This window comes from Petaurus breviceps, unplaced genomic scaffold, assembly GCF_028583685.1.
Source record: "Petaurus breviceps papuanus isolate PSGF00001 unplaced genomic scaffold, PetGlider_PUasm1.0 76, whole genome shotgun sequence".
Classification (NCBI taxonomy): domain Eukaryota; kingdom Metazoa; phylum Chordata; class Mammalia; order Diprotodontia; family Petauridae; genus Petaurus; species Petaurus breviceps.
In genome coordinates, this window is record NW_027186473.1 from 27,605,372 (window position 1) to 27,665,090 (window position 59,719).

At 36.9% G+C, this 59,719-nt stretch overlaps 1 protein-coding gene across 6 annotated transcripts; it reads left to right on the forward strand.

The window, feature by feature from the left end:
- Positions 1-7,908: 7,908 nt before the first annotated feature.
- YTHDC1 (YTH N6-methyladenosine RNA binding protein C1) lies at positions 7,909-42,592 on the forward strand. 6 transcript variants are annotated; one of them, XM_069105342.1, is made up of 17 exons: positions 7,909-8,323; positions 19,845-19,946; positions 20,335-20,639; positions 20,780-21,149; positions 24,771-24,860; positions 25,358-25,411; positions 25,958-26,052; positions 28,699-28,807; positions 28,886-29,003; positions 30,726-30,810; positions 32,060-32,226; positions 34,820-34,902; positions 36,857-36,893; positions 36,965-37,028; positions 37,140-37,202; positions 38,573-38,707; positions 40,926-42,592. In XM_069105342.1, exons 1-17 carry the CDS (start codon positions 8,296-8,298, stop codon positions 41,166-41,168), a joined length of 2,148 nt encoding a protein of 715 aa, XP_068961443.1. In that variant the 5' UTR covers positions 7,909-8,295; the 3' UTR covers positions 41,169-42,592. The 6 variants fall into 6 exon arrangements, with proteins under 6 accessions (XP_068961443.1, XP_068961448.1, XP_068961444.1 ...); XM_069105343.1 differs by having other exon boundaries at positions 7,910-8,323; positions 40,944-42,592; XM_069105344.1 differs by having other exon boundaries at positions 7,910-8,323; positions 36,989-37,028.
- The last annotated feature ends 17,127 nt before the right edge of the window (positions 42,593-59,719 follow it).

Below are 59,719 nucleotides of genomic sequence, written 5' to 3' on the forward strand. Positions count from 1 at the left end.
CATTACATCCATACCCAGTCAACATCTGGGTTTGGATGTAATGGTTGGACAGTTTGGAAATCTGTCTACTTGATCTGTTTCTGTCTTGATAATTCTGCCTGTATGCTTTGAAGTTCGGGGTGCTGACCTTTTTCCCCTGAACAAGGTAAATGATATATGTCTGACTGATTAAAGTAAGCTTGTTAACCCATTTTTGAGTTGCTTTCCTTTATCAAAGCAGATCCAAGAACCTGTATGGGCAGCAAACCCTGAGGACGCGCTTGGGGTGCTTGCTGCTACAGGGCTGTAGGACCCAACTAAGAAGAATTGAAAATTAGGACCCCAATAAGAAGAATTGAAAATGTGTTAACTATTCCACAGGAATGTTGGCCCTGGCTATGTCACTGTTGCTCTGAGGTTGTACCACATGGAGTACATGTGCAAATAAGTATATAGGAGTCAACTCACTAAGCATGTTCTGGAGCTTCTCTGGAAATTTCTGGGAACACTTGTAGCTCAGGGCTAGAAAGGGGCTTTTTAAGAGGAAGAAGCAATTCCTATATTGACCACTATGCAGTAAGAGCCACAGACTAAATTGTTAGTAATAAAGGAATAACTCTGCTCTTTAGCTTTCTTTGTTTTTTTTTTTTTGTTAGTTTGTTTGTTTGGAGGGGGGAAGGCAAGACAACTGGGGTTAAGTGACTTGCCCAAGGTCACACACACAGCTAATAGTGTGTCAAGTGTCTGAGGCTGGATTTGAACTCAGGTCCGCCTGACTCCAGGGCCTGTGCTCTATTCACTGTGCCACCCAGCCATCCAGCTCTCTTTCTTCCTTTGACTCTTTAGGTAACTGTAACTCATGTAACTCTGGGACTTTTCATGAAGGATGGGAAGGACATGATCTTTTTCATAATGGTAACATGGCAAACACTCCCAACATGTGGTAGCTAAAACAGAGGTTGAGGTAGGCAAGCTTGAGTCTGGACCTCTAGCTCCCTTTTTTTTCCTTATCAAAAGTGAGTAAACAGAGATACTGAGATGGACTGATCTAGCCCTGATGGAAGTGGCTCTTCATGAATTGAGGAAGAGCTTGAGAGGAAAGGTGCCTACATGAGGCAAATGGCTTCCAGATGGGTGGAAGACAGAGGATAGAATGCTGGCTGGAAGGAAGAAAGATAGGGCAGATATCAAAATGCCATGTCAAGAAAGCACACACTGGAGAGTTAGCTTACTTGGAACTAGTCAGGTAGGGCTGAATATATTCTAGTGTCAGCATGGTGCAGAAATAGGAGTCACTGGAAAGGAAGAACCGCATAAATCCAGAGAGAAGAAAGTGAGTAGAAAGAAGCCCTGAGCCTCTGCCTTTATTAGACCCTACAGAGGCAGTGATTTTAGAAAGCGTGGTGCTCTCAGTTCTCACAAACTGTGCCATATGTATGGAGAGGGAAATGGGGCTCATATGCAGGGGCTCTTTTATTGTTTTGCAGCCTTTGAATGAGTCTCTTGGGAATTAATTTCTATCTTCAATTAAACCTATTCTGTTTAATGCTTTTCTTGGCACAAGTGCTTTTAGGTGAGTGAAGGGTTCCTCCTGAAGAAGCAAAATGATTCCAATTATAATGTTCCCTAGAGATATGGATAATATGGTGAATTAGGAACAATAAGACCTGAAATCAAGTCTGGGTTCTGCCAATGACTAGTTGTGCTACCTTAGGTCATTTCAACTTTCTGAGTCTCAGTTTTCTCATCTGTAAAATAGGGATATTAATACTTTCACTACCTATTTATCAGGGTTGTGAGAAAAATGCTTTGTAAATGGTAAAGCACTACATAAAATGAATTATTGTATTCTGAGTGGTTTTCTTAGGATCTGTTTAGCTCAAATCTAAAACTAAGGGCTGCTTCCATCATACTTGCTATATATTTATCCTGCATGTAAAAGATATGTTTGTAAAGTCATTCTTCAGTTGATAAATGGTCAAAGGATAAGAGAAGGTGGTTTTCGGATGAAGAAATCAAAGCTATCTCTAATCATATGAAGAAAGGATCTAAATCACTTTTGATTAAATAAAAATTAAAACAACTCTGAAGTACTACCTCATAACTATCAGCTGATAGTTATGGCTAATATGGCAGAAAAGGAAAATGATAAATGTTGGCAAGGATGTGGGAAAATTGAGACACTATTGCATTGTTGATGGAGTTGTAAACTGATCCAACCAATCTGGAGAGCAATACTACATCCCAAAGAGATCATAAAAAGGGGGGTGGGGTGGAGGAAGACCTACATCCACAAAAATATTTATAGCAGCTCTTTTTGTGGTGACAAAAAATTGGAAATTGAGGGTATGCCCATCAATTGGGGAATGGCTGAACAAGCTGAATTTAATGGAATAGCATTATGTGATAAGAAATGATGAGAATGCAGATTTCAGAAAAACCTGGACTTACACAAATTGATTTAAAGTGAAATGAACAGGACCAGGAGGACATTGTACACAGTAATAGCAACATTGTGTGATGATCAACTATGAATGACTTAGCTCCTCTCAGCAATATTAATGATCCAAGTCAATTCCAAAAGACTCATGATGAAAAAAGTTATTCACACACAGAAAAAGAACTGATGGAATCTGAATGCAGATTAAAACATACTATTTTCACTTCTTTATTCTTCTGGTTTTTTTTTAATTTTTGCCTTTTGGTCTGTTTCTTCTTTTACTTTACATGATTGCACACAAATAACTCACATCAAATTGCTTACTGTTTTAGGAAGAGGGGAAGCAGAGAGTGGAAGAGAGAAAAATTTGGAACTCAAAATTTTGTAAAAATAAATGTTAAAAAATGTCTTTTCATATAATTGGAAAAAATAAAATGCTATATAAAAAAAAGAAAGATATGTGTATAGGAAATAGCCCTTGGCCAAAAGTCAGTTCTATAAAACTTAGACTCAGTTAAAAGGCCGTACCCAAAGACCTAGAAGACTACACGTGGCCTTGAGGCTACAGGTCCCTCACCCCTGGCATAGTGGATAGAGCACCATTCCAGAAATCAAGTGTGTCTGAATTCAAATCTGAATTCAAAACACTTGCAAGCTATGTGATCCTGAGTAAGTCATTTAACCTCACTGCCTCTGAAAAAGCATGTATAATCACTATTCTTATTCTGTTTCACGATCTAATAAATTTGGTTACTGGTATTCCTCATGACTGTAAATGGGATAGAGTATAAAATGTTTTAAGCAACCATCAAAGAAATAAATTGGACAAACTATGATGTCTATTTCAGTGAATATTCCATAGAAGAGTGCTGGCTAATTGTTATTTATCAAATCTATAGTGTTTTCTGTTTGTAGAATGTTCCAGAAATCTTTTTAATAGTTTTTCCTCATAGCTACATTTTCAAATAGGTTATTCTTAGTTGCCTCACTTGTAAACTGAGAGTAACGAGCTAGGGAATTTGTGACTTAGAATGACCAAGAGGATATAAACAGCATCAGGGTAATACTCAGTTTCAAGAAACCTATTTCTCCAGAAGACAGACTATTGATCACAGATAACAAATCCTTATAAATGGTGGGGAAGCAACAGGACTTTTATGTGGTACCTTATTGTGCCTACATAAGAATTTGATACAAAGTGCCACCATGTGTTCACCTGGGTCTAATGGTCAAAATGGTATTTATGATAGTGAGAGAGGTGAAAACTTCTCAGACTATATCCTAAAATCTAGTAAGGTTTCTTGTGGGAATAGGCCCAAGTTTCACCCTTTCCCCTTTCCCTCACTGCCACATTAAGCCCTTCCAAAGCTTTTTAGAAGCCCTCCCTTTTCTCTGCAGTAGCATTTTTCAAATAGAGGCATGTACATTTAGATTAGGTAGTACTGAGCTTTCCCACTCTGTCTTTTTCTCGCCTTAGATTATCGTAAGCCTGCCTCCCAGCCAATGGGAGCAAGGGACAGTGGAGGGATGTGACTCAGCTGCATTAGGGTTTAAAAACCTTGCTTTGTCCCATGTTGGGGGCATCCTTCCTTTGATTCGTCTTGGTGAGGATGCCCTTTTCCCTTGGGAACTGAATAAAGCTTCCTGTCCATCTCATGTCTATTTCTGATTCCTAATTTTTGGGTAAGCGGTTTTCTGACCCACACAATAGTGTGGCATAGAGTATAAACAGTTAGCCTTAGGGCCAGAAAGATTAAAGTCCTGATTCTGACTGATACTGAATCTTTGACCCTAGGCAAATCTCTTACTTTCTCAGGGCCCCTATCAGTTCTCTAAGCCTATCCTGTAAATTGTAGAGAAGCTAGAGATTTCTTCATTGGAAATTCCATATATTACAGGTCCAGTTCCAATCTATTCCCTTATGGATGTGTAATTTTCAAAATTTCCTCTATTTTCTTCTCATATGTATACCAAGGGTTCCCTAAATACATAGATTCTTTTCAAAATTTCATTCTTTTTTCAATTAACAAGTATTTTCCCCCTTTCATTCCTTTCCTACCCATATCATCACCAGTGAAAAAAAAGGCAACCCTCTTAACAAATATATTTTGATCCTCAGCAAGTCACTTAACCCTTTTTGCCTCAGTTTCCTCATCTATAAAATGAATTGGAGAATAAAATGGTAAAATACTCCAGTATCTTTGCCAAGAAAACCCCGAGTCAAACATGACGAAAACAATTGAACAACAAATAAATTCTTTAGTTCTGCTTATTTCACTCAGTATTGTCCAGAGTACAAGAACACGCTAAGTGCTAACTTTCTAGACTGTATATAATAGACATAATTCTGAAGTTTTGCCATCTTAGATGAAGTCATGAAAACAAATTTTTTTTAAATAAAGTAAACCCCCTCAAGGTAAATCAGGTTGTTTTTTTTTTTTTTTGCTGCCTATTCAATAGCAATCTTCTTCCTCTCCTGCCCCCATCAAGTCATATTTGTTCAGTTAAGATTTTCAGTTTTCTTTTCTTTCTTATTCTCAAGGAAGTCATACCACTAGTTCTGAAGAAAATTGTAGCCTCCATTGTCTTCTCTTTGTGAGTAGTACCAAAGGTGAGTGGTTAGCCACCGCCACCACCACCACCACCACCACCACCACCACCACCACCACCACCACCACCACCACCACCACCACCACCACCACCACCACTGGAAGGTGATGGGGAACTGGAAAGAGGAAACAGATTCTCCATTCCCACCAACCTGAAATCCTTCCTTTCCTCAATTCCCAGTTCCCACTTCTAAAATGTCACATAAAGAGGAGCTGTAGTATCCTTCTTTTGTATTTCCACATCACCATGCATTTGTTCTCTCCCCTCACCCTGGCTCCTCAAATACTCTGTTCCCCACCTTTCCTAGTGGCCTCAGTTACTAATTTCACCTTTTACCCTGTCAGAAAGTTCTCTGTGTCCCTTTTCTGGCCAAGAGATTCACTTGCTAACAGTTTAGGGCACTTGGTGTTAATACATGTGAGTCTTCCGATATGGTATGAGAAGCAGAAGTTAGAAGTTGCTGCTAGAAGTTGTCAGAAAATGTATTTTTGCCATTCCAAGTTGGAACTCAAAGTATTTTCCCATAGAATATTTTAAGAAATACTTGAGGGAATACTATTAGTACCGTTTCTGAAACAGGGTGGTTTAAATGTTCTTGTGAGCAATCTTGATTTACTTAACTACTATAACATTGTTTCTTTTAGAAAAGATTTTCTAATTTCCAAATCAAACGGTAACCCAGAAAACTGGGGACTGCCTAATACACATAAAATGTCTGTCCCAGTGTCCTTTCACCACTCCCTGACCAGACCAGTCTTTCCTCTGAGATCACCTTCCATCTGTTCTGTCCATATTTTGGATCTGCATAGTGTTTTTTGCATGTAGTTTCTGCCATTAGAAGGTGAATTCCTTAAGGAGGGGGACAGTGTTCTTGCCTTTCTTCATATCCAGTTTAGCAAAGTACTTAGCACATAGTCAGTGCTTGTTGAGTGACTAAATGGAATGAATGAAACTGCTTTTATCCTCCCGACCAATGGTTGTCTTATCTATTAGGGTACCCGGCACTTAGTTAACTTTGTACATAGTTAACACAAAAAAATGCTGGTTAGCCTTGCTCACAAAAGCAAGTGCCTTTTTCCCTTTTGGTGTTGGCATGTTTCTATATAATAGGGTCATAATAACCTTGTTAACCTCACAGGGTTGCTTATAAATGATTTTATAAATCTTAAATCACTATATATGGATATATGCTAGATCAGAGATCATGTTACTGACACCTTTGATATCTTGCTCATTGCAAGATGGTTGTTACATCCTCATAGTAATTTTGTCTTAAATTAGGAGTAAACACCTGGATAAACATGCTGCCTTAAGAAAGTTTATGCTTTTCCTTCTTCTTCTGAAAACAAATGGAGGTGATGGTGGATGGGATTGGATCTGAAAGGAGAAGACCATGTCTTTGAAAGCAACCCTGGCCCTGAATTTCCCATACATTTCTGTAGCCCAGATCACTGGTGCCTCTGCCCTAGGCATCGGTTCCACCTCAGCCCACCTGAATTACTTAGTTTACTTGACACTCCTTAATCCCATCATCCAGGCCCCTTTCTGTTATCTCTGGACCTCACCAGGTTACTTGCCAGGCCCTTATCCCATCCAGATTTTCAGTCTTTTTCTGTTTAAAAGTACTAATTTTATCCTCATCAACTGCAGAGATTCTTAAAATCTGGCCAGCTTGTATTAATGTCACAAATTGTGAAGACTCTCCTAGGAATCTTCCCCCACCACAGCCTGGTGTCATAATAAACTCACTATTTGGACTTAAAAGTTTTGAGTGGTCGAGTTCTTTCGAGGCAGAACCCTGCCCTTTACCCTTGCATTTCGGGGTTCCCAGCACCCCTAGACAGCAAAAGAGATAGATCTGCAGCCCACACTCTTACACATTTTCTGTGCTACCAAAGGTGCGTATTTTTATTGTTTTATCTCTTATGATTTCACTGGAGGAAAGAAATATACTCTGCACAGGTAGAAAATTGGTCGTAGTGGTTAGAGTTGCACTGAGAACTCAAGCGATTTTCCCAAGATTGCCAAATTAAAGTGTCAGAGATGACTTAAGCCCAAATTTTTCACCGTTACCGAATGACAATCTATGTCTGAGGCCTAGCTGGTAAGAGAAGCCACAGAGATTTCTTCTTGCTGGGCGCTGAGGATACAAAAGAAAACAAATATCGACCCTGCCCTCAGGGAATTCTAATTTTAAAGGGGGAAGACCACAAGCAAATAACTTCAGAAAAGTCAAGCAATTTCAGCTACTAACAGGGCAGCCCGCAGAGTTCCTAGAGAACAAAAGCACGCTTCCCATTGGCCCCGGAGTAGACCTGGGAGCCAGGCTGTGACTTCAGGGGCACTCGAGGTCAAATTCGCAGACCTCCCTCTAAGGCAAGCCGGTGCCATCGGCTGAGTCAAACCGGGCTCAGGATTCCCGGCAGAAATTAGGAGCGCAAGACCTGCCGCAGAGCGGGCAGCGGTTAGCGTCGGGAACAAAAGGGCCTGTGGTCCATATGGCTCGGAGGATCTCTAGCCTAGACCCAGGTCTCCCAGCCCCCGCATAGGGGAGGGCGGATTCGGCCGCCCGTCCCTCTGCCTACGTCAAAGCCCTAGTTCGGGAGAAGCTGGGGGAGGGCTGGGAGAAGTTCCGAGGAAGAGGTGGGGAGGCAGGTCTCACCAGTCCCTCCCCAGCCAAATTTCTCCACCCTCTGGCCCCTCCCCGCGAGCTACCATCGCGACTAGATTAGCCAAAACCAAGGTAGACTGGGAGAGGCGAGTACAAGCTTTCTTCCGGAGCCGCCGGGATGGAAAGGAGGCTGCGCAGTAACGTCACCCCGTCCCACTTTCCTCCGTTCCCTCCCCGCACTGTGACGTTGGCCGAGAGGAACGAAGCGTAAACAGCGCTGGGCATTGTGGGAGCGGGATTGTCTCACGTAGGAAGCCAGGCTCCATTTTAGTGCCGCCCGCAGCCGCCATCTGTTTCCCCTCCCTCTCCCCTCCCCTTTCCCCCTCCCGGCCCGGAGCTTTAAGGAAAAGGTAGTGGCGGAGGCTCTTAGGGAAAAAAAAAAAGCGGGAGGAGGTAGGGAGAGAGGACGGGGCAAAAAGAGAAGTCGGCCGCGGGCTCGGGGGTCTGAGGTGGCGGCGGAGGCCCGGGTCTCGCGGGGCGGCGAGCGGGAGGGCGGACGGACGGGCGCGCGCGGCGGCGGCCGCGCGGACATCGCTCAGGCGGCGGCCGCTGGAGGAGGAGGAGAAGAAGAAGGAGGAGCTGCATCCTAGGGGCAATGGCGGCCGACAGCCGGGAGGAGAAAGGTGAGTGCGGAGGAAAGAGGACGACGCTTGGAGAGGGGGAGGGAGCACATCGGGGAAGGAGCGGAGGCCGTGGTGGGTTAGCTCCGGACCTGAATGCCCTCGTCGTTCCAGAGGGGGTGGGGTGGGTGTTTCTTCCCTCGAGGAGCTCTGCCCGCACCCCCGACTCCCAGTCTGCTGGGAGATCAGGCCTACCAGCCCTCCTTCGGCGTGGCCTTTTTGTCTCTTCCATTTAAACCTCCCTTCCGGGCCCTTACGCGCCGAGAGCAGGATTTGCTCTATTTTTGCCTGGGGTGGGATTGGAGAAAGAAAGGACGGATTAGAGAATTTTACTGGGTTCCTGTGGAGTCCCCAGGTCTGCTTTTCCTGTGGGCCTGCTGCGTAGATTTCTCTACTGACCTTTCCTTTTCACCCTCCCCTTCATCCAGATGTCCCCATCCCCTCTTTAAAAAGCGGATTATAAAGACCTTTGTTGTGCCAGGGAAATTCCTATGAAGGATTGTTAAATCTGTTTAAATACATACCTCTGTCTAGAGTATTGTAAAGAAAACGGGGCTGTGGCAGGATTTGTTGATTTTCGATTTCATTAATAGTTATTTGTCTAGATGTAACTGGGCAAATAATTTGCACATGTATACACACCAATGTCACATACACAAATAATCAGGTATTGTAGTCATATTTGGTGGTGGCTTTTTTGAACCTGGTGCTTTTCAAGACTTAGAAGGTTACTTCTCTCCTCCCCCCCCCCCATTTCATTGTCAGAAAGCCAAAAACTAGCATAGATTAGGAAGGATATGTATATGGTACATATAGAGTTTTAAGTTTTGAGAATTCCTTTTATAACTCCTGTTTTGCTATTTTTGACCATCTATTAAATTATAGATTTACAGTTGGAAAGAAATGTGTAGTCTAGACCAGCCCCCTCATTTTACATTTAAGAAAATTAAAACTCAGAAATTTTAAGTGACTTGCTTATAATGGCAAATAGTTTAGCAAGTGATAGGACAGGTAACCCAGATCCTCTAAATCCAGTTTTCTTCCTTTGCATATTTGCCTTTTCTTATTTTTTATTTCTTTTTGAGGGATGGGGTAGGAGACTGCCTTCTCTTTTTGAAAATAGAGAATGTGGTATAATAGAATGAACACTGGATTTGTAGTTAAAAGATCTGGCAGGGTTTATATCCAGTCTTTGCTATCTGTAAGTTATGGGGAAAATCATTCTCAGCCTGTTTGCTCTTCCTGCAAAAGGCAGGTAGGTGGCTCAATAGATAGATAGCTGTGTTTGAAATAAGGATGATCTGAATTCAAATATGGCCGCAGGCACTTAATAGCTTGTGTAACCCTGAGTAAATCACTTAACCTCTATTTGCCTCAGTTTCTTCAACTGTAAAATGGGGATCGTAATAATACTTACCTCTCAGGGTTGTTGAGGATCAGATGAGATAACAATTGTAAGATGTCTGGCACATAATAGGCTCTACCTACATGTTTATTCCCTTTCCCTTCTTCCTATTGTAGGTAATGCGATTGGCTTCTTGATACTGCACTTTTCCTAATTAACTGCCTACTAGAGTGGAACTTTCTCTGCTCTCTCTTCTCTGACATCGGATATCCCTTGAGGCTCTATTTTCTACCCTCTGCTTCCCTCTTTACACATTTTCCCAAGAGAGCTCATCTAGTTATATGATTTCAACTATTTGAGTTGTGCTGAAGATTCCTAAATATGCATCTGTCTCTGGTACCCTTTTTTCTCATTTTGATGCCTTGTTTTACTTCACTTTTTCAGTATTAATTCATTGTTGACAGAGCTACCATCACTTTTCAAGTGTCCTAAACTACAAATCTTCACTTTTTTTCTCTTTTCCACATCAAATCTCTTACCATAGTTGTGTCCTTATTTACAAAATCCCATTGTCATAAAATGCACTTTTCACTTTAATTATTGGACTGTTGAAAAAGTTCCTACCTGGGTTCCTTAACTCCAGTGTCTTACCTCTAACAACTGTTACCAGAGTAATCTCCATGAAAACAACTTTAATATTGTCATTCCCCAGCATTAAAAAAAAATTAAATGTTCAAAACTTCTATGATATTCCTCTCCCCCAGCCTATCCAATCTTATCTCTCATTGCTCCCTAAGAAAGACCTGGAATCTCCTTTTGTCTCTTTTAAGGTTATAATTTTCATTTCTGTGCCCTTACTCCTGTTTTCTAGCCTAAAATAATCTTTCTCTCCCCCCTCATTCATTTAAATCTTAGGCATCTTTCAGGCCCAGCTTCTAGTTCTACTTCATTCATTTAGCTTTATTTGACTTCTCGTGCCCCTTGTGTCTCCTTTCAGTTTTTCTTGTTTATTAGTTTCATTCCCAGCCAGACATAATTCTTTTTTTTGTTTGTTTGTTTTTTTGCTTTTTGGAGGGGGGAAGGTAGGTTATTTGGGGTTAAGTGACTTGCCCGAGGTCACTTGGCTAGTTTTGTGTTAAGTGTCTGAGGACAGATTTGAACTCAGGTCCTTCTGACTCCAGGATGGGGCTCTATTCACTGTGCCACCTAGCCAACACCAGACATATACTTTTATATTTCCAACACAATGCCTGGTGGAGTCATTCTGATAACTATTTCAACATCGTTTTTTTCTAATTCTATTTATTTATTATTTTTTGCATTTTATTCTGGAGAATCTATAGGCTCTACCAGACTACCAAAAGAATCCATTTCATACACAAAAAAAGTTAAACCTTTATAGCAATCTTTCTCAAACTAATTTTGACCACTTTTGCTCTTGAAATAAAATCTTCAAACCTGTAATTACTGAGCAAGCAAGAATTTCAGAGCAAAAGAAATAGTGAAACCTTTTTCATTCTGAAAAATTGACGTGTAAAAAATAGGTTTGCCACTTAAAAGTGCATCATCACCAGTATCCCTTACTCTCCACATAAACTGGGAATGTAGAGCACCATTTGAGAAACACTGGTTCGTTTGGGAAGATATACCTAAAGTAAAGTTTAAAAAAAAAACTAGGTGATTTTTGGTAATGGGGTGTAATTTAAGTGACCTTTGGATTTTTCTTTCATCATTGTTTTCTGAGATTGTGAATCTCAGGTCATTCATTACATTATTAAAAATTTTCTTAAATTTCATTGCTCTTATTTGATGTAGAATTACAAAGCCAGAGAAGGAGTGTGAACATGGAAATGATACTGTACCTATAAATGAAAAAGAGGCAGCATATCACAGTGAATAGCAGACCTGGATTCAAGACACCCCCCTCACCCTCCCACCCCCCGAAATTAACTAAATGGGCAAGTCATTTAACTTTTCTATGCACCAGTAACTCTCAGACTGTAAATTACAAACTACTTGCTACATTGTAGGCTGGAAATACACATAGCTAAAATTTCAGGTTCTTACCAAAGCAGAGACTGCCTTTAAGTACTGTTATTTCAGCTCAATAACTATATGGAGAGGAAGTGAGTATAATTGAAATATTAATTGAATTTTATACAGTCAGAAATATTAAATATGAAGAAATAGCAAATTTCTGGATTGTAGTTCTGAATTTTAGAAATAGGAAAGATGTACCCAGGCCTCTTAAATTTAGTTTTGTGATTATGGGGAAAGCAAAACCTCTCCTAGTTTCCAGTATTCATCTCCTGAAATTGGGGATAGTCATGCTTGCATTATGGTTATTATGAATATTAAACTAGATAATATGTATAAAGCACTTTCAGCTGTTAATTTTTGATGTGTGTGTGTGTGTGTGTGTGTGTGTGAAAGGTAAAAGAAAATAGCAAGGAACAATTCAGAGACAGGTTGTAATTGATTGTTGGACATGGTATTGATGTCACTCTCCGTAGTGTATTTGATCAGTTGTTGAAAACTGACAAGATTTTTTTGTCCCAGAGACTTATAGTTTTCTCAAATGAATTTGGCTACCTGTATTTCTCCTACATAGATGTTTATAGGCCACCAGTATAATCAATGACTTAAGTATAGCTTTTTCTAGATTCTTAAGCCTTTAAAGCTAGGAGACATCTTTACAGATCAGGAAACTGAGGCAAAGATAATTAAGTAATTAGTTTGGAGCTGGTTAATGTCAGAGATAATTAAAACTCCAAATTCCTGACAGTGTCCAATGATGTTTTCATTGTGCCATGTTTGACAACTGTCTTATTTTGAAGTTACTGAACTCAGTAAATCCTTTGATCAGCTTAAAGATCCATCACAAATCTTTAATAAAAGAAAACCTCATATAAACCATAAATTTGTGTTAAGTAGAGTAATTTCTATAATGCAGGTGATTTTTTGTTTGTTTAATTCCATGTAAACTCTTAGAAGATACTGGAGCTCTTTTAAATAGAATTGTGTTTATAAGCTTTGTGGTAATAGTTGAATCTCAATTTAAGCTATTTTTTTTTTTAATAGCAAACCCAAATTAAACCCATGACAAAGTATTTTTTTTTTTAACTACAGTCATGGCAGCTTAATTTCTTCTTACTGCATCAGTTATACTTCACTTAAAACATTTTAAGTATGTGATTTCATTGGTATGAATATTTCATCCATTGTTGCACTTCACACATTCCCCCTTCCCCCAACTGCCCCCAAAAAAAGACTTGATATGATCTTTGAGAGTTATGATCCATTACCACCACCACCACTGCTTCCCGCCCCCCCCCCCCCCAAATCTCTCCAAATTTAGGTAGGCCTAACTACCAGATACTTTGGAAAAAATGCTGGATTTAGAACCCAGGATCTGAGGTTCAAAACAAAGCTCTACCATTTATTACTTATGTGACTTTGGCCAGATTATTTAACCTAAGCTTCAGGTTCCTCACTTGTAAAGGGAGGGAGTTGGATTTAAATGACTTCTAAAGTTTCTTCCTCTCTGTGAACCTATGGTCTCCTAGTCTTCAAAAAGAAACAAAATCCAGTGCAGGGTCTGTACTTGAGACTTTTCTAACCTGATAAAACCTGATGGAGCTTCCTTCTAGAGCCTAGACTCATATCCAGCCATGATAAGGTATCAGTAGTAGGACTTTAGGGGAGAAACGTGTTTGTTCATTGCCTCTGAGTGCTGATAGACATAGTGCTAAAACACATTTTTCTTAAAGGGGAACAAGTATTTTCCTTTTAAGTAGGATAAAAGCTTTTCTCTTACATTTTAAAGCAGAATTGATTTATTTTCCTAAAGGCTATGTATGCATTTGTAATCCATTGCCATAGAGCTCAAATTCAGGTGACCTCAGTTATAGTTGACTAACAAAACTCACCTTTTTATAGCACTTTAAAGTTTACATAGTGTTTCCTGAACAATCCTGTATTATAAACATGGAGAGTTTCCCTTATTTGTACCTCAGATGAGGAAACTAAGGTTTATAGAAGTGACTTTTGAGGATCTGGCAAGAATAAGTGTCTGAGTTGAGATTGGAACACAGTCTCCCAGGGCAAGTCACTTAACCCTGTTTGACTTAGTTTTCTCATGTAAAATGAATGGGAGAAGGAATTGCCAAGAAAACCCCAAATGAGTTCATAAAGAATACAAAACAATAAACCCTCCACTCTGACATTTGTTGTTGTTGTTGTTATAATAACAGGCTGCTGGAAGAAGGTAGGTATCTTTAAAAAAGAAAAGTTTTATTGTTGCCTTTTCTTTTTATACCAGTTTTAACCCCACCCCAATTTGAACCCTGCCTTGTAACAAAGATATTTTGTAGAGCAATGGAAAGACTGCTCTTGATTCCCAATCAAGCTTTAGGTTCAAATTTTTCCTCTGCTACTTAACCACTTGTGTGACCTTGTGCAAACCTTTTAGCTTCTTGGGGCCTCAGTTTCCTTGTCTGCAAAATGAGAAAATTGGACTAGAATAAACCCCTAAATTCCCTTCTAAATCAAAATCTGTTATTTTAGCAAAGCCAATTGACCACCTCAACTGGGACTTTGACTACCTCATTCATATCCATTGTTCTAACCCCTTAGCCAAGAAGTAATGTTGTCTATTTTTGTGTTCATTGTTCCTTTGGTTCTGCTTTTTTCATTCTGTATTATTTAGACATGTTTTTCCAATTCCCTACATTTCTCTTTGTTTCTGTTGGGGGGGGGGTGGCGAAGTAAGGCAAGAAGATAACGCATTAAATTTACAAATTAAATTTTGTTCATCCATTCCCCAATCAGCAGACACTCATTTTGTTTAATTTTTGCTACCTCAAAGAGTGCTGAGTATACAAGAGATAAGGCATCTTTGTGAAAATGCTTTTCACAAGTCAGGTATTTACCATGAAAAGTGTTGATTTTGTAGTCAGAAAGCCTGGGTTCAAATCTCAGCTCTGCCACTTTGCTAACTGTGTTAGCTTACACAAATCATTTAACTTCCTTGGCCCCTAATTTCTTGATTAGTAACATGAGCACAATTAAATTAGGTGGCATGTCTAGCTTTTTAAACCTGATCTATGATTTTTTAAAATGAAGTTATTGTACTTCTTAGTGAGAACTTCAAAACTGAATAGAACAAAGAAAGTTTCAGTAGATTGGAAGTATTTGAAGTACTTCAAGGTTTTTCATCAACTTGTCAAAAGATGTAGAAAAAATTAAAATAAAAGGATTATCAAGTCAAGATGTTTATTAAGCATCAGATTGTAAAAATCAATTTCATTTTGTAATGGTCATTGTTAGGAGCAACATCTTCCTAGCATGTTGCTCAACAGAGGGGCTAAAATACTTGGGATGAAGACTTATTGTCATTGACTTGCTTACTCCTTATGCTGTATTTTCTTTGTTTTATGAAATTGATAATGAAATTTTTACCATAAGGAAACCTTACTATAATGTCCTTTGGATCCTATGCAGTGAGTCCGCCTTATAAATAAGAATACCATACTATCAAAGGTTCATGGGCAGCTAGCCAAACCCCCTTAGATTCTCTGGTCCTCAGTGTATCCACCTGGTACTGGTTCTTCTTTGTTGTAGTAGAGTTCAGGTGTATGTGTTTTGCATTCATTATGAAAAAGTAATTATGTTCATAACAGAACTTGAGCTAGAAGAATAAAACTGCTGTTCCTAGTAGACATATAATTAGTTTGAAAGAACTGCATGAATAACAAAACAGCTATTGTTTATTATATTCATCATTCAAAAGTGGCTATAATTATCTGTCTAATATATTTTAATACCCAGTATAAAGCAGAAAAATTAGCTCTATGTGAACTCAATTTCCTCTTTTAAAAACAACAACAAAACCCTTAAAGGCTTAATCAGGTAAGATCATATTTCTTTCAGAATTCTTAAGGAACCAAATGGCCTACAGAATTTGGAGATCTTTCTTAGTTATGCTAGACAGGTCAAGACACTTAGCTACCACCTTGGAACAAACAGATAACAGTTTTTTACTCTAGATCATGTTGTATCTGAATTGAAAAAGCCTTGAATATTAGGACCCAGAAATTCATAGGACCTAAAATGGACAGAGCCCCAGTGGAATCATTTGTATTAGATTGACTCTTAGTTTGGTATGTCTTGCTGTTTTTAGGCTTTATTTTTACATATTCTTCTGACTAAAGTAAGTGCATGTCAATCCTGTCTTGGACGTAGTGTTTTATATTTGATAATTTACTTATATATGTGTGTGTGTGTATATATATGTATATATGTGTGTGTGTATATATATATATATATATATGTATTGAGGGGTTGTATCATAGTGTACAGAGAGCTGGCCTCTAAACCAGGAATACTTGTGTTTGTTTTCAGTCACTTACTGATTCATATCATCCTGTGGCAAGTTACTTAATCTCTCAGTGCTCTAGTTGCCTAGAGTCTAGGCCACTCTGTAAGACTAGAAGGTTCTAGGGCCTAGATTAATAAGAATTTCTTTAATCTGGAGTTATATAACCAATAAAATAACAGGTTTGGAATTCGTCCCTGTCCCTATTCCTTTGTTGGTCAGCATGGTGTATTGGAAAGAACACTGTAAACTATAAGTCAAAAGATTTGGGTTGTAATGTTTGAACTAGTTCTGTGTCACTTAGGTGGTACATAGCAAGTAAGTGCTTAATAAATGCTATTCATTGTGTATTTGTTTTCATTTTAAACTAAGCAAATTAGTGGCAGAGATGTAAAACCAGTCCATTGCTTATCTGTATATGCTGTATTAAAATTGCTGAAAATTTTATACAAGGTAGTTTATAAATATGTGTGTGTGTATACATGTATATAAAATAGTATACCTGGATTTGAACCGTGGATCTGCTCCTTAATTTAATACCTATATCGGCTTAGGTAGGTCACTTTACCTTTCTGGGAGAGCCTTAAGTTCCTCTTAGATTGACTGAGGGTATTGGATCAGGTGGCCTGTAAGGTGTCCTTCCCTTTTCAAAATCTATGAACCCCCTGTGCATAAGAGTACAAATTTAAAAAAAAAATCATTGAGATTTGTTTTTCTTAATGTGTAGTACCACACTTTGAAGCAACTTATATATAAACCCAGTGCTGTCAAAAACTGTAGAGGCCAAGGATGAGAATTGAGAAAAATCCATTGACTTTTACTAGTTGATTTTTTTAATAAGCTGTTTTACTAGAGTGTTTGGGGTTAGAAGCTTGATGGCAATGGTAGACAAAAGAGTGGATGGTGAGGAAGTAGAAGCATTGAGTATGTAATTTATTGGTGAAAAAGAGAAGTGGTAGTAGAGGATGGTGACTTTGACAGGATGTCAAAAGACTTGTTCTTTAAGGAAAAGAGAGACAGACCTGAGCATATTGATTCAGCTTGGCTGTTGAGAAGGAGCCAGTAAATATGGGCTAAGGTAAGAGAAAACGATCCTTCGGGTAATATAGAAATGATTAATTCCTCCCAGTTTTTCTTCCCATTATAAAACTAGGGCAAAACTTAATCATCTAAAACTTTAATGGGAATCATGAAACAACTATAAACATAATTCTTAAGAACGCATCCATGACCACAGTTTTTAAAAGAGGAAAAGATGAGAATTACTCCTCTTCTATAATGCTTTACCTCCTCAACCTGTGTCCTTAATCACCCTCTATTTGTGATCACCTATAGAATGGGATCCTTCCCCCCCCCCCATTTATCTCTATATAATTTCCAGTTTCTCCTGTTTTCTTTACCATTCAGACACCATTTCCCCTTCATGCTAATCTTCTGCATCCTACTCCCATCCTTAACACTATATTGAAGCTGCTTTTTTAAAGATCTGCAATCCATTATCTTTTTACTCTTTTAAAAATAAAAATGTTTTAATGCTTTTTGTATTTACATCAGTTATTTTCACCCCAAAACCCATTCTCTGTTGGATCCTGCCAAGTGGTGTCCACCACTTCAGCTCACCCCACCTCCATTTCTGCCATAAGGGAGGAGGTATGTTTCATTATTTTTTCACTGGGGCATTCATTATTTGTTATTATTGTGGTGGTGATAGTTTTAAAAATTTTTGACATTCAGACTTAAACTTCCTTTTAGTGAACATTTTACTTACTCATTTATAGCAAATTTACATCTAGTTTTCTTTGTTCTGTTTGTTTCAAACTATATAAGTTCCTAATTATCTTCCCACCATTCTCTGAATCGTGTTTATTTCTTAAGAAAAACAATATTCATTGCATTTATATGCCACACTTTTTTTTTCAGCCATTCTACAATTGATAAGCACTTTGTTTCTAGTTCTTTGTTACCACAAAGAATGCTGCAATGAATGTTTTAGTATGTTTTGGTTTGGGTCTTTGACTTCCCTTGGAATATATATGCTTATTACCAGAATTGTTGGGTCAAAGAATTGAGATACTTAAGTTACTTTTAAATTTCTGTGTTGAAACTCTGAATGGTTTTACCGGATTACAGTTCCACAAACAGTGTATCAGTGGTCCTTCCCCCCCCCCCCACAGCCTGTTTGACTGTTCCTATATTGTCATCTTTGCCAGTTTGTATGATGTGAGGTTAAATTTCAGCATTGTTTTATTTTAATTAACATTTCTCTTATTTTGGATTTGGAGAATTTTGTCTAACTATTTATAGTTTATGATTCTTTTGAAAATTTTGTTCACATCCTTTTTACTACCTACCCGGTGGGGAATGATATTATATGTTTGTGTCAATTTCCGGTCAGTGATATTTAAAACAAATCTATTTCCCACGCTATAGTTTTCTGTTTTCACTGATTTTGTTTTTGTAAAAGCTTTCATTTTTTGTTGTCACAATTATCTACTTTATCATTGAAGTTTCTCCATCCTTACTACTACTATTTATGTGTCTAATATCTTCTCATTTTCTAGTGTTTTGGATTCCTACCAACCACACTACCTACAAAACAGTACAGTTTTGCCCAATCCAGGGGCCTTTTCTCAGCTCTACAACATAACACATGATTGATGATGTGCTTCTTGAAGTACTTATTTCATCCTTTGACTTCATGGCATTACATTTTCCTTTATTCTCTTCTATCTGGTTTCTCTTCTAACTCCTTTAAAAATGACTTGATTCTTGACTCTCTGACTTTATTTTTTTTCCCCTTTGAGAGCTCAGCTGTCTCCACTGGCTCCAGTTGTGACACCTTTGGGCTGATTACTATAAATTTCCCAGTCATCCAGGTTTGCAGCCTTGGACTCATCTTTGAGTCCTTCATCTTCTAATCTGATTTCTCAATATATCTTGTTGCTTATTATTTCATAATATACATAGCCAGTCTGTTTCTTCTTCTTCCCCTTTCTAGTCTGGCCCTCATCACTTTATACAATTAGCTTCAGGGTCTCCTAAACTGATCATTCTGATTCTGTTCTTTTCTAATCTATTCTCTTTACAGTTGAACTTATTTAGACTTCTTTTAACTCTTAATACCTTCCTTTTTCTCTCTACATTGAGTAGCAATTCCTTTTTGGCTTTCATAGATGATATATTTCAGACTGAGAAAGATTTAGAAATTATATAATTCAGTCCCTTTATTTTGTAGATGAGGAAGGTGAGGTGAAAGGACTTGCCTAAGGTCCCACATCATCTGTACTAAAGTCTTCTGTTTCCAAATGCAGATTTTTTTGTTTTGTTTTTTACTATCTACCCAACTTTACATTACCTAATCTTCCTAACAACTATCTTTCATGTTAATTAAGTCAGTATCTTTACTTTGGCAGCACACATAAGTGCTCATTCTTGCCACTTTGCTTTTTGATCATTCTGCTTCCCTATCCTGGAATGACTTATTAGTAAACCCCCGTTTAAGTTCTCCCTGTCCAAATTCTGTCCGGTTCAGATTTGTCTTCCATGGAGTCTTAAAATATAATTACTCCAGCATTAATTTGTCATTCTTTCTTTGAATTTCTACAACTCAAAAAGTCTCTAGTTCTCCCCTGCCTTGATTGTTTTTAGTATTAATTATGGTTCCCCAACTAAATTTTACATCTTGAGGGCAGGGACCTTGTCTTGTACTTCAGTTCCCTCACATCCGATACCCCAGTGTTGAACACATAGTAAGCACTTAGTACATACGTGTTGATATTTACTCTTTCTTTCCTTTTTTTTAGATGGAGAACTTAATGTTCTGGATGATATTTTGACTGAAGTACCTGATCAGGATGACGAATTATATAACCCTGAAAGTGAACAAGATAAAAATGAGAAAAAGGGTATGGGAATTTTTCATTGTTTTCTAGGAAAGTAGCTCTAGTGAAAGCAGATATATGTTTTGATTTCCTAAGAAAAGAATTTTGACTAATACCTGGCATTTATTTCAAATACATTTGAGGGCATGGAAGAGCAAACTACTAGACAAGAATAATTTTCTCTAGATAAGAAGTGTGTGAAATTTCTCAAGTTAAAACATTCTTAGAAATCATTTTAAAGAATGATTTTAGGGTATTTTGAAATAATATATTTTAGTGGACAAATTTAAGAACCCAAGGGCTTATTTTTACAGGTGATTATTGTTGAGAATTCTTACTCTTTTTGTTTTTCCCTGTGAAATATATGCATTACATTTAAAGTGTTTATAGCTTTTAAAATTCTCTTTTTAAGGTTCAAAAAGAAAAAGTGACCGAATAGAAACTACTGAAAGCAAGAGACAAAAACCTTCTGTACATTCAAGACAATTGATGCCAAAGCCACCTAGCTCATCTATTAGCAATAACAAAAGAATAATTAGTACAAAAGGAAAGCCAGTAACAGAGTATAAAAATGAAGATTACCAGAGGTCTGAACGAAAGACCCGTTTATCAAGTGGCAGTTCCAGAGAGCCATATAAAAGTCAACCTGAAAAGACTTGTGTCAGGAAAAGGGATCCTGAAAGAAGGGCCAAGTCTTCCACACCAGATGGTTCACAGGTAGTAAACATTTTTGCAAGTATAAAAAGAAAGCAATTCTCTGATGCTTTTGTGAATGAAGCATATTCTTTTAGAACTATTTGTGCATCCTGATGGTATATATTGTATGACTGCTGATTACCTTTTTCTTTAAACATCAGAGAATTAGGCATGATGTGGATAGACGGCACAGCAGATCAAGCCTTTCTTCTAAAGAAGAAGTAAATTCTGAAGAATATGGCTCTGACCGTGAGACTGGTAGCAGTGGCTCTTCTGAAGAGCAAGGAAACAACAGTGAGAATGAGGAAGAAGGAATGGAAGAAGAGGAAGAGGAGGATGATGATGGGGAAGATGAAGAAGAGGTAGAAGAAGATGGAGAGGAGGAGGATGAAGAAGAGTATGAGCAAGATGAAAGAGACCAAAAAGAGGGAAACGACTATGATACTCGAAGTGAAGCCAGTGACTCTGATTCTGAGTCTGTATCTTTCACAGATGGGTCAGTCAGATCTGGTTCTGGCACAGATGGATCAGGTATATACTACAGCTGCAAATGAATACTTTTTTTTTTTAGCATTGATTTAATTAGCTTTTTTTTTTCTTGAATGCATCCTGACTGACTGAATAGACTTCAAGAGGACAATCATAGTATTTAAATTTAGAGCTTGAAGGGATCTAGTCCAACCCCCTCATTTTACAGATGAAGAGCTGAGGGCCCCCAGATAGTTTGTGTGACCCGACCAAAGTCACAAAGTCACACAGAATTGGGATTTGAAACCAGGTCTTCTTACTCAAAATCCACCACTCTTTTCAGTGTACCAGACAGCCTCCCAAATTGACTATTGACTATTGACCTTTCATGCAATTTCCAGGATATTATCAATTAAGATTTGAGTATGTATGTAAGTAGATATAAGATTATATTATGTTATCTTCAAATTATTTCACAACAGTGATAAAGTTTTGAGTGATTCCTAGAAATTACACTGCCAATCTGTTACCTAAATAATGAAGTATGCCTTCCTCTTCTGTAGTGAATTTTGTTAAAGTTCTTTAAATATAGGAAGGAGATTTGGTATATATTGTTACATCTACATGTTCTAGCTCCTGTGTTCTTTAAGAGGAAATGGCTAGATGTTTGAATTGAAATGAGTTAAGGTGAGTTGAAGGATAGTGGCTTTTTGATTGTAAAATACCTACTATACCCTGTTGCTTAGTTTAGTTCTTCTACTTCCTACCTTCTATATAGGCATAAATACTTGTAATAAAGCAGTGCTTCATAGATAGGACCTAGAGAATATTATATTTGCTTTACAAAAGTAGATTCATCATGAATTATTTTTGTGATCAATTAAAAAGGCATTTTAATGATCTACTTTGTAAGTAATTTTATTATGGATTATATCAGTATTTAACTTTTTAAAATCTTTATCAAGAAGATATTTGTGGCCTTGGAAGTAAGCTATAACTTAGTAAACTTTGATAATGGGTCAGTTTAAATAGATTGTTTTTATTAGCTATTTAAAGAGGATGCATTCCTAGAAATTTTTATTTTCAGTTAAGGAGATTAATTTGAACCTTCTAGGTTTGATATCTAAATGAAACAATTTCCCTGCCTGAGATCTCTCATTGTATGCATATTAACCATTTGTGTGTAGGAAAAGACTTGTTAGGATGCCTAGACTCATAATCTATATCAGTCATAGTTTACTTTTGAAATTTCACAGTGAATCACACTGTTTGCAGAGTTGTTATTGGTGGTGGGGAAAAAGGAAGGGTATACATTTGAGGAAAGAGATGATAATGAGTTACCAGTTTATAGTTTTCTATTTTTGTGAACATGTATATATTAGAGATTCACTTTTCTTAGCTGAAAGTGAGGTAAATATTCTTTTATCTCTGGGAAAAGTCCTGTTTCTTAAATTGCTTTTTAAAAATAAAATTTTGCTAGTAGACATTTAAGTATGAATTATGTCTTTTCTTGAGTGACACTGTTACTAATGCTTTGTTGTACACTGTGGAGAGGCCAAGGGAAAGGGCTTTGCAGTTAGCTTATTAATTGTCTTCCTTTTCTCTTCCACGTCACAGTGGAAGTAATTATTAGAACTTTATATCCATAGGCGATTGGAGACAATATTAAAATCCTAAATCAAGTTTGATTTCCCAGGAAAATGAATGTTGGAAAGTGATTGTAGGTTCCCCACCCCTTAATCTGTGTGTGTGTGTGGGTGTGTGTTTGTTTTGTATGTATTTGCAAGGGATAGTGTTTTTTCTTTGAGCTATTTTATAAATCTGGTCTGAAATACGCAAAACGTACGTTTTTTTTTTTTTTTTTTTTTTGGACAGAGAAGCTTCCTGCCTTTAAACTGTAGGGCAGAGGTCTTCAAATATTTTATGGTAAAGGCCTAAAGTACAAATCATTTAAAGCCATTCAAAGGAGTTAGATGCAGGGAGCTAGTGTCTTTGCTGAGGCTTGGAAAATTCTGTTTGATAATATGGAAGCTACAATACAGAGATAATAAAGGAAAGGAATCCACATTATTATTTTGCATTTTTACATGGTATCTTCTATTCCTGAAATATATTCCTTAGGATAATAGGATCACAGATTTGGAAATATAGGGGACCTCTAAGGGCATCTAGTCCAACTCCTTCATTTTAACAGTTGAGGAAATTGAAGCCTAAAGAGGTTAAATGACCCCAAGTGATAGAGCAAGAATTTGAACCCAGGTCATCCTCTTAACTCTAAATTCAGCCTTCTTTCCACTATGCCATGCTGCTTCTCTGCCTTTTAGTTGTTTTGTTCCTTCAAGGCTCAACTCAAGCGCTACCTTTACTTCCATGATCCTGTCAGGTGACAGGACTTTTGTCATCTTGTGTTTTTTCTAGAGCACTTTGGACGTCTCCTTTGCCCCCATCATACACCACTATTTTTAATATGTCTTTGTTTATGTCTAATTTCTCCAGTAGAATGTAAACTTCTTGGGGGGTAGGGTTGGACATTTTTTTTTTCCTACAGTAGAATATAAACTTCCTTGGGAGTGGATTCAGTCAGTTTTTGACCTTTGTATCCCTCCCACTTAGCATAGGGCTTTATAATTATTGGTTGAATTTGAGATCAAATTGTAGATAAATACTTGGTATGACTTATAAAGCAATTGTTAACTAAGAATAACTAGGTGTATCTTATGATTTAGCTCATAATATAGAATAGTTCTCCTTTGAAATCTCTTAATACTATCTTTTCATACTAAATGCTATTTGCTCCATATCCTTGTTACCTATCTGAAATTAGAGTTATTTGAATGAAGAAATACCATGGTAGGAATACTTTATCAGGAATTAACAGGCATAGATTCTTTCCTGGTTCTTCCACCAACTCAATTTGTAAATGTGGGCAAGTCACTGCCCTGGGCCCCAGTCCTTTTAGCTATGTAATGAGTGGATTTGGACTATATCATCTCAACAATCCTTTTAAGCTCTAACATCCTATAGTTTAATTCTAATATGTAATAATACCTCCATGTTATCACAGCTTCTGACTTTTTTTTCCATTCTTCTAAGTCTTAAAATTTTATTTTTTGCTAGCAAAAATTTTCACCAGACATTTCTAGAACTGTGGTGGTAGATTTCAGTTAATTGAAATCACTCTGTCTGTTTTCTTTCTTTTTTTTTTTTTTGTTAGCAATTGGAGTTAAGTAACTTGCTCAGGGTTACATGGCCAGTTATTTTGTGTGGGAGTTAAGTATCTGAGGCCCGAACTGATCTGATCCTGGGTCTCCCGCCTCCAGGCTGGCATTCTTACTCACTGCACCACCTGGCCACCCCTTAAGTCTGTTTTCTTATCTGTTAAATGAGGAAAGTTGGATAAGATTTTCTCTATAATTCATTCTATCTTAAAATACAATGATTCTTTGATATTTTAATGGTCTTTATCATCCTCTTTACAAACTATATATTAGGTATAGAAATACATTTGGGAAGGTTTAGGAATGGACAGAAGTCACATAGTAATGATGTTTAATCATTTTGGGTCACATAAGGACCTGCTTTGTAGCCAATAGTTACTTTATTACTGTGTAGCACCTGTTCTTGTTTTGTTTTCTATAGTAGATATTGCACTATTTTTCCTAATTATTTTGGAATTTTTTTTAGATGAGAAAAAGAAAGAAAGGAAGAGAGCCAGAGGCATATCTCCAATCGTTTTTGATAGAAGTGGAAGTTCTGCATCAGAATCCTATGCAGGTATTTCCCCTTGTTTTTTTTTACTGATTCTTACCACATTTATAACTTTAATACATGGACTAAAAATGCAGTAGAAATACTGTGTGGAAACTAGTTTAGTGTGAAGTTGTTAATGTCAGTTAGTTTTGATTTTTGGCATGTTCAATGTAATAAATTACTCTAAGGGAAACTAAGCTTTTTCCTGTATTATTTTAATGCTGTTCTGTTACTGCTTAAGTGATATTTTCACTTTTATTTTTCTTGGAAGATGATGATTCAGTGACTAGTTTTCTGAGTGTGAAACTGTTCAGATATATAGATATTTTTTTAAAAAACCCACAAAAGAACTCCAAAAAACAAAACACTCGTGCACATTGAACAGTATTATTTTTGTGTGTGTGGGTGTGCAAGGAAGGATAATTTGTCATGAATGAGAATTATATGTGACAAGGCTGTAGAAATTGTGTCTTATCTCTATTAAGGCTCAATCTGAACAAATGTACTTTGGCTAAATACAGGTTCAGAAAAGAAGCATGAGAAATTATCATCTTCCGTTCGTGCTGTCCGAAAAGGTATCATTTAAATTTGAAAACAAACAAACAAACAACTTTTTAATGCATGCCGCATCACAAGTCATTGTTTTGCCTTGTCTGTATTTCATTAACAATTTACAAAATAGTAATGTTCCGGTATATTTGTAAAATTGATTTTACTGTAAGTTTATATATAAACATTATTGTGATTTGCTACTACATGTATTTTAGAACAACAGCAAATATTTTCTTATCATATACTTTTATAGCCACTAGACTGATTTGTATTCTCAAAAATACACAGACCTCATGTAGTATAATTAAAATCCTTTTTAAAGAATTGTCTTTTGGCACTTGACAGAATAACAGTGTATCGGAACATCACTAAGTTTCCTTGGCTTCTATGTTTTTCTTTTCTGAAGCTTTACATTGTGTTTTCTGTTGCATAGTTCTCCAGGTGTGAGGGGGTTTTCATGATTTTTAAGAATTTAGTTGGGGTTTAGAGGGCTAACTAGAGTAAATTGAATTAAAACCTGGTATTATGATAGTAGTTCCATCTTAATAAATTTGGAATTTATTTTTCAGACCAAACAAGTAAGCTTAAATATGTTCTTCAGGATGCAAGATTCTTCCTTATAAAGAGTAACAACCATGAAAATGTCTCTCTTGCTAAAGCCAAGGTAAAGCATCAGTTCAAAATTTTTTTCTGTATTCTTTCTCTAAGCATGTGAAATTTACTTTATCCTCTTACAATAAGATAAAATAGGAAATATACACTAAAATTACTTAAATGCAATTTTCATCGAAGATTATATTCTGAACTATAAAGAGTAACAGTCTTTCTACTTTATGCAATTTATATTGTAGCCATTTGTTGAAAACTAAAAGTAGATGGAATGTGCTTGCTTAGTAACCTGTGTTACTAAATAGAATTTTTCACTGGTGCATTGTGATAAACCTTTTATTTTGGCCACAATGGCCTTATAACAGCAGCATTGTATAAAATTTTAAGAACATTGAAGTTATAATGTAATTCCTTTTTTTTTTTTTCCTTTTTGGTGGGCAATTAGGGTTAAGTAACTTGCCCAAGGTCACAGGGCTAGGGGGTGTGTGTGTGTGTGTGTGTGTGTGTGTGTGTCTGTGTGTGTGTGTGTGTGTCTGTGTGTGTGTGTGTGTGTCTGTGTCTGTGTCTGTGTCTGTGTCTGTGTCTCTGTGTGTGTCTCTGTGTGTCTGTGTGTGTGTGTCCGTCCGGATCTGAGCTCAGGTCTTCCTGACTCCAGGGCTGGCGCTCTACTCACTGCATCACCTAGCCACCCCTTCTATTGTAATTCTTAAAACAGACCAGTTTTAGTAGGTGATGCTAGACCTGGAGTGAGGAAGACCTGAGTTCATATTTGGCCTCAGATACTTCTAGCTGTGTGACCTTTGACAAGCAACTTAACCTCTCTTTGCCTTGGTTTCTTCAGCTGTAAAATGGGGGTAATAATAGCACCCTATTTCCTGGGGTGGTTGTGGGATTAAATGAGTTAATATTTTTAAAGCACTTAACATAGTACTTGGCACATTATAAAGTGCTATAAAAATGCTGCTATTATCATTATCATTAATGGAAATAGGTTAAAGTAGTTGGTAGGAATCTTATGATTATTTTTAAAGGATAACTTTTTCCAAAGGAGACTTGCTTTTTTATTAAAAGTATTTTGTATTTGGTCTATTCAATTACAAACATTTTGAAAATGAGATTTGTTAATAGATATATTTAAAAATAAAGCTCATATGTTTAAGATGGATGATTGATGGGAAATAAAGCATTTGTCAAGAATTTTGTTAGAAGAGTAATGACTAATTTAGAATCTAATAGAAGAATAGAATGACTCTTTAAGGCCCGCAGTAGACATGCCCTTCACCCTTCAATTATATTTTTCAGTTACTGGTAAGAATGTGAACTTTTTAAAGATAGAGATTACTTTTTTAAATTTTTATATGTGTTTAGCTTTGTGCATTCAATTATATGCTTAAGAAATCTTGAATAAATGGAGAATGCCTTAGGAACTTAGAAGGACAGTGTTATAGGAATTGGAAACTTCTTTGTTATTTTAAGTTCAATGTTATATCTCTTTCATCTGACTTTTTTTTTCTTTTTGGAGAGGGGAAGGTAGGAGAGTTGGGGTTAAGTGACTTGCCCAAGGTCACACAGCTAATTTTGTGTTAAGTGCCTGAGGTTGAACTCAGGTCTTCCTGACTCCAGGGCAGGTGTTCTATTTACTGTTCCACCTAGCTGCCCCTTATCTGTGACTCTTGGCATTCGTGGTCCTAAGGGATTAATTTTATAAAGCATGTGGTGTAGGTATTGAGAGTTAAACTAAGCTTAAACTTTTACTCAAACGTTTCTGATATTTTTTATCCTTGCTAGTAAGGATTGATGAGGGCATATTGCATCAAGAAGCCAGTCTGAGTGTATCTAATGATCCTTTTCAAGCTTAAGAAGCTGAACTTAAGTAGTCATCAATATTAGAATACCTTTTGTGTGAAAGGAAGGAAAGACCTGTGAGGTTCAACTAGTGCTCATTGCAACTTTGTCCTCCATGGACACTTTCATTAGAATGATGTATTAAAATGATTGGTTGTAGTACCCTAGGAATGGGCTTTTTGCATAATTGTCTAAAGAATTTTAGGAAAAAATACAGGTGTGTGTTTATGTGTGTATTCCTGTTAAGTAAAATTGTTATATGAAAATTTGAATTAAAAAGTTTTAAGCTAAAAGTTAAGTGTTGATTATTTACTTTATGCTAGGTTTCCGTAAAAATCCATAGAAGGATTATATAACACAAACACAGAATTCCTCTAGCCCAGCTTTTTTAGGGTCATGGACCTCTTTGGCAATCTTATGAAGCCTATCAGTCTCTTCTTAGAATAATATTTTTAAATACATAAAAGGAAATACTCAAGATTACAAAGGAAACCAATTATATAAAATTAGTGTTGTTAAAATATTTTTTAAAGAAAAGTTAAGGGACCCCAGGTTACAACCTGCTTTAGCCAATATTCCAGCTACATTAAAAAAAAAATTTGTGTTTTTCATCACTTTCATTTCTAAGTATACCACTATGCTCTTCCCTTACCCAGTGAACCAATTTCTGTAACCGTCTCCTCCCCACACCCCCATAAAAATTTAAAGGAGGGGGAAGGGGAAAGCAGTTGAGTATTTAGCTACATTTTAAATGGCTTGGTTTAATATTTTGTGATAAGCTAGCTTGAATCTTTTCTGTACTGTGTACTTTTGTTTTTAAATGCCTTTTTTCATGTTATTTATGTTATTGTTGTAGGGTGTATGGTCAACACTTCCAGTAAATGAAAAGAAATTGAATGCTGCATTCAGATCTGCAAGAAGTGTTATTTTGATATTTTCTGTAAGAGAGAGTGGAAAATTTCAAGGTAAAAAAAAATTAATTTTGATCATAAGAGCAACTTTTTTGGGTTAGCATATATTATATTATTATTTCAATTACTCAGGGTTTGCAAGACTCTCTTCAGAGTCCCATCATGGAGGATCTCCTATACATTGGGTTCTGCCTGCGGGAATGAATGCTAAAATGCTTGGAGGTGTCTTTAAAATTGACTGGATTTGCAGGTAAATTATAAACTTTTTAAAATTTAAAAGATTGGGGTGGCTAGGTGGCGCAGTGAATAGATCACCGGCCCTGGAGTTAGAAGAACCTGAGTTCAAATCTGGCCTCAGACACTTAGCAAAAAAAAACTAGCCATGTGACCTTAGGCAAGTCACTTAACCTCAGTTGCGGCCCCCCCCCCAAATTTAAAAGATTAAATTTCCATAATTTTGAATTATCTTTTTTAATGATTATAATGCAGACTCTCTGACAAAATTCTTCAATGTTAATTTAAAAATTATTGCCACATTATCCCTTTCCTGAAATTTCAGGACTGATTTGGACAGTTAATGCTTTGAATACAAAAAAAAAAAATCATTTGCATAGTTTGTCCAGTTATTCAGCATCTTTTATACAGGACATTCAGAGAATTTGTGTATGTTGGGTTTAGTCAGAACTTTTGTTTCTAAGATTTCCTTTATTAGTATGAGAGTACGTTTAAGACATAGATATCATAGACGTAGGCATTAGACATAGAGGAAATCTTACCTAGTTTAACACCTTGCTCTTCTCCCATTTTATAGATGATAACAGGCTAAGCGTTTCTTTTTGTGTACATAATAGAGCCAGAATTTTGAACCTGATTCATTATTTAAAAATTAATTGGTCTTCTGAGATTATGAATAGACCTCAAAAGCTATCTAACTTTTAACTTCCTCCTTTTACTTATTAGAAAAGTTAGGCCCAGGAAATTGCCCGAGAATAATATAGAGGTGAGATTTGAACCCATTTCTGGTTTTAGAGCTAGTATCCCGAAGTGATGAATGTGTATACATTTTCTTTTTTTTCTTTTATTTTTCCTTTGGCTACCAAATTGCTATTCTGAATATTTTGTCATATATAGAAACCTTCTTGATACTTCACTCTTTGGGGATATGAGAGACTCATATTTTTAAGTAAAATTATAATGGATATCAACTGTCATTTAATATTGCCTCATCTATTTGGTTATTAAGGAGATAAAATCTTAACAGATGCTGTGAACTTTCATTTTCATTGATGATCATTCAACCAAGTTATTTATTTCTACTGTATAGTCAGCATAAGGATTTGCAGAAGTATGAGACAGATGGAAGCATGTAATTTTTTTTTAAGAACTAGAAGGCAAGGTGCATTAGGAATTATTCCAGCTGAGAAGCTGAGTGACTTGCTCAAGTTAAGAGTGATGCGAGAGCCTTGATTAGAAGTCAGACATGTAAATTCTTAGTCCACTTCTTTCTGCTTTGTGGTTCTTACTAACTCTTAAAGGAGCTTATAAGGAGATGACTGACAGATATATAAGCAGAATAACAAACTAGTTTATTTATATTGCTAAGTTATATGGCAGATCAACATCATATTTAAGTCTACATGATTCGACCATTTTGTCTTCTTCATTACTGAAATCCAGCCTGACAATTTGCTGCCTAGCTGTGGAGATTGTGATCACTTCTGCCCATTTGTGGGCAATGTAAAAAAAACTAGGTACAAGGAAGTATTTCTGTTGAATGTTTCTCAATCAGCGTAGTGATCTATTTTTAAAAATTGTCATTATTTGTGAAATAATCTTCCTACATTTTCATATATTAAAAATAAAGGTTCTTACACTTAAATCAGCTTACTGTGGAAGTGAAATAAATTATTTTTTTAAAGGACCTGTACTAAGAACAATTAAATAACGTGTTTGATGCTCCTTCTATATTTAGGCGTGAATTGCCCTTCACTAAATCTGCTCACCTTACCAATCCTTGGAATGAACATAAACCAGTTAAGATTGGACGCGACGGACAGGTTTGTCAGTTTAATTGAAACTTTTTAAATAAAATTAAAACAGCAAATGGTTTGTGTTTAAGTTTCTATTTTATAAGTCCTCATCAAAAGCTATTTTGCTTCATCAGTACTAAAGTATCCTTTTTTAGTTCTGTTTTACAACTTGGAAAATTATGTCTTTAAAATGTTACAAAGGAAAATAAGAATGAACGACACAACCAGAAGCTTTCTTTTTTAGAACTTAATAATTATTTTGGTTAGAATCACAGATATTAACTGATGCTTTCCCGTTAACTTCATAACAACTGTGATGCTTTGGGTAATACTATCTGGGGAAACTTAGGAAATTGAGACTTCAGATTTTTATCTTTTATAAGCCAGCGTGCTACTTTACTTTGCCTTTTTATAGACTATGTATGACACATAGATTCTATAACTTAAAGTTTACTGACTGAATTGAGGCCTTATGAAATGTGTTTTAATATATATAGTGTGGAAAAAATTCTTTAAAAGCTTACTTTTGCAATGTCATTATTAAAAAGTGTTCTGAAGAGGCATTGAAGAAATCTGTTGGTTTTAAATAACCAAAAATATCCTACTCCTTTTCCCCATTTCAGAAGCAGAAATAAAATTAGGTATTCTTCAGTCGGTGCTTAAACTAATAATATGGAAGTAAAAATTTATGTTCTATTCTCTTTGAATAATCTTAAGTGTTAATCAGTGAAAAACACCAGTTTGCATTTTAAAAGTGTAATTCTTTCACTAGTTTGTAATTGTGAAAATTTCAGTGAAAAGAAACTAATAAATACATGAGTTAAGTTGACCTGATTTGTGACTGCTGCTCATGAGTTAGGTTATTAATTTTAGCAAGTTAATGGGATTATCATTTTTTCTGTGTTTGGACTCCATTGGAGGTGATAACTTTGACTTGACATTTTTGTATTTTGCATAAAAGGAGTAATCCTTTTTCTGCAACTGTGATCATAACAATTAGTTATCAACAAAGAACTTTCTGTGCTAGTTTAACTGTGGTGATCCCAATTAAGTATCTCCCCTTCATCAGTGGTTACCCCTTCTGTAGTAGCTGAAATACAACTGAAAAGAAATTCTTAAGATCTGGCAGCTTAATGGAACCACACTTGATCCTTAACCATGGGAATAAAGCCTCAGTTTCAACTTGTTTCTGTTTATAAAAACCTCAGGAAAATGCTACAAGTTTTGAAATTTTATTCCTGTTTTCAGCTTGTAAATCGCTACTTTCCTATTCCAGGAAATTGAGCTTGAATGTGGAACCCAGCTTTGTCTTCTATTTCCCCCCGATGAAAGTATTGACTTGTATCAGGTCATTCATAAAATGCGTCACAAGAGAAGAATGCATTCACAGCCCCGTTCAAGAGGACGTCCTTCCCGTCGAGAACCAGTCCGGGATGTGGGAAGGTTAGAAACGTTCTTTGGACTGATAATAGGCACATGTATCAGAATAACATGATGGAGGAATGTGATTCGTCAAAAGTTTGCCCTGCGGTAAAGAAGAGAGAAAATCCTCAAATCAAGCTGCATGGACTAGTTTGTGGCTTCATTGAGGATTTCACATTGTCACCTTGGTCTCATTCATTTTTCAAGAGGAAAATGGGGATCTTTCCTTATGCAGAAAAAAATATTTGCTAAAGAGTGATACCTAGTTTAGATAATTTACAAATAATACAATGTATAACATTGAAGTGAGGTAGGCTTTGATTTGCTATGAACAGGCTAGAATGGAGGAGGAAGCAAAAGTTTATATGAAAAAAATTGTTAATATTTTGTAAAAGCCTTTTCTTTCAGGTGTGTCTCTGGATAAGCCTTATCAGATATGGGACTTTTATAAAGGATCACTAATAATTTTTCAGAAGATGGCGCCTCATTTAGAGGATAAATATTTTAAGTTATTTTGCTATTCAAGAGGAGCATTATTGGGACTGTTTCAAATTGTGTCACCGTGATGTGTTAACCCCATTGCCAAATATTCTCTAATATGTAACCACTGAATTCATACATCTTGCTGAGCTTCTGAAAACAATAGGTTCTTTCCAAAGGGGATCAGATCAAGTGGCCCTGGGAGACCCGGCAACAACCCAAAAAGAATGGCTGTTGCTGTGTCTGTTTACAACCTTTCCAGATGCTGGCAGTACTCGCGGACTTAAAATATTTTTAGAGGATCGTCATGGTTTATTGATCACTGCTTTATGAACTAAACAGCATTTTCCAGGAAAAAGGGGGTATAACTTGTTACAGAATTGGAGAAGTCTTTGCAAAGGACTGATATAAGCCCTTCTACCAAACACCTTCCCCTGTAGCCACTTTGCATAAAGATAAATCTAAAGTTTTCTGCTAAAGACTATTGGATGTGTGGTTTGATGGGATGAAACCTTTGGTTAAGTTTCCTTTTGGAGGAAACATCCTGTGGTAGGTACAGATATCCAACAAGAGCCCCTATTTCATTGAGCTTTAAAAGGACACTATCGAATAGGTAGGAGGAAACCTGGCAGAGCCCCCTTATTTTTGGCCTAAAAGGACTGAGCACCAAGATGTCTTTTGAAGTTTTAAACTAAGAGGTTTCCAGTGCAATAAAGTATTTACAAGTGAAGTTTTTACCTCAGTTTTGCAATGGACTGCAAACTATACATATTACACCACCACACCTTCTCTCAAGCCTGCCAGGGCCTCCATTTATGTATGTGGCTTACAGCTTAAAGTCAGTAGTTGGACTACTATATGAACTGTTACTATCATGTTTTATACCGGTCGTAAATGCACTCCCCAAACTACAAGAAAGCGGTATGTTTATTCTTTACACCAGCTTTTGATTTTCGTAGTCATATTTACTGTAGATGCAACTGCTTTGTTCTGTTGGGGGGGAGGAGTTGGGATTTCTCAGAGGCTTAAACATTTCTTCACTTTTTTATTGCAGTTTGTATAAATATTGAGAATTGTTATGAGGATGAAAAGTCAGTTAAATGGAAGCAAATGTTGATTGGTCATTTTCCAGATGGTTGCTGAAAGAAAAAGAAAGTACTAGTTGGTTGGAATTTAACTTACTGATTTTTTTTTTAATATCAAGGAAAAATGTAGATGAATGAGTACAATGTCTCATTTTGATATCTGAATATTTGGATAAATACTAAGAATTCTCCAACTCTTTTGAGGTATCTTTTAGAATTGCTAGATAGCAAAATAAAACAGTGTATTTTGTAATGCCCTATAATAATGACATTAAGATTTAAGGGAAAGAGTTATGCTTCTGCCTATTTTTTTCCCAAGGGAAACCCAACATAATGAACTGCCCATATTGGTTCTAAAATGTTTTCTTTTTGTGTAAAGGCCTAGTAAACGTAAGTAAAATATGGCCTTAATGACTGCTAGACACCTACTCATAAGATAAAGTGATCTTTCCAAAGGCTTTGAAGACAGATTTACTTAGGTAGTTTTTTTTTTTTAACCTACCCATATTTTTCTTTTGGTCACTTAAAAGGAAAACAACCCTGCAAATAAACAAACACACACAGAGTATATAATTTTTTAAAACCGGTGTTTGAAATTACATCTGTAATAAAACATAAGAGGTGGTTTGAGGTATGTGGTGGTGGGAACAGATGGTATTGAGTTGAGATTTTATTTAGATTAGTTGTGAAAATTAATGTTGAATTTTCTTTGGCTCAATTTGATATTTGTGTCTGAAATACTAAAATGTGACTTTACATGTTTTGAGCAGGTTACTCTTTCCAAGTGTCTGGTCTTAGCATGAGACATCAGAATGACAAGTAGCTCTACCTCCAGCAATAAAGTTTAGGGTATGGTTTGTGATAATACTAAAAGTTTAAAGAAATGAAGATGTAGAAACTTTAGGTCTACTCGAAGCTGACTAAAAATTGAGCAATAATCCCTAAAGGAAACCATGGTCTGATCTTTTCGCTTATTTCTGTCAAATATTCTGCTTTCCCATTTTCAAAGCAGGTTTCAGTTTAATGTCTAATGTGTCTAATTTGTATAGGCGTCGACCAGAAGATTATGATATTCATAACAGCAGAAAGAAACCAAGGATTGACTATCCTCCTGAGTTTCATCAAAGACCAGGTTAATATCTTACAATCATGAAAATATGTTTGATTTTTTAGAATTATTTTAGAATTAGAGTGCTTGTACAACAGTAAGAATTTAAAATTGGGAAAATACAAATATCTGAATACTTAAATCTTGAAAATTCTTCTTAGTATTTCTTTCCTCTACTGCCTTGTCTTCCTTTATAATTGGATTCAGAATTCAGGACCAGTGCAGATCATTTTTATATAAGTAGTATTAATTTTAATGCTATTTTGCATTTACAAGAAACTTTTCTCCCTAACTGGAAGTTTTATTTTACATTGAAGTTAAAATGAAATATGCATTCTATTTACTATAGAAATATATAAAATTAAAAATAAATATTTAATTTTTGTCCTATATATCAGGTACTATGTATGTGCCACATGGGGAAAAATTTTAAAGAATCATTTTAAAACTTATAACTGTTTTGAGAGAAAAGGCTGAGCAATTTATAGTGGATTGTTGTAATAAGATTTCTTCTATATATAAATGGGAGGACCAATGAACCCTGTAAAATCAAAGCATGGAGTCTAAGACTTGTCTCTTTCTTTTTAAAGCATTTGGGGTTAAGTAACTTGCTCAAGGTTACATGGCCAGTTATTTTGTGTGGGAGTTAAGTATCTGAGGCTGGAACCGATCCCGGGTCTCCGGACTCCGGGCCGGCACTCTTACTGCGCCATCTGGCTGCCCCAAGACTTGTCTTTTTAAAAACTGCTTGATGTTTTGGACATTTGGAATAGTAAGAATAGATGCATTGCATATTAAAAAAAAATTCTCCCATCCACAACATAAAAGTGAATGGAGAGAAAGTAAGTGTTTGTTCATTGGGAAAATTTTACCATAAAAATCTATATTACAGTGAAATTTTTTTTTAAAGAATAAATGCAGTGTATGCAATGTCACTTTTTTTTTTTGGTTTTGTTCTTGACATCATTCATTGGTATCTTGAAACTTCTGGTGAGGAAACTCACTTCACAAAATGACAATCTGCAATTTTGCAGTCTTAAAACAGTTGCTTGAGGGTGCTGAAAAGGCTGTGGGATTTGTACCCAGATTTTTTTTGACTCAGTCTTGCTTCTTGATTTACTAGTTCACAATCCACTCAGTGCCTCGTGATGCTTTATTTTTGTTTTATGAGGCGCTAATCCAGAAAATATAAATAAACAATTTAATATTTATTATTTTCTTGGTCTATGAAATTTTTGAGTTCTTTTAACATTTCTGTTCTAAGATGCAGTTCTTTTTTTAAATTGATAATTCTGTTAAATTTATCCATAGTACCTCTGTTAGGAAATTTGAAAAGAATGTCAAAACCCTCATTTTTATGAGCTGTAGGTTTTGTTAAACTCTGAAGAGCTGGGGAAAGGGACTTATTGATTTTGTAGCCAACTCCCATTTTTCCAGGTGAGTCAACTTAGGCTCACAAAAGTTAAGTGACTACCATAATGGTATGGAATTCCGCTGTCAGTGGAAGACCTGTTATAAGAATCTAGTTATCTCTCAATTCATTGTACTTTATTTCCCCAGCTTTCTTTTTTCTTACATGTCTTCTATTCAATTGACAGGGTTTATATAATTTATCTGCCTGTTCTTCCAAAGTTGGAATATAGGCATTTGTGTTAAAGATTGATTCAGATATTTCCCATGCTAATCCTTGATACTATACCCACCATTGTTATGAACTGGCCATATTTTATGTGTCAGAATATTAATCTGAAAATGCATTCAGAACCCCATAGTTATTTTAACCAGATAGCTAATTATTTTCTTTCTGTCCTAATATCAAAGACACTCCAGAGACAATTTTAGGTGCTATTGAAATTGGAGTGGTTACACTTAACCCCTAGATATTTCAGAGAGAATTAAAATTGAGTGGAAAAGCAGTTTTATTGATGAATATGAAAATTCTAAATTTGGTTTACTAAAATGCTTGATGTTTAAACAGGGTATTTAAAGGATCCTCGGTATCAAGAAGTAGATAGGTAAGTTGGGTTTCTTTTGATTGATTTTCAGCAACATTCTAGGAACTGGTTTATGAATTACCTGAATTTAGTTTCACAAATCTTATTCCCAACAGACGATTTTCAGGAGTTCGCAGAGATGTTTTTCTAAATGGGGTAAGTATTTTACACTTAAAATTTAAAACATGGGGAAATTTGGAATATAGTTCATTTGCAGTTCTAAAAAAGCACCTTATTTAATATTAACATTGTGATCTTTCATTTTAGTCCTACAATGATTATGTGAGAGAATTTCACAACATGGGACCACCACCACCATGGCAGGGAATGGTTTGTATTATATACATCTTGATTTCTTAAAAAAAATATTTAGTTAATATATTGCCATGCTAATGTGCTTTTTTGACAAATATGAAATTTTATCAGTTAATATATAGAGAGTCTTGTACAAAAGAAACAGACATTTTGGATGAGAAAAATAATTTCATATGACTTGCAAAATTAGATATTCCTATCTGAAACACTAACCCAGCCCTAATTTAAAATTTGTGTCTTATGGTGACTTTTTTTTAATGTTTTTAATTATGGTGGAAGTTTAAGTTTGTAGAAGATGTTTGAGACATTGTTAAACTTATTTTTAGAGTAGTACAAGTTAGGTAATTGAAGCAGCTTGTTTATTCCACTAGGGCTATGTCTTCTTCCTAGTGCTTTATGAAAATACCAGTAAAATTGGAAAATCTACACTGAATACAGTTTGAAAAATATGGAACTTTAGTTTTTGCATCTTTGCTGATTTTTTTTGAGAAGCTAATATAAAACTGGCTTTATATGCTTTGTTTTTTCCTTTGGTAGTAGCATTTCTGTGTTCAGATCTGTGATCTCTCTCTACCAATGCAAATCAGCAGTTCTGCAATTTATAATCTTAAATAGTTGCTTGGATTGCTAATAGTCTAAGTAATTTTTCAGAGGCACATAGGTTAAGTGACTTGCCCAAGGTCACGCAGCTAGTAAGTACCAAGTGTCTGAGGTCATATTTGAACTCAGGTCTTCTGACTCCAGGGCCGGTGCTCTATTCACTGCGCCACCTAGCTGCCCCACGAGGTACATAGTACTTGTCAGAGTGGAGCTGGACCCATATTTTCATGATTCGGAATCCATTTATGAGGCAGAGGGCAATTGATGGTGCAGTGGATAGAGTGCTGGGCCTGTAGTCAGTAAGACCAAAGTTCAAATACAGCCTCAGGTACCTAATGGCTCTGTGACCTTGGCCAAGTCACTTGACTACTATTTGCCTCACTTTCCTCAACTGTAAAATGGGGGTAGTAATTGTACCTTCCAGAGTTGTGAGGATCAAATGAGAATATTTGTAAACTGCTTTTGCACAATGCCTGACACATAACAGGCACCATATAAATGCTAGCTCTTACTATAGCTATTATAGTCATGATTATATTGAATTAGACATGAATGGAGAATTGCCTAAGTATATTTGTAGAATAGAAAATATATGAAGTTAGAATTACAGTGTTTGTGAATAAGATTAAAAAAGTTTTTGAGAAGTAACCGAGTATTTTGGAAAATAAGTAGTGTCTTGTATGCAAGCTAGTTTACTTTTTTCTCCACAAAATGTATATGCTAAGATGGAAAACTGAAACATATTTTTTATTAGAAAATGCTTATCATAGTGTGTTTTCTATTAGCCCCCTTATCCAGGAATTGAACAACCACCACATCATCCTTACTACCAGCACCATGCTCCACCTCCTCAAGCCCATCCCCCTTACTCAGGACATCATCCAGTACCCCATGAAGCAAGATACAGAGATAAACGAGTAGTAAGTGCACTTGAAAGCAAATATGTGAGGGTTTGGATGGCCTTGAATTCTCTGGGTTGTGGATAATTTAACCTTTGAGTATATCAGATCATATTCAGCTTCAAGCCATTTCATGTTTCCACTGTAGACTTTGTTCATAGCTATTTTTTGTTTTTAGTAAGATTAGATGACATTCAATTTCCCAGAAGTGATTTTTAGACGTTTGTCAGGCATGATAAAATGTTAAGTTGAATAACAGCTTAGAGTAAGGTTAGTTCAGAACTTGTTCTATTCTCGATGGAACCTTCATTAAAGCCACCTATTTTCTACTCTTCTAAGTTATTTTGTTTCTAAGCTTTTTTTAATGCAGCATTATAGCCAGCTTTCCATTACACTTACAGATAGGGTAGGACTAATAGAAATGCAGTTGATTTCAGCAAGAAGTACCAACAATTTAGTTAGCATAATTAAATTGTTTCACGATAATACTAAGAATTGTTGATACAACCTTAAATTAGAGTACCAAAAAAAACCAGAGAGAACTTTGTTCATAATAAATACTCTTTCTTTTCCATGTTAATTGGTAATGTCTTAGACTATCTCACAAGAATCACCATGTTGAGTGCTATGTTAGAAGTCAGCCCCCTTATGACATTCCTGGGTTTTTAGGAGATAGAACCCAGGTAATAAGGACTGTTTGAGTTTAATTATTATAGATTTGAAAATTGTTTTTAAAAGTCCATGGCATTTTACTTTGAAATATTGATATTTTATTCTGCCAAGGACAATATGCATTATACTTTTATATTAATAACTGTGCCATTCTTTCTCTACAAAGGTGACAATATCATCAGTAACACATGGAAATTGTAGTTTTTTCCAGTAGTTGTAGATTTGTGCTGAGTAATTCACAGTCCTATATATCCCATTTTTAATGGATTTCATCATAATAAATGCACGTTTTTTGGTTCAGAGTATACCTGTCTTGTGTATTGCGCAAAAGTGCATGTGCACATTGTGTATAAGGCAAACCAGTTTACTATTTCAAATCTTTTGCTCCACATATTCTAGTTGACTTGTGAAGGGAAAAAACAAGGTGGCCAAACCAGATAAGTGACTCGAGAGCTAGGAGAATAAGAATAAGAACAGAAAGAGGCAGAGGGTTGAACTTAGATATACCAACATCTTTTTTTTTTTTTAAAGCAATTGGGGTTAAGTAACTTGCTCAGGGTTACACAGCCAGTGATTTCTGGGTGTGGTGCTGAATATCTGAGCCCGGGATTCGATCCAGGTCATCCCAACACTGGAGCTGGTGCTCTTACTCGCTGAGCCACCTGGCCACCCCTGATATACCAACATCTTACTAAGTCACATTTGTATTAATTTTCTCATGACCAATCTCCAGTCTTGTCTGCAAGTTTTGACTTTTTAAATTCCTTTTTCTTTTTCTTCCATATCATCTCTTTGATTCTATTTTGTAGTTCCAAACTCTTGTTTGACTGTACCTTAAGTTCAAGAATTATTTTAAAATGTTCTTATGAGGCAGCTAGATGGTACAAGTCATAGAGTGCTAAATTGAAAATCATGGAGACTCAAGTTCAAATGCTAGGGTTTTTGTGACAAATCAAATGAGATGATATATATATAAAGAGCTTTGCAAGCTTTAAAGCACTATATAAATGGCAGTGGTGTTTTTTATTTTTATTAATCTTTTCATGTTCTTTGTTGTATTGTCATTAGTAACATTTGAAAAACTTCATGAAGGAATGTCTCAAAGATAAAAAATCTTGAGCTTTGTGTGAAGGCACAACTGTTCTTTGTAGCATAGTGGGTAGAATTAGGTGAGAGAAAGAAGCAAACCTAAAATTGTTGCAGACCGAAATATTTCACATAAGTGACAGAATTTATAAGTGGTGGTAGAAGAGGATTGCTAAGTTATTATTTTAAATATAAAATTTTTGAAGAGATATCATTGGATATGTTTCTTCAAGTTGGGCAGGAAAGGCCATGAATGCTTTAGTGTAGTAAAGGTTTTGTATAATCCATCTCCCAACAGTGTACAAGAAAGATTTCTCTATCATTTGCACATTTTAAATCCTGTTTTAGCGGATTGTCAGACATCAGGCTCCATATTTTGATAGAAAAGTAGAGTTCCTAGAATCCATCCCCTCAAAAATTTTTCCACAGATTAGAACTTTATGATTTCTATCCCAAGCCTTCAGATTTACCTAAGTTTAAGATATTATCTTCTTTTCAGCATGATTATGATATGCGGGTAGATGACTTCCTTCGTCGAACACAAGCTGTTGTCAGTGGCCGAAGAAGCAGACCCCGTGAAAGAGATCGAGAAAGAGAGCGAGATCGTCCTCGAGATAACAGAAGAGACAGAGATAGGGATCGAGGACGAGATAGAGAAAGAGAGAGAGAGCGATTATGTGATCGGGACAGAGACCGAGGGGAGAGAGGACGATACAGAAGATAATGTGTCTTGAAGCACTGATTGTTTAAAAACAACAAAAAAAATTCTTGTATTTTTTTTGTGTGTTTACAAGTAGTAAATTTATTTTCAGATGTCTGCTTAAAGTTCATTGTGTAAAAGGTTTTATTATGACCCTCTTTGTTCCAAGCATGCAGTATATAAGAACTGGAAAAACTTAAATCAGCCAAAAAAAAATGCACACAGTTGACGCTTGAGTTGACACTTTTATTGGGGCAGAATGGAAAAGTCAAGAATGTAGATATTGATTCATTCTCTGTGTTCATCTGCTTATATAGTGTGTTTCTCCTAGAGTTTTTTGTTTCGATTTTATTTCTTTTTTTTGTTTTGTTTTTAGTTTTTTTGGATATTGATGGATAACTGCCATGATATTTTACTTTGATGTTTTCCTACAAGTAGTTGCACACGGTTCAGTGAAAATAATGCTGCTATCAAGTATGCAAATATTGAAGTATGATGGTTTGACTTTATGGCAGTGTTGTAGCAGCCTCTTGGTTTTTTTTCTTTGTTTTTTAAAATTCTGTAAAGTCAGTCACTTTTGCAGTCTGCAATGATGAAAGCAATATTAAGAAGACATTATTGATATCTAATTTTTAACCTTTTTAAAGAGAATCTTCCTGTGTTCAGTAACATTTTGGTCAATGCTATTATTTAGCTTTCTCCTCCAAAATGTATACATTGGCTTGGAATGTTCACAACCTGCGTGTATGGCAGCAGAAGAAACTCCTGTATTCTACATTGCTACCAGTTTTTGTTTTGTTTTGTTTTTTTTTTTTTATTTTTTGTTTTTTTTTCTTTTTTTGTAAAAAATAAATTGATAAAGATTGACACTTCTGTTGTGTTTATTTCTTAGCTTTTTGAAAGTTTTTTTTTTTTGCATTTAAAAAAGAACATAGCTTAGAAGCTAGATTTTCTAAGTTTACTATTTTAATTTCCTGCATCAGGAACCTTTTCTTGCCTTTTCTGTTTCCAACAGTAGAAATGTATCCCAGGCTAACTCTTATCTACCAAGATAAGGAATAAGGAGTACTCTTTATTTGAAGTTTGATGTGTTTTGGAAAACTGCTGCCTTGCAGACTAATTAATGGTTCATTATGTTCCCAAGATAGTTTTCTTGTAGCTTTCCTCCCTTGCTTTTGTAAGTACAATTGCTTAAAGCTTAAATCTGTTTACTAACAGATCTTTTTAATTTGTCACATAGTTCCTTACCGTTTTCCATATTCTAAATTTGTATTAATCTCTTGACTTGATATAAAAACACATACTTATGTTGCACTTTATTCGTAACTGAGTAATGTAGTGCAAATATTCTTGTCCCCCTTTTAACAAATGTAGAAACAGGCTCAAAAGAATTAGTCATTACTATCCCAAGGTCATAAAGCTAATAAACTGTGAGTCTTCAACTTAAACCTTGTTTTCTGACTCCATATCCTGTGCTCTTTCCATTTAACATTCTTGCCTTTTCACTACTAATAATAGTATTAATGGTTTTTGTTTTTAATTGTCAGATTCCCAGTGATCATTTGTCCTGTTTATCATATTGACAAATGAACAATTTTGGTTTTTTTCTTGGGTAACTTGATCCAGTGGTGTCAAACTCAGAAGCTGGCCATACATAAGGATCTCTGTGGACCACATGTTGACTTAGTTTTAAAATTTAATATGACCTGATTTATCCTATGTATTTACTTAGTTAAATATTTCTGGATTACATTTTAATCTGATTCATGTCATACTCATGAGTGTTGTAGGCTGACTGTTGGGCACTTGGTCTATCCACTTTCATTTCCCAGACGATGTCTTGAGGAAAAGGGAGGGCAGGACATCAAGAAGAATGGAATGCTTTTGTGCTGTTAAAATGCTGAAGAGCTGTTGAGAAACCAGACAGCAGCAAAAAATGTCCTTGGGTTTAGCAATGAGATAAGAGCCCTCCTGAGGAGAAATGGTTAGGCGCCAAGAGCAAAAGCAAATGAGGTTAAATGAGAAGCCCATGAACTTGTTGGCACCAAGAGCTCTTTCCCAAAATCTGCTGATATGAGAGGAAGAAGGGGCAATAACTGGGTGACAGGGTCAACACAAAGGTTTTTCCCTTTTGAATGTGGAAAGCTAAAAAGAGATCACGGCTCCACGTCAGCTTTTTTTTTTTTTAAATCGCTGATTCTTGGGGACAAAGGGTGAGAAATGCTCTATTTCTGTTATAGAGGTACTTTGGGAATTTTGGACATGTAAGAGAGCTTCAGAGGTTGATAATATACCTTTGGTGCTTTTGACTTGATGCAAACTTAAAGCTTCCCATTTCTTTGATATTACATATTCTTGAGTTATGCTCAGGGTCACTTTAGCTTAAAAATGGATTTTCCTTAGCAGAGGTTGGAAAATAGACAAAGGTGGAAAGAAAAAAGCATTTATGTAAGAAACTGAAGTGGAAATGATTCAGTTGTGAGCAGTAAATAAAAAGAAGTGAGTTGTATATCAGTAGTCTTGAGAAGAAGTAAAGGAAAAGAAATGTTAAGTTTGATATGGTTCCCTGTATTGTCAACCAGGTAGCCCCACTGGAGCAGAACAGTATCGAAATATTACAGATCTTGTCTTGTGTTCTTGATCCTGTTCCCCTTTTATCTTCTCCAGAACCTTGCTCTGTCAATTGTTTTGAGACTAAATATGCTGTTTACCTGCTCAGATATCTTTTAACCTGCCACATTACCAAGTAACTTTTCACTGTCAAATTTTTACCGTATTAAGCTTGTGGCCCAAACTCACTTTCTAACCACCATTCATCCAAATCTCTTATGACCGAAACCTTTTCCACCCTTAACAGCTCTTTCCAAGGTCATTAATGGCCTCTTTGCTCAATCTGATGGCATTTTCTGCCCTTATATTCCTTGGACTTTTCTAGATAACCTCGCTTTTCCTGGCTTTCATTCTCCTACCTCCCTGACCATGTTTTCAGGGTCTTGCTGACTCCTCTTAATATGTGTACAATGTGATTCCTTAATGTTTTGGTTTTGGCTGCCTTTGTGTGCTTTCCTTGGTGATTTCATTTATTCTTCTAAATTATTACCTCTGTTCAGATAAGTACCAAATCTATATCTCTCTGGTTCTTCCCACAGCTTTACTCCAGTATTTCAGACTGGAAATGGATATGACCACTTGGGTGGACTGACTCGTCCCCTCAAAAATCAAAAAAATTTTAAGCATTATTTCTCTCCACACCTCCATCCCCATTTAACAAATAAAAACAAACCATAACAAACATGCATACGCCATCCAAACATGCATGTTTTATGATCCAGTGAATATTTTTAAAAAGCACTTTGAACAGTGCCTTACACGCAGACACTATATAAATGCTTACTCTTTCCATTGTGATCTTAACTCACGGTTTATCCAAAGTTATTTTTCTTTGAATCTTGTTACATAATTTGTTCTAATTTTGTTCACTCTGCATTAATTCATAGAAGTCTTCCCAGTTTCCCCTGAAGCTCCATTTTTAGCTGTTTCTAATGCAAAATAATGTTCCATTAAATTCATATATTATTAATTTCTAATTTTTGGCTACCACAAAAACCTATATATTTTTTCTCTGATCATTTTGGGCTATAGGCCTAGCAGTTTAATAACAGGGCATGGTTTCAGATTGCATTCCATAATGACCAATTTCACAACTACATCAGCAGTTCATCAATGTGTCTTGATTTCTCTTAGCCCTTAAGAACATGTTTCCTCTTGTCTTTGCCAATCTGATAATTATGAGGTCCCTCAAACTTAACTATGTCCAAAACAACTGAATACTTTCTCACCCAACCCTACCTTTGCTCTAATTTCTGTAGATTATGATGATAGTTAATATTTATTTGGTTCTTTATATTTGCAAACTTAATGTTGCCTCCACAACACTGAGGTACTATTAACTCCATTTTTAAATCACTTATACTCATATTAATAAGTGTAGGAGGCACGATTTCAACATAAATCCAAAGTGATAACATATTCATCACTTTCTCCTGCCCCACATTTCCTACTCATCCACGACTTCTCCCTTACTCCATAATCCTGTGTTTTGTCTTTTTCTGAGCATCTCTTGGTAGTCATTGTAGTTCAGGCCTGCTTTATCTATTCTTATATTTTAATATCCTCTTAAGCTGGCTTTCCTCCCCTAGAGTAGCAATGTTGTGTAGTGTATAAAGTGCTGGGCCAGGAGTTAGGGGGACTTGTTCAGATCCTGCCTCAGGCACTCAGGGCAGATGGATTGGGAGAGCTGGAGTCCGGAAGATCTGAGTTCAAATTTTTCTTTAGACTTCTTATGTGACTTGGAAAGTCATTTAAACTCAGTTTCCTCAATTGTAAAATGAAAGTAATAAAATCTACCCCCCCCCCCAGTTGTGTGAGGATCAAATGAGATATTTGTAAAGATTAACAATGCCTGGCATGTAATAGGCACTTAAAAAGATGACTTGTTTCCTTCCTCTAGAGGATTAATGAGGAGAGGTATAAATAAGAATGGCACAGGACAAAAAGATGTCAACTTTTTCATTTAAATATGAGGCAAGGTTTTTAGATGGGAGGGTGAAGAAGTGTGCTCAAGAGAAGATATGGAATCCTCATGGTTTATGAGGCAGTGAATCAATTAGACATAAAAGGATTGTTTTGCTTAAGTGAGGGCTCAGTTGAATTAAGTAACAAAGTCAGAATAGTGGACCCACTCAAAATGGTCTAATGATTTTCTCCAGCTCTTTTTAGCAGCATATGAATGTAAGTGAAGGAGGCAGATGAGATTAATAAAAGGTTGGGGTTTGTCAAGATAGGATCAGTGATATGACAAGGGAGCAAAAGATATGAGAGTAGATGATAGTGTAGAGGGTAACAGGTTCAAGTCAAGTCAAGCATTTATTAAGTGCCAGCTGTGTTCCAGACGCCGCTAAATACTGGGGATGTAAAGAAAGGCAAAAAACAAAATGGGTGTGTGTGTGAGGGCGCTACTTGTTCTAGGATCAATTGGAGATTATCTTAGAATGATAGCATTAGATTAAGGAAGATAGGGAAGGGCTGAGACGAACTAGGAGGTTGCAATGAAGAAGGATAGAATTTAGGCATGGGAAGTAGCCAGTAAAAGTGCTGAGAACCTAGAGATGGATGTTTTGTAGGAATATTGTTAATGTATTTTTGCTTGATGGGAAGATCTTTCCCATCGATTAAAAGGCCCATGTGACCTGCTTAAATCACATGAGTGGTGGGAGGAGCTTGCTGAAGGGGTTGAGCAGGAAGAGTGGAACAGGAAGGCAGAGCTGAGAGGAAGTTGGTGAGAGTAGTTAGAGCTGAGGGAGAGAGAAGAAACAAGCAGTGAGTGTTGTTTGTGGGAAGGTCCTAGCAGGGGGAAGGCTTGGGGATGGCAGTGCCCTCTGCAATGTTATTGTGTATAGATTTCTTTGTTGCTATGATGGAGTTGGCTTTCTGGTGTTTGAATAAATGTTTTAGTTCTGTCTTCCGTGTGGAGAGTCTGTTACATCTTATGAGTCAAACCTGGTAAAATGCCAGCATATTCATAGCAGCTGTTGTGGGTATCATAATGGTGAAATATTTGGCATTATGAACAGGATTGCAAAATATAAAACCTATTTGGAGGCAGAAGGCTTTAGAAAGAGAAATGGATATCCCAGGATGGGAGGATTTACCTTATTCCTCCCTAGCAAAAGAATGGGCTAAAAACACAGGGCTGTGGAAAACTGGGAATCAAGGCTACAGAAGGGAGAACCTAGAGATTTAGAAAGATTTTTGCAAGGAATACCAATAGAACCGGGGAAAGAACTGATGGGAGTGTTTTGGAGAGGCTGAGCCTTGTTAACAAGTTATCTCCTATGTGTAAAAGCAGAGACAAGTTACTGGAAGAGAAAGCTCAGGTGGAAAAGGAGTTAGGTGATTTACATGAGAAAATTTCTGTGTTACAGTGTGCAAGCTTTCCTTTAGAAAAGCATGTTGGAAAGTCTCATGTGGTAGAAGAGAAGGCTGCTGTGTGTTTGGCTCAGAAAGAAGAAAAAAAAATTGACAAGAGGAAAGTGCATGCAACCCTTGCACAGGCTGGATCTCCCAGGCCCAGACACCTGGGAGGAGGGTTTGTGGGAGGAAAATGAAACAAAGTTAGTTGAAGAGGCTTTTGCAAGTGCAGATGTTTGCCCCATACTAAAAAGAAAGCAGGAGAACCAGGGGGAGCATAGTGTGTTTAGGGAGGTAATTGAGGATTTTACTCAGTAGGGGTTCACTGATAAATTGATTTCACCCAAAGGATGGGAGAATCATTAATATTTTGGATTGTGAGAATCAGTGATGAAAGGGCCAGAGGAGTATCAATAGATAACACAGATTACTTGAAATTTATAAGTATTAGAATCCTTTTGTACAGCAAGCTTTTAGATATTACCATATGCAAGGAGGTAACAATAAGACCAATCTGTTAGCTTTTGGTGCTGAGGGATGCAATAAAATGCATCCCACTCACTCTGTGTGGCCTACTGATATAGACACTGGTATTTGCTTAGAGACTGTATGAGAATTAAAGGAAGAGGTAATGAAAACTGCTATCATGGTTGAAGATGCCAATGCTTATAGTATTCCTTTAGCAGTTTCTCACAGAAATATTATAGTGAAGAAGGCTCCTTCTGCTCCTCCATGTAATTCTGACTCCCCTAATTGGGGAGATATGGCACTCTCTTTCAGAGGTGCTGGATAAGATTTCACAACTATGTGACTTAGGAGAATGGAAAAAAGAAAAATTTCCTCATGAGAGAAAAGTAAATGGCCAGCGGGTTCAAAGTCAGAATGGATTGCCAAGAAAAGAATTGTTTACTGCTCTGTTGAGAGTAGGGGTTGATTTTAGAAAAATTGATGGTTTTCTAACTAATGAACTATATAAAATGTACCAAGATAAGGGGCTTAATGTCAGAGGGAATAGAGAAGTAAGGGCTGCCCCTACAGATGCTCCTGAGCTATTGTATCCAAGTTCATCATACATTCAGGGAGAATAGGAAATTGGCCAAGCCCCAGCTCAGATTAAAGAAATACACAGACAGGATTACAGACCCCTTATCAATCTGATTATATATTAGAAAAATGGATCAAATACTGTATCCAGGGCCTTGTTAGATATTGGGGCAGAGACCTCCCTCATTTACGGGAATCCTGATAAGTTCAAGCATGGAACACCTATTACCATCACAGGACTAGGAGTCCTGTGATTACCATCACTGAAATATCAGTCAGACAAGTCAAACGAATGATGAAAATTGGACAATTACCTAAGAAAGAATATGCCATGGTAATTGTACCCATTCCTGAATACATCATTGGAATAGATATTTTGAGAGGTATGACTCTAAATTTGTCTGAGGGGAGATACCAATTTTCATTAAGGAAGATAGGAATTAATACAGTTTTAATGGGAAAAATTAAAATGGACCCAAACACTTTACCTGGACCTTCTGAAGTAATTACTTTAAGGCAGTATCATGTGCCAGGTGGGCAAGATGGAATTACCAATATTATAAAGGAATAAGTTGAAGCAGGAGTGTTAGTTCCTATAATCACTTGATGGAATAATCCTATCTGGCCAGTGTGAAAGTCAGATGGGACATGGAGAATGAAAGCAGATTATAGACAATTGAATAAAGTGACTCCCACCTTGTATGCTGCTGTTCCAGGTACTGTTATGTTAATAGAAAGGATCCAGAAATATGATGGGACTTGGTATGCAGTTATTGACTTAGCCAATGCTTTCTTTACTATCCCAATAGATTCTAAACAATGGAATCTGTTTGGTTTCACTTGTCAGGGCAGGTAATATACTTTTACTCACTTGCCAGAAGGATATCTGCATAGCCCCACTCTGTCATAGGATTATGGCTGAACATTTAGATGAATTAGAGCTATCTGGTGTACAGCTTACTCACTACATAGATAATATTATGATACAGGGAAAAAATGTAATAGAAGTGGAGAAGAGTTTGATGCTTTTGATTGAGCATATAAAAAGCAAAGGGTGGGAAATTAACCCTGCAAAGATTGAAGGCCCAGCTCAAACCATAAAATTTTGGGGTATACAATGGAATAAGGGGCTACAAGAGATTCTTCCACAAGTCTGACAAAATATTCAGGATTTTCCTAACCCTACCAATAAGAAAGGGGTCCAAAAGTTTATAGGATTATTTGGATATTAGAAGCACATTCTGCATCTGGGACAGATTTTGAAACCCTTATATAAAGCTACTAGGAAGAAATATGAATTTTATTGAGGACTTGAGCAGAGTAAAGCTTTTGAACAAGCCAAGGCTGTTATACAATTGGCCCTAGATTTATGACCTATGCAAAATGACCCTGTGGAATTACAAGTGATTATACAGGATGAATATGCAAATTGGAGTTTATGGCAAAAACAATAAAGGTGAAATATACCCTTAGGATTTTGGTCTAGTAAACTCTGTTCATTTGGAGTTCAATATACCCCTTTTGAAAAGCAGTTGTTAGCTGCACATTGGGCTTTGGTAGAGACTGAACAACTGAATCAGGGCCATGAAGTAAAATTAAGGCCTGGAATCCCATTTATGACCTGGGTAATGAGTACCCTAACTTCTCACAGAGTTGAATATGCACAAGAGACTAGCATAATTAAATGGAAATGGTATATTCAAAATAGATCTAAAACAGGAAAAAATGGAATTTCTGCTCTACATGACTCTATAGCAAACTGTAGAAGCAAGCACCTCAGCGTCCCCAGGTGGCTGCCAACACAGGTTCTTAGATCTGCTTTGTTAAAGGAAAGCAACTCAAAATGGGTTAACAAGCTTACTTTAATCAGTCAAATATGTATCGTTTACCTAGTTCAGGGGGGAAAGTTCAGCACCCCGAACTTCAGAGTATACAGACAGAATTATCAAGACAGAGAAACAGATCAAGTAGACAGGTTTCCAAACTGTCCAACCATTACATCCATACCAAATCAACATCTGGGTTTTTTAAAGCCAGGGGGCTCTCAACAATGGCTTCCCAGAGTCTCATCTGATCAAATCACAGAACACTTCTCAAAGTGAGTCCCAAAGCAAAGCCTCACATCAGGGATTATATACCTTTCTCCTGGGTCAGAGAATGTAACCACCCTCTTGACCCACTGCCGAATCACACAGCATCAAGGTGTAGCCATTCCTGAAAACCAAGTCTCCTGCCACAAGCTCCATGTGACCACATTCAGCCTAGTAGGAGGCAGAGTACAATTTCAAATCAAGGAAGGTTCTCAGAGTCTCTAAAGCCTATCAAAGGGCCTAGGGGCAGGAAAGATCTTTAAATTTGTATTTCTATTACACAAACATGGATACTGAGGGAAATGATACACCCCCTGAACCAAAGCAACAGTTGGTACTGTCCTTGGTAAAATGGAATGAGGGATATAATGGATTAACTGAACAGCAAAAGAAACGTGTGTGGTTTACTGATGGGACAGAAAAATGTTTGTGTCATAAAAGACACTGAAAAGCAGTGGCCTATAACCCATGCACTATATGGACTTTGGAAAGCACTGGGACAGGTGGAAATAGTTAATGTGTTGAACTTCTGGCAGTACATCAAGACATTAAAACAAGGAGGACAGTGTCATATATTCACTGATTCATGGGCTATAGCTAATGGCTTAGCTACATGGACACCCATGTGGTAAAATCAAAATTGGGAAATTCATGGCAAACAGGTCTTAGGCAAAGAATTATGGGAAGATATATGGGACATGTCTTTGGTTATTGATTTGTCAGTTTTTCATGTAGATGCTGATGTGGCCCTCACCATGCCAGAACACTAGTAAAATGCACATGCTGATAGACTAGCAAAGATTGCTATTCAACATGTCCCTACTCTGACACCAACTGCTGATCCAGTACTACCAACATGGGTCCATGAAATGGCTGGCCATTTAGGGGTCCAGGCCACACACCAGTGGGCACAAGATGAAGGTATTAGTATCTCTCATTCGTTGTTAAAACAGGTAGCAGAGGAATGTCATATATGTCAACTGGAATAGGAATGAATTGTTCCTTGGGTAGTAACTGGAGAGATAGCAAGGGGAAAAGTCCCAGCCCAAATTTGGCAGATAGATTTTATTGGTCCCCTACCCCAAGATAGAGGATGTAAATTTATATGTACTTGTGTTGACACCTATTCAGGTGTACTAGTGCCTTGTCCTCATATGAATGGGCACCAGAAAATCACCTGTAAAATTCTAGATCTCATAAGTCTATGTTATGGAACCCCAATGCAGATGCAAAATGACAATAGGTCGCATTTCAAAGGTAATGAAGAGATATTGTATATTAAACAATATGGAATGGAAATATCATTCCATGTAATCCACAAGCATCTAGGTTAATTGAAAGAATGAGTGAATTATTGAAAGAAAAGTTAAGGAAGTTAAGTTCTAATAATTCCTATAAAAATGGAAAGATAATTTGTTCACTGCTTTATGCAATTTGGATAACAGACCATTGGGAAGAAGTACACCTCTAGCCAGAATGAGAACCCCAAATCTGCAAATTAGAAAACAACAAACACATAAGATTCCAAACATCGAGTATTGGATTGTGAGGCCAGATGTCCCAGCACTGTATTCAGGAACACCTGGTTTGGCAGAATATGATTTATGTTGTTTAGAGGAATTTTGGTTGGATAGAAAAGAAATAAGAAAAATTTCCACTGGAATATGTATGAGAATCCCTAAAAATTACGTTAGGTGAATATTACCTAAATCAGTATTAGCAACTTGAGGAATACATGTATTGTAATAGATTTAAATTATCAAGGAGAAATTATTGCAATATTCCAAAATTTAGGTGAAGAACCTATACAGTTTTGTAAAAATGATATAATAATTCAAGTGATTATTATTCCTTATGAAAAAATACCCCTTGTGAAAACTGACCCTCTGTGATAGTAATGGCAATTAAAGATTCCCCTGTATTGGCTTGGTTTTCAAATTGATTGTGTTAAAACCCAGAGCTTGTTAATCCCACCTGTGGGATGGACTTTTTGATGTGAAAAGAAAGTCCTGAACTGGGAGGAGCTGGTGACGTAGATTTGGAGAGACAAGAGAGAGGCGGAAGATCTTTTTGGAAGCAGCACCTCATGGAGAGAGAGAGACTAAGAGAATTGCTGGTGGCCGCTTTGAATTGCCCTGGACTTTTGAGACCTGCCCCCTGAGCTGCCAAGGACTGAGGAGACATGGCTGTTTTGCTGGTACTTTGTCTGTCTGTTTTGATGTTATTTTGCCAGATTTGTCCACTGGTGAAAGACAGTCCTTTTGTTGAAGAAGTCCTGGAACCTGGCTGTTCACTAAGAAGCCCTGAGACTGTCCTGCAGACAGAGAGTGAATACTGTCCACTGGTGAAGGACAGTGCTGTTGTTGCAGGGGTCTGGAGACTGTCCTGCAGACAGAATGAATACTATCCACTGGTGAAGGACAGTGCTGTTGTTGCAGGGGTCTGGGAGCCTTTCTGTTGGTTCAGAAGCCCTGAAGAAGGATTTTCTTGTTGTATGTTTACAGAAATCCTGGGAGAGGCCTTTGCTAATGTGTTCAGGGGTTCTAGGACTGTTCTACAGACAGAGGATAAATTCATGAAGGGACTGGCAATGTATCTTATGGCCTTGCTAAGCCTTGTCTCCCCAGGAACTAAGATTGCTGAGAACTTGCCTCTTGTCAAGATGAAGAAAAGACCTCCATTTGGGTATTAAGTGCTGTGTTTAAACTTGATGTAACTCTGGGGTAGATTCAATTGTGATCCAGGGGTGGGGAACTTTTGACCTTATGTTTGGAAACTAATCTCCATTTGAGAAGAGGGGCTTTGTGGTGGACTTAATTAAGGTATAGCCTAGGGGTGGAGAAGTATTTAGAACAGAGACTTTGTAATTGATTGAATGATTGGAAGGTCCTGGGGTGGGGTAGTCCTTGGAGATTATTTAATCACATTTAGTAAATGCTGTATTTGGAATGATGTCATGTTTTGATCTTCTCTGTTCTTGGTTGGTCACTGAATAAAATGGAGAGCACCTATGCTGGTATTCTGAACCTTGGGAAGTTGCCTTTCCTTGGCATTATATTACACCCTCCTTCTGAAATAACTATCAGAGAAACTGAAGGGTTTGGTTTTACTGATAGAATAACATTGGGAGCTAAAGTATGGGTAAAACAGAAACTAGACAATGTTTAAAAGGCTGAGAAAATTATAGTACATGGGAAAGATAATACTGTAACTGTTGTTAATTCAGGAAAAGATGATTAACAAATTGTGCCCTTATCTCATACATTTTACCATGAATAAGGTATGATAGTGGGTTTATGGAATCAAGAAGCACAGCTGACCCTATAACTACCCTCCTGGTTATTGTCTTCTTGTTTCTTTTTGGCTTTTTGTTTGTTAAACTTGTTTGCTAGATTTGTTTCTTGCAGGCTTAGTACCCTCCCACCTGCAGATACCTGATTGCTTAAGCTGGGTGTCACCCCCTGTCCATGACCGTGTCAACCCTGGATCTGGCATGAGCCAAGCTCTGTATGCCAGCTAAAGAAGTGATTTCTTGAATGGGACCTTTTGGGGATGGGGACAGCTCTACATCCAATTTCAGGAGGAAGTAGCTATGGAAGAAGAGACATTTACCCCTTAACCCAAGATTTTGGGCCCCATTAATTTGAGGGGAGAATGATGGGGTGCTTGTGCCTAAGTCCCACCCTCATATATTGTTTTATGGGCTTATTTTGTGTTATCCCTGTTATATTGTTGTACAGTTCTGTTGACACCAGTTACTCCTAAATTCCCATTGACCTATGTAAGGGATATGAAAGATCTTGTGGCCAAATGAATTGTTGATGTATTTTTACTTAATTGGAAGATCTTTCTCATCCATTAATAGGCCCACGTGATCTGCTTGAGTCACATGGGAGTCACATGAGTCTGTGATGGGATGAATTTGCTGAAGGGGTTGAAGAGGAAGGGGTGGAACAAGAAGGAAGAGGTGGAGCTGGAGCAGAGCTGAGAGGAAGTTGGTGAGAGTAGTTAGAGTTGAGGGAGAGAGAAGAAGCAGGTAGCAAGTTGTGAGTGTTGTTTGTAGGAAGGCCCTAGCAGGGGGAAGGCTTGGGTATGGCAGTGCTAGAACGGATTTGGCTTTCTGGTGTTTGAATAAATGTTTTAGTTCTGTCTTCCCTGTGGAAAGTCTGTTATATCTTGCGATTCAAACCTAGGAATATGCCAGCATATTCATAGCAGCTGCTGTGGGCATTGCATTAGTGAAATAGGGAAGAACAGCAAGGAAGTCAGTGTTTATATATCAGAATATGTAGAGACAACTGGAAGGGTAGGAGAGGGCAGATTATGAGGAGCTTTGAAAGTCAAACAGGATATATATGATCAAGGGTGGGAAATAGCTGGACAATGGCTAGGCTAGGTTAAGAGTAATAGAGATTTGGGCCTAGATATAATGAAGGTTTGTGGCATCATGCAAATGCCTTATCTAATGGTAAAATTCAATCAGAGTTCAAGGGGTTTCCCAGAGCCTGTACCCCATCAGATATTCATAGATATAGATGTAATATAGATAGACAGGTAGATAGATAAATAGATAGAGCTATATACACATTTATACATATTATATATGTGTGTGTGTGTGTGTATGTGTATTTTATTTGCTTTTTGGAGGGGGAAAGGTAGGGCAATTGGGATTAAGTGACTTGCTCAAGGTCACATGGCTAGTTTTTGTGTTAAGTGTCTGAAGTTGGATTTGAACTCAGGTCCTCTTGACTCCAGGGCCAGTGCTCTATTCACTGTACTACCTAGCCCCACCATAATATATATTTATATAAATAAAATTATTAAGTTACTCAGAAACTATGATTAAATTACTCAAACTACGTCTCTCAAACTTTTTAATCATCACATTTTTAATCATCACAGTTATGGCTACCAGAGAAAAGGACTTTTGAGGAAAAGAGGTAGCCTGGCTTAAGATCTCCCAGGAAACATCCTCTCATTACCTCTCATTAGAGAGCTCATGGTGAAATTTCTTCACCTAGAGAGAGACCTTTCCTGAGGAACTCCAAGTTGAGATTTTGACTCTCCTCAACCTAAAATTACTGATTCTAACTTTTGATTATCTCTGGGTAAGCATATATGTGTCTATATATCTGTTCTAAATGTGTGAACTACAACCTTTTTGAATCTTTACTCTCCATAGTGAGGGGTGGTCTCCTCAGACCAGAGACTGAGACATATTGATTGCTATTATGAGAGATAGCAAAGGGTTAAGTTTCCACAGGCCCTGGAATGGGATAATGAAATTTAAAGGAAATAGCACTAGCCTTCTTCTCATTGGTTGCCCCCTCCCACCCCCCCCATTTGCTGTGTAGATATGTACAAGTAAGGGATTGAAGGATGTTTTCTTCTGATTGGGTAGAAGGGTCAAATGAATAATTATGATAGTAAAAGACTGAGATTGCTTTGCGCTGATTAACTTGAAATTGTGAGCCCACCTCGCCCACCAAAGGTGAGACAGGACAGGAGAGTGGGCTGGGTTAGGATTAGGATAACAGAAGTCTGTGAGCTTCCACAATTTGCACTCCCTGGCTGATGTCCCTTGAGCAAACAGGGCTGTGCCCTTTCTTATGAGAAAGAATAAAGACCTTTTCTGCTTTCCAACTCAGACTCCGATTTTGAATATCTGGCAGTGGTTTCTATCCCACACACTATTGTACAGCACAAAATTTTGGAGAAGCTGCCTAGAAGGTCTGGATATTCTGTGGAATGTGGGCCTGTACAATTTCCTTCTTGTCAGGCAAGAAGTGGTCCAAAGTCTCTTGCAAGAGAATTCTGGTAGAAGAGCTTTCTGACATGAGGTGTAGTGTTCTGCCAAAGAGAGTTTTTGAGAGTTCCATTTAACCAGGCTCCATATGAGAACTAAGGCTATTATGAAAGTAAACTGTATATTCTTGTCTGTCATTGTCTTTCTCAACTTTTTGCTTTCTGAGTCACTAAGGCTCTGTTCTCTCCCAATAAAAGTACCAAATTTGTTTGTTTACCTTTTGTGGGGCTTTAACTTGAGGCTTTGAGCTGATAACATCTCAAACCAAACTACAGGTGGGGCTGTAGCCTGGAAGGACTTTTTCTTTGGAGCAAATTCATTATCTCAAATGAGATTAATTAATGGAACACTTAAAGTCACTTTAAGATGTTTAAATTAAATCTAGGGAACTATCTCCCCCACCTCTACCCCCCAATATATTTGACAGGGAGATGTGTTTAAAATTGCAAAAATAAATATTTTGTCTTGTAAGACACTTTGATTGGGGCTTTTATATCCATAGCCATAAATGTAATCACTTCAGGATTTCAGTAATTTGTTTAAAATGTATATTAACATTGTAAAAGTTGTTTATATAATTAGTATTGGTGAAAATTGTGAGAGAAGTATAGTTCTCTTGATTTGTAAATTAAGTGTTAATAACTCCATATTCTAAAAGATGAAGAGAAGTGGGACAAAAGAGGGTGAGTATGACTTTTAATCTGGAAAGCTGTGTTAAGTAGGCAGTCAAGTCTTTTGTAATATTAATGGGGTTTTGGAGTAGCCAGACATTGGGGGGGCCCCCCTTGCCTTATGTTTCTATCAGAGTTTAAGCCTGTGCATGTCTTTTGAAAGTTTTTATAATCACTAAAAACATCTTAATGGTTGTTTTTTTTAAAGGATTTGTTCCACAAACTTCTTCCTATATTAAGGGTAAGAATAGACAGTGCAGGTTTCTCTTCTGGAAGAAAGAGAGCTGGAGTTCTTTGATGCCCTAGAGAACATCTGAATTTTGTGATATGCAGATTAATGAAGAGAATTCCCCAGGCAGAAATTAACTCCATAGCCTGGGAAAGTAGGATTGTTATAAGACATTGGTTTAACAATAGTGTATGCAGTCTGAAATATGTTTTACAGTAAAGGACAGTTAAGCATTCTAAATAATAGATTTGAAAGATTTAGAAAGAGAAATAGAGGCCTGAGCAAAATATGGAAGGTAGATAAAAAGGCTTGGGGACAAGTAAGTTCATGTGCTCCAAACCCCTCCTATCCCCAGATAGATGCTTTGAGTGCCCTTGTGCCAGCTCCAGACTGTTTAAGCATGTTGAGACAGTGTGAGGAAGTTTGACTTTGTATTAAGCAGAAAGATTGTGAACAAAAATTTTGTAGTTAGCTTTGAAAGTCAGTAAAAAACAATTATAGACAGTTAGGAGTCAAAATGGAGGACCGTGTGTTTCAAGCCCTAATTTGCTATATATTGTCACTTTAAATTCTTTTTCAGTGGGTTAGTTGGAAATAGTGAATCCTATAGTATGAAATTCTTGTGTGTGGGATGGAAAACCCCATTCAAAATTTAATCAACACCTCAGAGGTTTCTCAGGAGAAAAACAGGAAACTTATTCTTTTCCTATAGGAAAAGGGTAGTCCTCTCCATGACGGATCAGCGAGAGGTAGCACCCAACATGGGGCAAAGTGGGAGTTTTTAAACTCCAATTCAGTCAGTTCACATTTCCCCACTGTCTCTAGTTCCCATTGGCTGGGAGGCAGGCTCACAGTCTTGAGGTGGGAAGGAGACAAAGAAGGTGGGAGGAGGCTAGGTGGGGGTTAAAAGACTCCTAAAGGTATTAGTCCTGGTTGACAATAGTAGAGAAGGGAGAAGAGTGAAACAAAAACTCAGGCCTGTTACTAGATTTTGAGATATAGTCTGAGAAGTTTATACCTCTCCCATTCATTCTCACCTCTTCTTTTTCACCTTCTGAACACTTCTCACACCACTGCTGTGGTTGGTATTGATGCACTGGGAAGACCTGTGGTGGGGTCTGAGTGATCAAGTCTTTGTTCTGCAAAATATGGGGATGCTTTACCAAAGCATGTACATAATTTCTAACCTCTTAATAGTTTCACACCCTCTCGAACAAGGCAAATGCCAACAAAGAAAATGAATAGGTTGCAAGAGGGGATCAAAGTAGTACAATGGGAATACAGAACAATGACATAAAAATAAGCTAAACTGTAACAAGATATACATAATCAGTCTTGGATACATAAGGGGGGACCCAAGGGAGGGAGCAGTTCTTGTGCAGGCCTGGTCTGAACTCTTGGGAAAGCTGTCTGCATCTGATGTCCTCTTTTTCAGATCCCTTGGCTCAGATGTCCACTCAGGAGCAGGCGTAATCTTTTAGATGCCTAGAGTCCATATCCACTAGCTGAAACAGTCTGACAGCCCTTACAGGGGCTCCCAGAAACATATGATTTGACACCAAAGGCACATAGAAAGGTTCAGTTTCCCAGCCATGCAAGGCTAGGTTCAAACAGTACAATAAATGGTTCAGTTTTCTAGCTACACAGGTCTAGGCTCAAATAGTACCATAAGGTTTTCTCACTGTTTTACAAAATTGAATAATTACATTAAGTTAGATACAGATTACACTTCTTAGGTGGCTCACAATATATTCTTTTTGGGAAGGGCTTAATGATGATAGACAGTAGTAAAGAAGAGGGAAGGTTGAAACCAAAACTCAGGCCTGTTACTAGATTTTAGGATATAGTCTGAGAAGTTTTTACCTCTCCCACTCACCTGAAATAAATAGCCATTGTGTAAAATATAATACTAAATAACTGAAATTATAAATTAATGATATGCTGTATGATAGCATTTGAAAAATAGATCCAGGTGTAGTTGAATTTATTCTAGTCTCATTTTAAGTGAAATTTATTATTTATTATTATACTATATCTGGAAACTTGTTAGTTGTATTTAAAGCATTATACTAGTCATGTGATTTGTAATGTTGTAATGGGAATGCAGATTTGGAAGATATTCCCTGCCCCTAGGCTAAAGTGCACCTGAAGCCTGGGGTGGGAGGCTTATTTTTCAGTAGATACTTCTTGATTGGCCAGTGAGTCAATAAAGTTGTTACATTCTCTGAGCCAGGAGAAGGCTATATAAGCCCTGATGTGTAGCTTTGTTTTGGGGGCTCACTTTGAGAAGTGTTTTGTGATTTGATCTGGATTCTGGGAAGCCGTTTTCCAGAGCCCCCCCGGCTTTGAAAAACCCAGATGTTGAAACCCAGATGTTGACTGGGTATGGATGTAATGGTTGGACAGTTTGAAATTTGTCTACTAGAACTGTTTCTGTCTTGATAATTCTGTCTGTGTACTTTGAAGTTCGGGGTGCTGACCTTTTCCCCCTGAACAAGGTAAACGATATATGGTCTGACTGATTAAAGTAAGCTTGTTAACCCATTTTGAGTTGCTTTCCTTTATCAAAGCAGATCTAAGAACCTGTGTGAGCAGCCACCCTGAGGACACTTGGGGTGTTTGCTGCTACAAATGTGTGTTTGTATGATGAGATGAGAATGATGAGAAATGCATGACTCTGGCTCTTCTTCCCAAATGAATTTGGTTACCTACTTCTTGAGGGGGGAGATGATATCAGCTGAAATCATTCTGGAGATGATGAGATT

What these genes read in the sequence shown, in the direction of transcription:
- YTHDC1 (XM_069105342.1), top strand. Translation starts at nt 8,296, where the DNA reads ATGGCGGCCGACAGCCGGGAGGAGAAAG. An exon ending in CCAGTCCGGGATGTGGGAAG is followed by an intron (nt 32,227 to 34,819) that starts GTTAGAAACGTT and finishes TAATTTGTATAG; the next exon opens with GCGTCGACCAGAAGATTATG. An exon ending in CGGTATCAAGAAGTAGATAG is followed by an intron (nt 36,894 to 36,964) that starts GTAAGTTGGGTT and finishes ACCTGAATTTAG; the next exon opens with TTTCACAAATCTTATTCCCA.